This window comes from Epinephelus moara, chromosome 9 (genome assembly GCF_006386435.1).
Source record: "Epinephelus moara isolate mb chromosome 9, YSFRI_EMoa_1.0, whole genome shotgun sequence".
In the NCBI taxonomy this organism is placed as follows: domain Eukaryota; kingdom Metazoa; phylum Chordata; class Actinopteri; order Perciformes; family Serranidae; genus Epinephelus; species Epinephelus moara.
In genome coordinates, this window is record NC_065514.1 from 31,291,774 (window position 1) to 31,363,862 (window position 72,089).

Sequence of the window (72,089 nt, forward strand, 5' to 3'; positions counted from 1 at the left end):
CCGGTAGCAAGTGTTGGTCGGCTGACATCCTCGTTGCCATTCTACGGCAGCCCTCGGACAGTGATTACCCCCACCCCCCCGCTGCCGCTGGCACAGCTACTGGGCACCCAGCCTCTCCGACCGGGAGGAGTGGAGTAAGATCCTCTCCTCCGCTCCCGTTTGTCTGATGAACGCCTCTCCTCTGTCAATACACTCTGCCAGCAGTTTAATAATATTGATGCCAGTTGTAACATTTGAATGTTTTAGTAGTAAGCCATGTTCTAAGCAGGATAATGTATAATGAGCCGATGACAGTTGAAAAATGACTCCGCTGCGCGTCGGGGTTCCATTCCCCTGTCAGGAGTTATTTTTCAACAGTCACCGGCTCACTATACATAATCCCTTACGTGTCTACTGTGTTTGTACTGATACTGTACATATTGGTATAATTTACTGTGACTTGTTTGTACTGGTACAGTGCATTCTGCTATAATTATTTGCATTACTATTTGTTTTTTTTCTTCAGTTAAATCTGATAATTGTTGCTCGGTCTTTTTACTCATTTATTTAGTATAGTGTCCACACACCTTCACATTCTACATATACATAGAGGTATACTGGGGGCTTTACAGCCTACATTTTATTGATTATCTCTGATCCCCACAGTCAATTTGGTCTTTGCGATAGTGCGAGCAACACTGCTGACGCTAGGTGGTGCCAAGCTAAAAAACAAACAACAAATCCTATCTGTTGCCTCTTTAAATTAGAGAGAACATAACCCAAAAACTTCAGAAATCATAAATCCAACAAGACCCATGAAACATCTATGAACGATTCAAATATGTGTGTAACAGCTGACCTTTACCCTCTACAGAGATAAAAACTGCACTATGTAAGTCTGACGTAAATATCTACAAATAAAGTCTAACTGTCTGTGCAGACTGTGGATCAAAATGACTGTAACCCCACATGGAGTCAAAGCTGCAGCATGTTCTAGTGAAACCAAACAATACATTCATTACTGTGGCTGTTTAGTCTGAGCGACGCTGTTGGCATCAGTGCTTAATGCCTGACTTAAAGAGAGCAATCCAAAAGTGGTGAGGTGTTCAGGCTTTTTGAATATGCTGCTGTCACTCTCAGTGTCTGGCCTATGTATACTGTTTTTGTAGTGGTAGAAGACTGTCTGCTAGGTAACATATACAACACACCCCTACAAATCACGCCCACCACTAGGGTTGGGTCAGTATGAGAAAAAAAAACGGTCCGGTTTTTGTGAAAAAAACACATCAAATCGGTAATACCGGATTGTCGCCACTTGGGGGCGCAATTGACTGATTTAAAATAAAAAAACGACCATAGGACAACAGAGTAACAGTAACACATTGTTTCTTTTATTCCTTACAAATAAATTTGCAGGTTTAGCTTACTCAATCAGTGCAAACAAGGGTTGCCTCCTTGGTCTGGCTCAAAGCCAAAGTGTTGCCATATTGGCGCATTCTTTGATTTCTTCGAGACTAAATTGTCCGCCATTATCGTCTCCCCATCACTGTTAAACAAGCTCCAGGCTACAGTAGAGGCCTCGGCGCATGCGCACTCGCACCCCCTAGCTCAGTCCCCGCCCCACCCCCACCCCCCTCTCTCCTGCTCACTGTGCGCTTGGCGAAGAGGTGCTCACAGACTCGGGCATACTATAAGCGGAGGAATGTCCGCAGTCATTCGGGCTTCCATAGTCAAGCGCACTTCCGCGTTGTAGTTTCCTGTTAAAATGTCCGTGAAAAATCCCCGCGATGTAAAAAATACATGCCGAGCAGTCTTTTGTGTGACACTAGTGCGCGGAGTGGAGTCCGCGCGGTCGTAAAATCTGAGCTTTGTGCGCACAGGGCTTGCGGATGTCCGCTTTTAGTCCAGGCGCACCTCCGCGGAGTCCGCTCCGTGTATGTTCCGCCAAAGTATGTTTGTAAAATGACGTATGCAGTCCGGTCAGTCTCAAAAAAAAAAAAAACCCTGGTCCAAGATGGAATACCGAACTGAATTGGTATTACCGAGAACCGACCCAACCCTACCCACCACTAGTACAAGACAAACCCAGCTGGCACTGGATGTCAAAATGACATCAGAAAGATGTTGAACACTTACATCAGACAGATGTTAAATTTTGGTTGGAGTGAAAATTGGGTTGACGACATTTTAAATGTCAAACGATGTTAGAATTTCACACTGTGTGGACTTTAACATTAATGATGTTTAGCAGACACTGGGTTTTGTTCTTCATATCTTACCACTAAATGTTGGTATTCTACATGAAGACGATGTTGGCATGAAAATATCAACGTCATCTGTCGTCAGTACTTTAGATCAAATGATGCTGGTGTTAGACATTGTCCAGACATTGAATTTTGGTCCGTAAATGTCACCACCTAAATTCAACCAAATATAATTATCAAAGACATTGATGGCCAGCTGGGAACCCGTCATTGCGATTGTTATCGGAACCCTGCACTGTAGTGAATAAATATAAGGCCAAACATAGCAATAATCCACTTTATAAACCATGGTACATGAGGATGACATTCACAAGATGTAACCCTTACCATTACCCTGAACCTAATCTCAAACACCTCTCTTTTAAATTGATACTTCATAGCTAGCTAATCGTTAGCTTGGAAATTTCATCGGGTATTCCACTTCCTGGCCTAGGGGCAAAAGGGGGTTGATGTGGACTGATGTGTAGGTATGGTCGGTGGTCACAGCTATACCTACTAGAGTAAACATGATGTAAACCACCAGTTCCCAACCTGAGGGTCCCGACCCCCACTAGGGGTTCCACAGGCCTTCTTCATTAGGCCCGTTTCCACCGCAGGAACTAAGGGGTAATTTTACGGGGCCGGGGCCGTTGGTGCGTGTCTCCACCGCAGGAACCACCCCCTAAGGACAGAGTTCCGGAACTTTTACAGGGGCTAAACAAGTCCCTGCCTCGGGGTAGGTACTCAGAACAGCCCCGAAAGACTCCTGGCTGGGGCTTGGGGTTTACTTGGTGCTGATTGGATATACTCAAGGAGGGATGTGACGTGAACAGAAAGCTACAAAATAGCCGGCATTTTTAAAACTCAGCAGACGAGGGTTAGCTCGTTCATATAGCTTCCGCCGCCATGTAAAAAAAACTCACTAAATGGCCCGTGAAAAAAATATTCTTTCCAGCGGATATCTTAGTTACAACATGATTGAGCTAGCAAAGCAGTTTTGTGTTGCTATGTGTGGTATTTATTCAGTTATGGGAAATCACGATGTCTGGAAAGCATCAGTAGTGGCTGCAGCTGACAGGGACAGCTCACAACAGCATCTGTTAAAAGCCTCCCGTTGTCGGATACGACATGAAACTACTCCAGTTAGCTCAATCATGTTGTAACTAAGACATCCGCTGGAAAAAATGTTTTTTTCACGGGCCATTTACTGAGTTATTACAGACACCGCTATCGGCTAACAGCTAACAACGTCCCTACGTCGCCCCGGTCAAAATGGTCGCGCAACGATTACGTCACATCCAGAGCCCGTAACTTTACAGGAACCTTCCTCGTACTCCGCTCTCTCAGTGGAGACACGGCGGTTGAGAGAGCCGAGCAAGAGGACGTTCCTGTAGTAGTTCCTGCCCCCCAAATAGTACCGGGAACTTCTTCAGTGGAAACGGGCCTATTTTAAGAGGTGTAAGGCCCCAATTACACAGCAGTTAAACCAACCACAGAGCTACAAGCAATAGAGCAATGGCCAAGTGTATGGGAGAAGACAACACTGAATTTGTCAAAAAAGCAGCCTATTAACAATGATTGTTGAAAATTTAAAAAAAAATACATAATACACACAGGAAATTGTATGAAAAAGTGTCAAAAATATCAGGCTCATCTCTGAAGCAATAGTCACAGGAAATAATCTTCTAAAATGCATCCAAATGGCTCATTTTACACAAACTTCCTGCAGTTTCCGCGTTCAATATTTGAGTTAATTGTACAGTTTGTTACTGCTATGCATTGAATATAATGTGAAATATCCATAAAATATGTCACTTAGTCAGGGGCTGTTGAGTTTACAATCCTGGACTTGGAAAAAAAAAAAAAAATCGGCTTTGCAAATGTTTTATAAGAAATGGAATGCATTCAACACTGGAGCTAAAGGATACAGCATGTTTTGGTGATAATTGCTGAATGTTAACGTAACTTGTCTGTTTACAAGAAAACTCCACAAGGCACTTTAATCTTGATTTACTTTTAGTTTAAGAACGCTTTCACATGATGTCTTTTAACACGTCACTATCTTTAAATAAATCATCTTTAGGTCTCCATCAGGTCCAAACATTTTGTGTGTATTCCTGGAGGACATGCAGTACTGTTTCACCTGTCAGAGGAAAGCAGAAGGGCAGGTGGAATTTTTCGGTCAGAAGTTCATTAATTTTCCATCTGCTTTCCTGTCAGCAGTCACCCCCTGAGAAGCACACAAGGACAACTTATATCACAGGTTCTCATGACTACTGAAGAGAAATTTCCACTCTGTGTTCTTGTTAGTAGTCCTAGCTCCACAGGTGCCAGAACCCCATCTTCTCTACCACGTCTATCCATCTGCAGGTGTCAACTAAACTGTAAGATTCAGCCAAATACATGTATGGACCAGGTGCTCCAAAAAGTAGAGTTAGTATATGTGATGTATGTACAATGAGCTTTGCAGTTATCTGAAAAATTTCACACAAGAACTGAGTGAGCCAGACAACAGTCAATCTCCCCCAACAGAGCAGACAACACTGGAACATGGAGATTCATTCAGCAGCAGAGGAGCTGAAACAGAGAGACATGTGCAGGACTGTGTCATTTATTCCACTCAGCAGTAGTCCATATTTGAGTGTTGGAAAGAGGATGCAAATGTTTATCCCATTCCTGCGGCACTGTGAAAGGATAAACATCTACAGATCAGCACAACAAGTGCTTCAAATTGAACAACACTTTGCTTGCTTGTCCATGTCCTCCAGAAAGACACACATCAGCATTTTCTCTTAAATCACTGTTTCTAATACTTTTCTGATGGGACATCTCTATGGTTATGGCAAAAAACAACAACAACAGGATAACACAACAGCATTCCATATCCAATATTCAAAAAGACCATAAAGTTGACACCTCTTTGACATAGTCGAATGAATATTCCAAGCAGAATTATCCTTTTTAAAAATACAGTCACAATAACCTAGAGCACAGAGTGACACCTTTACAATGCCTGTGCTGTCCAACCAACAGATCACATCTCAAAAATATTAATAAATGAATACATTTTTGAAAAATTATTAAAATACTTTAAAGGAAAAGCAGTGATTCTTCACTGAGAGACTGCTACCATGAAATATTTTGAAAAATGATTTAAATTATATTAAAATAGTTGCCAATTATTTTTGTGTGAGCATAATTGTTTCAGTTGCGCCTAATTTTTTTAACAAGACATATTTCCTAAGCTCTTCATATGTATTGAGTGCAAAATTTGTGAAGAAGCTGTCAGATAATTGTAGTAAAGTAAAAAGTACAATATTTCCTTCTGAGATGTACTGATGTAAAAGAGAAGACTAGGGTAAAGTACAAGTACCTCAGATTCATACTTAAGTCCGTAACCTGAGTAAATGAAACTTTACTTAACCACCCTCACAAAACCAACTAAACAGCCCTAAAAAACACTAACAACGGGCCTTATTCACAAACAGTCGGTTTGCCCAAATTTGTTCTTCAACCTTCATTCATTATCACAGACAACATTTCACATTTACATTCAAACCTGTGGGCAATTTAAATTCACCAGTTAACCTAACCTATATGTCTTTGAACTGTGGGAGGAAGTCAGAGAACCTGGAAAAAAAAAAAAAAAAAAAAACACGTTTCTGAGAGAACATGCAAACTCCACACTGAAGGGCCCCAGGTGGCCAGTAGGTTCGAACCCTCTTGCTTTGAAGCGACAGTGATAACCACTGCACCACTTTGCAGCTACAAACCTTTATACAAATTTCTTCATACTATGTGAACAAATTTAGGACTGCCTCAGAACATGTGTATGCACAAATGATGAAGGCCAGGCTTTCTTAGAAAATGAAAACATTCACCTTTTACCCATTAAAAAGGGGCTATAATAAACATTAGTAATACTAATGCATACTAATTCACTAGTGCATTGGCCAAACGTTAAAAAGTATTGGGCTGACCCCTTATCATCCTCATCAGTTATTGTCATTATTAAAATATTTGACTACAAACCTGAGAGTCCCATTCCCAGCTGACAGTATGAGTGTCCATTTTGAAATGTAACAGTTTTGGTTTCTTTGTTTTTACTGACTTGGCTCACAATGACCAGCTACTACCACACATTTCTAGCACCATGAAATCGAACATGTAGCTTATAGCCTATGCTGATTTGCAGCCTGCCAAGACATCCACTAATATGTGCGTAGAAACAATTCCACCACCTCTCTCTCCGTGATACAGTTCTGGGTGTACATATTTCATACAGGGCAGTAGTCACCATATTGAGGGGACACGTCCCCCCCAATGTTCAGATATGCCCAAAATGCCCCCCCCCCCCAATATATAACTGAAACTGAAAAACAACAAAATTTGTTTTTTTCATTGCTATTCTACGATAAGCAACCACATACCACCATCCGGAATAATATAATCATCATAATTATAATTAAACATAACAAATCCCCATTATTATTACTATCGGTTCAAGTATTGCAGTTCTGCGTGTCGAAGTGGAGTTGCCGTAGCAGAATGCCAAGGCTGTTGCCATGGTTGCCATCAACGTTGTCGCCAGACTGCTGTATGGGTAACATTCCAGGCAGACAATGTAAATTTGTCTCTCTATTCATTACTGAATAAAAGTGGAAAACGAGAATGTAATATGAGCGTTACGTAGGCTATATTGTAACTGTTTATTGTGATTTTGTAAAGTGTTATGAAATTTTGATGTCGTGAATGGTTATTGTTTTGCAATATTGCACCGAATGTAACCACGTTATAATAGCTAGCTGGCTAGCTTGATGACTAGCTAGCTAACAACAAGCCTCAGTGTCTCTCATAACGTTAGCACTGCAATGTGTAATTTCACAGTGAAGTCGTCATGAGCTAGAGGAAAGGTGGCAGAGACATTCGGCTTTTTTTTGGCTAGTCTCAGAAAAGAAGCAAAGTAAGTTAAGAGCAGTAAGAAAATGAGTAGCGTTACCCTATCAGTCGGATTACAGAAGTAACATTTGTTATACGGTACGGTAGCTTTAGTACAAAAAACGAGTCAGTGTTTCTTAATATAAGAATAATTGTCATTCAGATCAGAAATGGCTTGTAGGCTATCTGAGCAAGAGACACCACTTGTTATCTGATAATATTTCTTCCATGTTCACGGTGTTAGACATTCAACAAAAAAAGAAACATATATGTATTAGTGAATTTGTAACGTTACATATTTTACTTTAGAATTTCAATGGCAGGAAGTAAGGGTGTGTGTGTTTGGGGGGGTGGGGGGCGTGCAGATCCCCCCCCCCCCCCCCCCCCCAATGTTGACTACATGGCTACAGCATTGATTTCATATAAAGACAAGACAGATGCGGTAGTGGCAGTATGCTGATTGATGACTAACTAGTTCACAGTAAAAACAAAATTGGCGTGCGCACGTCATGATTCTGACGGTCATTTTGGGTGCACACTTATTGTGTGCACTGAGTAAGAACAATTTCTACAAACATATCAGTGTATGAGGCCCAAAATCCTGAAAAAATACTTAGCTTGGTGAAGTAAATCATTGGTTTCCATCTCAGCGAATAGTCCTCGAGTCAAGCCTAGCCTTCAACAATGGGTGCAGGAAAAGTCAGGTGTTTGCCGCTGCAGCTAAGCTAACGTTAGCCTAACTATGCTAACAGCCGACCAGCTGAGTCACGAACACGGTTATTTCCTCTTCCCGGCTGTCCTTCAAGGATGTTGAACTGCTGGCAGGTATTTGGGCTGTCTTATTTAAGATAGCGGCAGTTACACGCTCCTCAGGTGAGTGTGACGTCCAAGATAGGTAAGGGACCACGCCCCTAAGAAGGGTGTGTACGATTTATGTGTCTGGTGTGTGTGGAGGAGTCATGTGAGTGAGTGAAGCGCCGCACTGAGTTGACTAAACATCAGCTAGTAAGAAGCCTAACACCATTACCACTGCATTTGCTAAGATATTCACTGTATGATGATAATGATAATAATAAGAAGAAGGAGAAGAAGAAGAATAGTTATTATTATGATTATTATTATTATCATAGACTCTTCTATTTTGTTTTAGATTTCCAGTGAGGGAGAAAGTTCTCTGATATTTTTTACTGAAGTTGAAGACAATTCTTCATCAAAGTCCCCCCTTAGTAAAGGTATATACAGTATGTATCATCAGAAAAGATGTAAGATGAGGTTTCTAAAGTAAATGTGCATGTTATGCAGAAAATTGTCCCCTGTGATATGTTATGTTATGGAATTATTAATTATTTTGCATTGCTATCAATATGTGCAGTACATGCAGTGGACCAGGTGATTATTGTATTCACATAAGGGACTGTTCTTTATCAGATGAGGGGGGGCTGGGCTTCCCTGAAGCTATAAATATTTTTCCTTGAGCTTCCCTGGGTGACTAGCAGAAAATGCATGACCCTCCCTCCACCATAAATTAGTTGTTAGATTTTTCAGGCTTAGTCTTTGATGTTTGAAAGTTAAAAGTTGAAGACAAAATCCTTAAGCTGAAAAAAAGCCCTGGTTTTCACTCTTGTCATGCAGGCTACATCCATGTGCTATACATACGCCTGCATTTAAACATAGTGGTAAGCAGGTTGGGCAGCATGTTACTGTAGTAGCAGGTCAACGTAGAGCTGATTTTAGCTATATTGTGTTCCCTTGGTCAGTTTAATGTAACAATCTGTTGCTTTTTTATAAGATTATCATATGTTTTAATGTCTGAATTGACAGACCAACTAGTAATAAATGAGGAGCTTTAGGCTGCACAGGGTTGCACAAAAGAGAGATTTGTCTTTGCTTTTTTCCATTTTCAGAAGAAAGGGTTCATGAGAAAAAAATATTCTGAATCACTGTCCCCATCTCCTCACCCGACCACATCCTGTGAAGGTAACCACTGTTTGGGCAGCTCACTTCCTCAACACTCCTCTGCACTGTTTGTGACTCACCAAGATTCAAATCCGGTAAAATGGAACAGAACTGTTCTCTTTACCCCAAAAAGGTTCTGTTCATGTATTGTACAGCACATCCTGGATGCAGCATTTAAGAAGTGGAAAAAAACAAATTAATCTTTATTTTTAAATGAGCATCCGCACAACACTCGGCAGAGTACAATGCACAGCGTTGTTTTGAGGGTCACTGTGTTCTTTCTATGAAGATGTCACAGCAGTTCACTTCTAGTAATTGAAGGTCTTTATTTTAATTGTCTAAAAATGCAGATTACTCTAAATTACACTGCCCGTAAATGTATAATGATCCCTGTCTTCTTGGTTTTTATTTTTAGTGTATCCATTCATTAGGACAGGCTATTCATTAAGGGGATCCATAGCGCCCTCTAGTGAGCAGTAGTAGGAAGTAATACATTCATTCAACTGTACTTTAGGCTAGATGTTTGTTCTTTACTCAGGTTTATTCAGAGGTCAAATAATCCAATATTTCACAAAACAGCAAAGATTAGGGGAATAAATGAATACACATTTGCTCAGCAGAACTTTTGTCCCTTATTTCCTACCAATATTAATCATCCCAGATATATTTTGTGACCCTCAGGAGGGGCCTGACCCCTAGGTTGGGAACCACTAACTACTTAACTGTATATAAAGTAGTTAAACTAACCCCACTGCAAGCAGCTACAATAGTAAAATGGTGCTTAAACATTGATGAATCAGTATTAATTCATTCCCCAACTCAAACCCCAGGGTGGGGGAGCCCTTCTGTGCAGACTTTGCATGTTCTCCTCATGTCAGCGTGGGTTTTCTCCAGGTGCTTGGGCTTCCTCCCACAGTCCAAAGACATGCAGGTTTTGGTGACTCTAAATTGTCCGTAGGTGTGAATGTGAGTGTGAATGGTTGTCTGTCTCTATGTGTCAGCCCTGTGATAGTCTGGCGACCTGTCCAGGGTGTACCCCGCTTCTTATCCAGTGTAGGCTGTGATAGGCTCCAGCCCCCTCGCAACACCTAACAGAATAAGAAGCGGTTGAACTTCTGTTTTTTAACGTACTGGTACTTTTACATAAGTAAAGGATCTGAGTACTTAAAGCTTTCAGTTCAAATAGAAGTTTAAAATACTCAACAAGCTGAAACCTGCAAACTTTATTACATACTGCATGTCTTTTTTTTTAGCATAATACATCAATATCATCAACATCAGAATATATATATGGCTCTGATTTAAAGGTACATAAATCACTCGATGAAATACCCTGTTTGGACAAACAACCGATACAAAGTGCACAAATTAAGTTGGTTCAAGTCAACTGCATCACATTTACAGAGCTGCTGTTTTGTTTATAGAAAAAAATATAGTACTAATAAAGCTTACATTCAAAAAACCTTGGGAGGGTTTGTATTCATGGGACAGTACCAATTATCTTATCTGGTGCCTAAAAGAAATAGTGACCCATGCATCATATTAAAATGGCACACTCACACGCACACAAATTTCAAACTGAAATATAAACATATTTGGCACCATATTTTAGCATAGAACATAAAGTATAACTTGCAAATACGACATTGTTAGTATACAGAGGTAATATTTTGATTTTGGCACGTTACAAGAACACTTAAAAAGTTCATGTAATCCTACTTATTACACGCTCAGTCTTTTTAAAGTTAAGAATAGAAACCCACTTACAGCATGAACTCCTCAACATTAAAATGGTCGTTCTAAAACCTCACTTAGACAGTTAGCTTCATGAATAGCTCCTGACTACCTAGATCCCCATGTTAGTGATATCAAGTATGCTTAATGACAAGGATAAGCGCTGTTTTGTTTTCTCTCAAAAAGTTAAAAAATTGGTTGCAGTTCTCCAGCGCCACAATGAGTGATGTAAACAAATAAGTCGAGTATGACCTCTGTAAACCCTTAAAGCCGAGGTGTCATCAAAATCTAACAGACATAATCATATATTGCACTCTGGAAGGAATTCTAAGTCCTTACTGCACAAAGGGGGGTCGTCCTGGCCTGTTCAAACCATCTTGACAAACAAAAAGCTGGTATATAGATATAGAATTAATAAGGTATTCAGTAATACTATGTTTATTATAACATCTTGTGTATATTAACATTGATATATAGATTATTTCAACATTATGATATGAAAGATACATATTTATAAATTGCTATGAATATAGGCAGTCGCCTCTGTTGAACAGAAGCAGGCGCCAGATATAACATAATAACTATTCTATGATTATTTTCATCCAAACAAATACAAATAAACGCTTTCACACTGTGGCTCACAGAGTAAACCGATGTGAAACTCCATAGTGAATAATGAATTGAAGCCTCCCATGCACAGAGAGGTTTCAATACAGGTCGAGACTGGTTTTCAAACAGGCCAGCGTGTAACCTTAAAAACCTCAGCATGCATGCTAAGTAAGTAGAACAGCAATCTCTGGTGGACACATAGAAAAATTACATGTTTGAAAAGATAAGTGGATTGTTGTGGTGCCTTATTGGACATCAGTGAGAGCACATTTAAAACACTTAAAGAGTAATCTGGGCTGCACTGAACATCAATCTGCAATAAGTAATGTCAATAATGGCCCGCTACAACAAAGTATTACAATCTCTTGTTTTCGTATTTCAGCCTCTCAGCCTCCACACACATTTACCTCATGTATATTTGCACCAACATATATATTAGATTCACATCAGTATTCTATCTTAAGAGCAGCAGAAACACATATGCACTGGTATACTTGTATGGACAGAAAACAAGGAACGAACAATTCCTTCATTTCGTGGAATCTGTGTTAACCTCAATCTGTGGTGGGGGCACAGTACTATGTGTTGAGATGTGAGCTAGTGAGCATACCCTGGGGGGGAAACTCCAGCTATGTTATGTTTGTTTCGAGCTTTATGCCTCAGGCTTGACTGGCAAGCTGCCCTGACTCCTTGGTAACTCCACTGTATCTTCCACAGATGTACCAAACCACCGATCAGAACCACCGAACCCCTAATAGGAACAAATACGCAACACTAACTTTACATGTAAAATAGCCTGGTTCCAAAGACATGCAGGCAATGTCCACCATCACGGATGGCTAATTCACTAACAACAACAAACGAGGAACCTTTCGTAAAGCTCAGTCAAAATCAGGAGCCATTTCGTAATTAAAAACGCCAGCGGCATGCACTTTGCGCCAAAAAAAAAAGGCAAAAAAATGCCTGTAATCTTATTCATAACATAACTCCACGTTTGTCTATGCAAATTCACTCGACACTGGAATTGAGAAGCTCACAATATCCACAATCTGCAAGAAAAAGCAAAAACTGCATCAAGCCATGCTCTAACTCTATTATAAGTCATCAGAATGATCACATGAACTATCTGTAATCTACAACCCTGTTCTAACAATCTGCATGTTCTGTAACATCCCATCAAACGTAGGAGATTTTAAAAAAAAAAAAAAAAAAAGTAAAAAAAAATGCTATTCACTCTTTTTCACTCCATCATAACTGTTCACTTTGACATCTCTGCTTCTACTCAACACTGCACTGACCGCGCTGCACTGGTGCTCGCTTCTCCTTTGACTGAACTTAATGTGCACAACTGAAGTGACATTTCATCCACTATGGGAGCGGTGTTGTGACATCAAAAGAAAAACAAAAAGGTTTTGCACCTGAAATGTACAGCAATGACGGTGGTTCCTCATACAGACCACCACGATATGACAATGCCAGTGCCGCCCCGACGGAGCAAACTGTAGCCACATGCAGCATACAGTTGCAAGCATGTTTGTCTCCCTAAAGCTGCAGGGGACAGTAAGATGCCTGAACAGAGCCCTAAAGGGACCATGATTGAGCCAAAATGAAGCCTTAAATGGTCAAAGGCTGGTTTGCCAAACTATACCACCTCTGTGGAGTCCGTCTAGAGGCCAGTGAGGTCCACTATTGCCTTGATGAAGATGGTGTCGTCACGGATGTACGAGTTCTTGGCATCAAGCTTGGATAGCGGGCAGAAGAGCGGACACCCGCTGGCGATATTCATCTCACTCACAGGTCGCTGGAAGGAAGAGGAAGTGACATCGGGTCTAAAGGCGTCAATGATGTGCTCCCTGTTGCTCTGGTCCAGCAGCATCAGAGTCACCTGGAACAGATGAATTTATGAGTGATGTTTACATGTTTCATGCATTTGTATGGAAGTCCTGAGAGGCAATCCATTTTGTAAGTCTGATCTATTTTTTCTCTCCCGTGTGACTATGACTTAAGAAAAGGTGAAAAAATGGTTTTGCCAAGACCATCTTTCTTTTTTTTTTTTTTTTTTTTAAACTGTGAAACAGGTGGGAAAAAGTTTTGCCAGAATCTTTTCTTCATTTGTAAAAACTAGTGAAAAACAAAGTTTTTGCAGGTGAATATTTTATTTTTTATTTTATTTTTTTCAGGATCATTTTTCAGTGTTTGTTGTTGTAATACTCATTTCAGCCACAAGAGGCTGAAGTGCACCATTACCCCATATTCTAAATACCACTAAAAGCATCAATGTTTTCTTGTTTTAATTTCTCCATGCACTATTAACATAAGGTACACATAATGTTTACAACCAAGTTATGTGACATAACTGTCATGTCTTTCTTCGGGACAGAAATGTATTTTAATCTGTGCTCATCTGCTGTTATGAAGGGGCTCCAATATAACTAAATAAGTATTTAAAAATTAAAAAGTATGCATACTTTTGCCCATTGTTCTTAATTGTCATTTTCAGGCATTGTTACACTAAAAGTTCTTTGTTGTCATGTGCTAAACCGTTACAGAGAGGTAATCGCTGGCAATGAAAGTCTTAGATCTCAGGATCCCTCCAACAATGCTCATTAAATATATATAAAGAGAAAATAGAGCAAGTAAAAATTGAGAATCTAGATGTTAAATAGCGCAGCAGTTAAAATTCAAGTTAAACTATAGAGATAAAATGTAACCTATATAAAATAATATATATATTTGTCGTAATTGCAAAATAAATAAACTGTAATGTAAACAATGTAGTAAATGCATATGTGCAATGACAACTAATAAATATCTATATACAAGTTGTAAACAGGTTGCATAACAATAAGCAAAAGTATATAAAGGTGAAGGGATGGTTACTTTTGTGGTGGTCTTTTGTTTGTCTTTGTTTTGTTGTTTGTCTCTATTGTATCGATGCTTAAAAGCCTAAACAGGGACAAGGTCTAAAAATTTGCTAAAGCTATAAGTCCTGTATACATTGCATTAGTTTCATGTTATTTAAATGTGATAACATCTATATACATTGTCCCTATTGAATGAATGAATGAATAAAAATGACCTACAGTTTCTGACATGATGAATCACTTAATTAAATCTAAAACTGGACTGTTTTGACATGTTGCACATATATTCTTCAAAACAATTAAGTAAACACTAAAATCACACATAAGATCTTAATGAAGGAATTATTCAAGTTGAAAATCTTCACTGATGTACACTGTATAATTTGTTGAGAACAAAATGACGAAACAACAGTTAGTGGAAACCAAAATCATCAACCCACTGAGGGCTGGATTCAAAATCGCACTGAAAAACAAAGTAAGAAATTGAAATCAGAGTCTGATCCAAATTGGTTGAATTTTATCTCAGCAAATAACTAACAGCATAATGTGACTCAGTATTGTGTACGGCCCCCGCATGCCTGTATGCACCCCTGACAACATCTGTGCATGCTCCTGATGAGTTGGCGGATGGTTTTCAGGGGGATCTTCTCCCAGACCTGGATCAGGGCATCAGTGAGCTCCTGGACAGTCTGTGGCGGTACTTGGCAGCATCAGATACAGCGATACATCACATCCCATAGATGCTCAATTAGATTTAGGTCAGGGGAATGAGAGGGCCAGTCAATGGCATCAATGCCTTCGTCATCCAGGAACTTCCTACACACTCAGGCCACATGAAGCCAGGCACTGTCCTGCACCTGGAGGAACCCAGGGCCCACTGCACCAGTGTAAGGTCTGACTATCGCTCTGTGGATTTCATCCCAGTGCCTAACAGCAGTCATGGTAACAATGGCTATGACATACTGGCAGCATAACATTCACCACAGCATCTCCAGACTCTTTCACACCTGTCACGTGCTCAGTATGAATCTGCTTTCACATGTGAAGAAAACGGGGCGCCAATGGCGGACCTGCCAGTTCTGGTGTTCTCTGGCGAATGCCAATCGAGCTGAACAGTGCAGGGCTGTGAGCACAGGTCCCACTAGAAGATGTCAGGCCCTCATACCACCCTCATGGAGTCTGTTTCTGACAGTTTGGTCAGAAACATGCACACCAGTTGCCTGCTGGAAGTCATTTTGTAGACACTCTGGCAGTGTTCCTCCTGTTCCTCCTCACACAAAGGAGCAGATACAGGTCCTGCTGCTGGGTTGATGCCCCTCTACGGCCCTGTCCAGCTCTTTAACAGCAGTCTCCTTGTGTCTCCTGTATGTTCTTGAGACTGTGCTGGGAGAGACAGCAAACCTTCTTATGACCGCGTGTACGGATGTGCCATCCTGTGAGAGCTGGACTACCTGTGCAACCTGACTCAGCTGCAGGTAACACTTCACGCTACCAAGGCCAGGGGCTGCTGACAGGTAGAGAACAAAGGGTGAACATACACATTATCGAGTACTTCATCTTGTGATTCCTGGCCCTGCACAGCACAGCTTCCCTCTGCTGGAACCTGGAGAAACACACCAGGTATGTACAGGGGGATTTTCTTTGTCCGTACTTGAAGGTAGGGCTCGGGTGGGCTCTCTCCAGTTCAGGTGGTGTAGGAAAGACATCATCACCTGCATCAACACCTCCTTCATGAACTTAAAAGGGTCCTTACTGTATTCACTGCCTTCAGGAATGTTCAGTTTATGGAGATTGGTTCTCTGCAATTGATTTTCGAGGTCATCAAGCCGGTTCACAAATGTGTCCTCTCCCTACATGTCACAACCGGTAGCCCCTCTACACATTGTTTGGATTAATATATATGAATGTAATAAAAAAATAAAAAAGGAAAACCACAATTTGACTGTTTGGCAAAATAACTAAATAACCTCCTCTCTCTGTAGGTGTTTTACCTTCTGGTTGAAAGGCCATTTGAGCAGAGCGTCATTCAGTCCCCTCATCACCACAAAAAACAAGGACAAGTGGCTGCCACGCCCCGTCCCATCTCCATTCAGATAGATCCGCAGACACATCTTGTAGCCGTACTTACTGGTATAAAAGGCTGAAAAGAAGAAATGGGAATTTAGTTGTAGTCATCTGCAGATAATGAGGCTTCTGTCTAATTGGGTTACCTTGGTTTCTAGTAACCAGGACCAGAGCCACAACCCCAGACCTCTTATCTGTAGTAAAGGACAATGTTACCTGGTGAAAACATGGCAGGGGCTCGACCTGCGATGGCGTCCTGTCTCTTTTTGGCGAAATCAGAGATCCTCCAGACAAAAACACCATCAAAGGTTGTGGCAGACATTTCCCTTAGCCGGCCTTCCATCTCAGCAACTGTTAGGTCCTTCAGCCCCACTGTTCTCTCCAGCTGTCGCACCTAGAAAAAAAACACACACACTGTGCCTTAACAGGGTCACAAATACTTCTTTAAATCCAGTCAATATTTGCCACAAAACTGAGAAAGTTTAAAGGCTTTTAGCAGTCATCACATGCATGTCATATACTGTTATTTCCATAACAAGTTGGGCTACTCAGGAAGGTCAGCACTGCATGTGTATTGTACTATACATGTTGTAGAACAGTTTTATGCATGGGCGAGATTATGAGACAATGGGTCCCTGGGCACAGATATGCAAAAGGCCCCACCACCTCTCCTACAGTACACAGCAGCAGGACACACAGACTTCGTGGTGGTTTTGTATCTCTTTGTAGTCGTTACACATCTTTGTGTGGTTTTGTATCTCTGGTCATTTTGTGTTTCCTTGTGGTTGTTTTGTGTCTTTTTGACATAACTTGGTGTCTTTTATACATAGTTGTTTTGTGTCTCTTTGTAATCATTCTGTATCTCCTTTTGGTTGCTTTGTCTCTCTTTGTATTCATTTTATGTTTCTGTGGTTGCTTTGCTCGTTTTTGTAGATATCTTTGCAGTTCCTTTGCATCTAGTGGTGGTCTTTCTGTGTCTCTTTGTGTTCAAGGTGGAAATATCAGGCCATTACGCCTCCTCGCCGTCCTATATACTGTATAAGGTACGATTGCGAAACCAGGGGGACAGAGTTGTCTTGCCTCTGAGCCAGGAACAGGAGTGGTTACAGTACCGAAATGATTTTTGCATAAATGGGACAGCCAGCAGGACAGGTTCATGGGCAGATGATGTGTTATGTGTGCAATCCACCATGGGAGATTTAAATAGTAGCTGTTTGCAGTTAGCAGCTACCACAAAGAAGAAGAACAGCCAACAAAGTATGCAAAATGGGAAAACAATGAGGTTTGGGGGCTCCTTAACCTCCAAGCAGAGGACGACATCAGCCGCCATATAACAGGGACATTAAATGATTGTTATTGCCATATTATGCCATTGTTATTATTTAAAAATAACTAGGGATGTCCCGATCCGATATTCGGATTGGTATCGGCCACCGATATTAGCAAAAAACGTGCATCGGCATCAGATCGGACTGCATGGAAAAATGCAGATCCAGAACTCCGATCCAGGTTTTCCGCCCAGCCCAGCGCTCCACGATTCAAGCAGTCCATTCCAGTGATCCGCTCCAGCACTTACTATCAATCCACCAGGCCAGCATGCAGACACACAGGAAACAGCAGCACCAGGCAGGCACTGACACTACAAAAATAACTGAAAAGGAAAGGCTGCATTGTTTGTTAAATGTCAACAATGTCTTGTGGCGTTAATCTATTTTTTATTTATTAGGGGGCCAAAGCACACGTGTGTGGAGTCTTGCTGCTATTTTATTTTCAATGTTAGACATTTTAAAGATTTCTTGTGTTGATTTATTTTCTATTTATTAAGGGGCCAAAGCAGCCAAAGCAAACCAGCTATATTTTTTATTTAATGTTAATGTTCAAGTTTAAAGTTTGTTTATTTAACCCTGTTAACAATAAACAGGTCAGTTTGGTGGATCATTCTAACTAACCTGATTAAGTTGTTCTTGTTAGAGTAATATCGCTTGATCAAACCTTTTCTAACATGACTGACAACAAAATAAGTGAATATGTATAATATTGGTATCGGTATCGGCCAAAACTCAAGGCTGTAATATCGATATCGGATCGGAAGTGAAAAAGCTGGATCGGGACATCCCTAGAAATAACTATTGCTTTAACTACTAGAAATAATTATTGCTGCTGTTGTGTTACATGTCACGCCTGTCACACCTCTTTTGAGTCTGCGATGCAGTGATGCAGTCTAGAATTACACATGGGAGCAGCATGATGCTGCGGTCGATTGGTTTTGTGTAAAAATGCAAAGGAGACATAAAAAACGGACTTTGTAGCCGCTCTGCAGCACAATCTCTGTGTAAAAAGGGCTACTGAGTCTCCTCCTGGTCGGTACGTGTTCATTTGACTGACATTTTTCATGGGCCTGTGCCCAGTAGGTCAATTCAGTAATCCATCCATGGTTAAATGGGAAAGACACATATGGCAGTTTAAATGTTTTTGTCTGTATGTCCACAGGTTTTCAGTGCAGGAGAAATATCTGTATATCAATGGAAAGAGGAGAGTTTTAGATTTCCAGGAATATTAGAAGCATTTTGCTGAGCCAGATCTAAACTACAGTATAATAATGTCAAATCATCTAACATACTAATAGTGCAACACACAAAGAAAAAAATTAAAGTATGCCGAATTAATAATTAGCAGTTTCTGTTTGCAGTGTGCTTACTGATGTACAGACAACTATCACTGGATTAAATTGTGACGCCTCTCAGGTTCTGGAGTTATAAGGAGTGTTTTTTAAATGACTATAAGCAGATATATGGACATTTATTCACAATGCACATCAGAGATAATTATTTCTTCTGGAGGTGTAAGTCGCACTGAATCTAAAAATATGTGCATCATGTCTGTGTGTCCAGACTTGACTTAGTCAGATTCAGAGTTCAGAGAGATTCAGAGTCTGATTTTTGACACACAAACAACTAGGCACAGTTTCAGTCCTACCTTGTTACTCAGAGCCTCGATCTTGTCCTGGTCCAGTTTGTGCTGACGGTTGCTGGCCTCCATGGTGGTGGCAAACCTCTCCACCTCTCTGTTCAGGACACACACCACATTTTCAAACGTGCCCGATTTGACTTCGAGCTCCGTACACCTGCGACCCAGCTCCACCACCTTGGTCTTCTCGCTGTGGAGCTGGAGCTCCAGCGCAGCGCCCACCGAGCTGGGCAGAGGAGTGAAGGAGGTAGACACAGACAGGGTGGGAGCCAGAGTGGGAGGTGGAGGAAGAGGAGCTGAAGCGGGTGGACCAGGGGGACCGGAGCTGGAGGATGAGGAGGAGGCAGCGGCGGCGGCAGCTCCCTGCACGGGAGGCCCAGAGGAGGTGGTGCTAAGCTGGGAGACTCTGGCCTCGAGCTCCCTGAGGGACTGTTGGAGTTCCAACAGTTTGTGTCCGGCTACTTCCAGTCCCTGGGGCTGCAGGCCCTCCATGCTCACTTTCATGCCCATAATGTAATGCAGCAGCAGATTGAGGTGCTCGTAGGCATAGGCGCGCTCGTGGTCATGAATCTTTTCCTTTTCCACCTACAAAAAGGGAGCAACACGAGGAAAATGAAATAAAAACAATAAAGACATGCAGTCTGATCAGCTGTATAAGGGACTGTATGTAAATTATTTGGGTAAGAAGGGGGAAAAATCTTATATTTTATTTTATTAAAATAACAAGACTTTCCCACGCATTATTAATAGTTTCTGTGGACCCTACTCTGGACCTAAAAAAAAAAGTAATACATGTCTCAAAATGATATGTTTTGGGAAAATGGCAGATCAGCTAACGCCTGATATGTCTGAGATCAGACCTCTGGCTGTCAGAAAGTTATATGACAAATATATATGACAAATCAATTATATGAAGCCTGCATTGCATGGGTGAGTGAGTTAGAGACATTTGTTTCTGACCGCTTCCAAAGCGCTCAGCATTTAAATATTGAAATGAGAGCCATCTTTGTATTTGATCTTTGAAAATGTTTCTGACAATAAATCTCAGAATGGATGAATTAATCTGGGTTGAGAAAAAAGTGGGAAAAAAAAAACCTCTCCTACTCTGCCAAACAAAATCAAACAACTTCAGACAACCTCCTCTTCCCTCCTTGATAATTGTCATACAGTCCCTAATCTGAATGTGTGTGAATATAAAATAGGTAATATCAAGAAGACAATCAGGCTACTTACAGACATATCACATCCCACAACATGAAATCGACAAGGTGTTCTGAATTTGCTGCAGAACTTGATATGATCCACATACTGAAAAGTAAATAAATAAATAAAAAATGTTATTAGCAAACTTAGCCAAGGAGCTACTAGCTATAGTTTGTGCCCCTCGTACTGTATTATCATTTGGGCCCAAGCACCAACTGATGTGTGAGGACCCTACTGTAATGCAAGGAATTATTATAGATATTTTAAGGGTGCTACTGTATGCTTGGGTGTGACAAAATGGCTCAACAGCACCAACTATATAATTTAAATGAAGTAGCCCTTGCAGCATGTTTCACCCAGATGTATGATTTTGGTAGGTAGATTTAACATCCCAAGACCTGAAGGAAAAACTTTTGGAGCCATACCCCAAACCCAACAGCAAGTGAGACATTTTTTGTTTAATGTGCCATTTTAGTGTATTTTTGGCCATTTCCAGATGCTGTACTTTGATGAACTCCCCTGGAGAATTAATCAGATCAACTTCAAATTTTGTCAATACAACCTGAAGACCTTAAGAATGAAAAGTTGTCAGAATTTTGAACATTTTAAAAGTTTTTATAGAACGATGGTGGCCATTTTGCGCATTTTGCCACAAACAGGAAGCTGTTGTAACTTAAGTGTACTTTGTCCAGTCTGTCCCAAGTTTCAGATGCTGGATAACAGTCCTTGCCTGAAGACATCTACTTGCCAATATTGAGTCAAGGTAACTGTGCCACCTACTAGTAACAGGAAGTAGGGAATGTGTGGCAAACATAATTCAACTTCCACAAATTTTACGTTGTGTGGCCCACACTTGACATACAGCAACATAATGTATTGTTAGCGTGGGTTCTCTGGCGTCACACAGCAGACCCAGGAAGTGGTACAAAATATGCAATACAACATTTCCCGCACCGCTCACTCCATGCAGGAAATAATGTCTAACTTGTGTGCATAGTTTTCAAAAGTCACAGAAATGCACGGTCGCACTGACTAGCATCACACCAGTGATGCCAACATGTGGGAAGATGTGAGGGCCTGTTCATCACTGCTTTAAGCTTGAATTACATTTGAGTTCACAGAGCTGAGTGTTAGTTGTTCTGAAAAATAAACACATTGTGATCTTTGAACAACCCAGAAGGTTAATAGTGTACCAAAGTTTAGAGGTTATTTACAGAACTCTAAAAAACACTTTTAACCATCTGGATGAGAAGATTCATTTAAAATGATTTCTGAGGCTGTTTTCCTAATACTGTACAAACAAAGATGGTAGCCCCAAATTAAGTTATATCAAGGTTACTTTCTGTTATTTTATATATCTGCATAGGAAGGACACCTGTCATTTCTGGCAACCTGGAATAGAAGGAGAATCTCATCCTGGGAAACAGGTTAAAATCTTTTGTTACTTTCTATCTTGAGGTAATATTTTTGCATCCAGGTGGTTAAGAAAGTCTTTCTTTCTGGAGGATATGTTTTTTAGGCAAAACAAATCAGATCTGTGACTTGAAGGTAATCATTATACACAAGAGGCACAAACTGGAGATAGGAAGCTACACTGGACTGTGACCTTTTGTTTCTGCAACAAAATGTTTCTATCTTCTCTGCATGATGTTTCAGGGTGTCTACACATATAAACAAGTTAAATTTAAGACTTTTTAAGACCAACTTGCGATGGAAATACACACCAAAATATACTCTTTCCAATTGAACACACAAATGTCAGTTAAAAATGAACTGTAGGGTAAATGACCCAGATGATACTCTCCAGTGGTGGAATGTAACTCATTTACTCAAATATTTTACTTATGTACAATTTTGAGGTACTGAAGTATTTTCATTTATGCTACTTTATACTTCCACTCCTCTGCATTTCAGAGGCCAGTATTGTACTTTTTACTTCACAACATTCTTTTAAACCTTTAGTTACTCTGCAGATTCAGATTATCAATACAATGTATAAATTAACTAATAAATTATGACATAATATTATAGATTAAACTACCTAGCAGTATAAAAAGTAATTAAAACAAGCTCCACCTTTACAAGCTGCTACATTAAAGTGATGAACACATTAATGCATCAACATGTATAATCTAATAATATGACATACTTTATTCTGAAATGGGCCATTCAACCATGACAAATATAAGATATTAATAAAAAACAAAAATAAAGAAAAAATATAATTGCAACACCTTTGTTTTTGCTCCCATTTCCCCCAGGTTTAACGACTTTTTCTATTTGCATAAAGACTTATTTCTCTCAAATTTTGGTTGCAAATTCATTAAAATTCATGTTAGTGAGGATTTCTCCTTTTCCAAGATAATCCATACACCTGACAGGTGTAGCATATCAAGATGCTGACTAAACAGCATCATTACTACACAGGGCTCGTCACAGTATCTCTGTGCATTCAAACTGCCATCAATAAAATGTTCCTATGTTCGTTGTCCATAGCTTATGCCAGCCCATACCATAACCCCACTGCCACCATGGGGCACTCTGTTCACAATGTTGGCATTAGCAAACCGCTCATCCAAAAGGTGCCATACACACCGTCTGTCATCTGCTCGGTACAGTGTAAAGCAGGTTCATCTGTGAAGAGGACCCTTCTCCAAAGTGCCAGACACCATTGAAGGTGAACAGTTACCCACTCAAGTCCGTAACAACGACAAACTGCTGTCAGGTCAAGGCCCTGGTGAGGATGACGAGGTGGTTTCTGATTGTTTGCGCAGAAATTCTTGGGTTGTGTGAAGCACTTGTTGCATCAGTTAAAGTGGCTGGTCTCAGACAATCTTGCAGGTGAACACGCTGGATGTGAAGGTCCTTAGCTGGTGTGGTTACACGTGGTCTGCAGTTGTGTGGCCATTTGGATGTACTTCAAAATTCACGAAGACAACACTGGAGACAGCTTATGGTAGCGAGATGAACATGCTGTTAACAGGCAACAGCTCTGTTAGAATTTCCTGCAGTCGGCATGCCAATGGCACGCTCCCTCAAACTTTTTGACATCTATGGGACTGTGTTGTGTGATCCAACTGCACATTTAAGAGTAGCCTTTCATTGTGATCATCCCAGGGCACACCTCTGAAGTAATGATGCATCTTGAGAGGCAGCATCATCAGTTTGTCAGGTAGATGGATAACTTGGAAAAGGAGAGGTGCTCTCTTACACAGATTTCAACAAATTTCTAGATCTTTAAGTTAAACTTGTGGAAACGGGTACTTTTACATTTGGTACGTTAAGTAAGTTTTTAAGCTGATACTTTTGTACTTTTACTTAAAATTTTGAATGCAGTACTTTTACTTGTGACACAGTATTCTTACATTGTAGTATTGCTACTTTTGCTTAAGTTACAGATCTAAGTTCTTCTTCCACTACTGATACTCTCCGTGCTTAATGCTCTGCATGTGCAATTCCCCCACTCTGATCCCCTTTGTTCAAGTTTTAAACACCTTCGGCATACAGCACAGTTTGTTTCATAAGCATTTTCATGTAACAGCCTTAACCATCACGAGTAATCATTATTCTCAAGACATTTACTGTTAAACTTGCATTTCACATTTCTATAAAGTAACAAGCAGGCTGGCTAGCAAGGCCGTAGCTTAATGAAGCAGACTCTTTGCATGATCTAAATGTGTAAGGGGTGAAAATATGGGTGTTACATGTTTGCAGGAGTTATGTCAAAGTCTTTTCACCCACCAAATATTGTTTTCCTACTGTTAAAATGTGTTGCGCCCCCCTCTATGGTTACCAGAAATTGTTGCAGTGACATAACTAAAAAACATTTAAGACCATCCAATCTTAATGTAAGACCACATTATACTTTTTAGGCATGTTATAAGTAAATGTGTAGTTAAGACTCTAAGGGCCTGGGGCCATCCTGTGTTTACAGATTCACCTTTTCTCTGGGTATTTTCTTCTTGGCACAGCCTTCACAGATCATCGGGTACTTGGGACAGATCTCATCATGAGCCTGAAAAATAGAAAATGACCATTTTTGTTTTAAAGACACACAACGAGCTGCTGTGGTGTGCTGCACCAGCTCAGACCAGCCAAGCATCTGTAGCTACAGTCAGTCTAAATAAATCATTTCTAACCTTGATGTTTTTGAAGTGAAATGGCTCCTTGCAGTACTTGCAGTTGAGCGTTCTCTCCGGGCACTCTCGCTCATTATGGCGCTCCTGTTCATTGAAGCGAATTCGTTCTTTACAGGAGGGGCAGGGGATGATCATGAACTCACACTTCCCCTCGTGGTTCAACTGTGAAAAAACAGTAGAGCTCTAAGTTGCTGTGGTGGTTGTTACAGTGCACCAACCTCTGTGGTGCCTTCACTGTTTGCCAAGGAGGTTTCCACATACAAGGAATTAGCCTTGGGGTTGTGGTGCATAAAAATAAACATAATGGGAGAAAATAAAAATAAAAGCAAGTACTGCTAAAGTTATGAAACATAAATACAGAAGAGAAAAAAAATACAATAAAAACCTGTTTAAATAATTCAAAATATGTACAATGTAGCTATTTCTAAAATGAAAGAGCTGTACATTTTTAGAGGTAGTAGTTTTATGCAGGAATAAAAAATGACCTACCTATAAAAGAAAAATGGAAAGCAAAAATACAAAAACAAGTAGTCAAAGTAGGTCAAAGGTCAGCTCACCTCGTATTCTTTAATGCTGCCTTTCCAAGTGCAATTTTCATTAATACAAACAGCTGAAAGGCTTTCAACTTCCCTTCGAACTGCGTTGTCAGGAAAAGCCTGAGAAAACAAGAGAAAAATATGAAGATTTGCTGTCACACTACAAAAGTTTCTCCACCTGTCCCGCTCCATTTTATACATTATTTATGTTCGGTAAAAGCTGTATATATGTCACACTTCCTTCAGCGCCACAAACTGCAAGTTTACATGTGTTTTTTTTATGTAGGAGTGCATTGAGAAGAGCGAAATAACACTTGTCCTCCATGACTGCTCACAAATAAAGCATGAGGCAACTTTTTTTCCTACTTCTGGTCTGAACAAGCCCTGAAAGCTACAAAAGTATGGCTGCGGGTCAGTGAGCCATAAATGTCAGTTTGGAGCAGGACGGGCAAGTTCATTCTCATCCATTATTAAAAGCAATAAGAGACATTTCATGTCTTGTTTGCGCTGTTCATTGCTGTATGCAGAAATACGCATTCTTTCCACAGCATTTCTGTGTCTGTAACACTGTGTTCAGACATCAAAATGAAACTGAGACAGATCAAGTCTTCATTTCAACAGCTGTTATTGAAGGTTAATGTGCATAGTGCTAAGTATATATATTGTAAATACTGTAAATATAACATGTTTAAATGTTACATTTGTTGTAATTATTGGATTTCAATGATTTTGTCTGGTATTATCTTTCATGTTTTGGATTTGATTTGACTTTTTTTATTCCCTGTTTTACTGTAAGCACTCTGTAACTTTGTCTTTGGACAGTGCTATATAGAAAGAAAAGCTATTGTGATTATTTATATGCATATTCTAAGTAGAGATATTATAAAGAGCATTTCTCACTATTTTTTATAGACAAAGGATTAATCAGTTAATCGAGAAAATAAGCCCTTAACCTGAGTCATTTGATCAAAATACTACAGGAGCTGCCATGACACAAACTATGTGCCTAAATTATATTAAGTAATTCACTTATATTCAACAAAAATTCCAATTCAAGAAAACTTTTTTTTTTTTGCTGGATACAATTATCTTGATACTCACACATCCTTGTTTCAAAATCGATGTAGGATCCTCAAAAATATCCTCTTTGATGCAGGCGCTGCATTTCTGGGGTCCATTACTGCAATAAAACAACATTATCCTTTGATATACTGCAAATCCAACACATGAAAACATCAGACACACAGTGGTGGAAAGTACATTCACTCAAGTATTGTACTTAAGTACTATTTTGGGGTACTTGTACTTGAGTAATTGCATTTTTTGTTACTTTCTACTTTTTTTTAGAGTTAAATATTGCACTTTATTTTACTCCACTGCATTTACTGTAAAACTTTAGTTAAAAGCCTAGACCCAATTAAACGCCCAGTTACTTTCACTAGCCTGGTGTATCTGCACATTTTGACAAATAAAGGCCTGTCTCAATTACACGCCTGGTCTGGTTGCCAAGCAGTTAATTTTTATAGAAATTCTTTGGATGTATAAAACAGGTTGTTGGCTACCCACTTGCGCTAAGGTTAGATAGCTGTTTAGATCACACATACAAATATAAATGTTTAAACAGTATGGAGATGCTACACATTGTTAGCTCAGTTAGATTCTCCACCATCCAATCGTTACTGGCATGGCATGATAAAAAAAGGTGACTCCCTTCCTCTGAAGCTGTCATAAGGTCAGAATATGTGTCCATTCCTCGATTACCTGGAAAGTTACTCATGTTCCTTTAATGAGGGTCACGATCATAAAAATCAAAAGTGTTTTCATTAAAATTAATTCAAGTTGTGAAATTTGTTTTAACAGGACAAAGTGGTGTTGGGTAGGTATGACAGGTGCCGTAAATCTTGAGTGCTGCAAAAAGAGTGTCATAACACTCTCTGATGCACTGTCTGTCGGAGCTAGATTAAAGGAATGATTTGTAATTGATATGTTATTCGAAGCCTTATTCTTATACAAGTAAAATTCAGACTGGTTTAAATAAATAATTTGATTGTCTTTCCCATCTTTGTTGAGCAACAGTTCTGCATAAAAGGAATTAAATTTAATACAAGCCTATTGATATGACTGTGATTTAAGCAAATAATAGCCCAGGCTATTAATTGAAGTTTTACAATAATTGTTAGTTTTTGAGTTACACTTCAGATTCAAATTCAAAATTTTACAAAATTTCACAAAATTACAAAAAATATAATTATATAACTATAATAAATAAAATAATTCAAAGTTATTCTAACAATTCAAATAAAAAAAAGTCTAACACTTAAAATCAAATAATATATACCTTATTATTCTAGTATATTTTCATGCTAATAATTCTGTACTTTTACTTGAGAAACATTTTGAGTGCAGGACTTTTACTTGTAACAGAGTATGTCTACACTGTGGTACTGTTACTTTTCATGTTACTTAAATAAAAGTACAAAGGTATCATCAGGACAATGTACTTTAAGGGTCAAAAGTAAAAATACTACAAGGACAGAAATGGCCCCTGTGAGTGTATTCCTAATGATATACTATACTATACTTTGATTATTATGACTCATGCATATAATATATACTTTATTATTCTGATATGGGTCTTTTTGCATAACAAGTTCTTTTACGTCTTGTATCTTTTGATGCTAATACTTTTGTACTTTTACTTAAGTAAGATTTTGAGTGCCAGAGTTTTATTTATGACAGAGTATGCCAACACTGTGGTGCTGCTACTTTTCACATGGTAAAAGATCCAGATACTTCCTCCACCACTGCCACAAAAGTAAAAGTACAAAAGTATTGTTTGGAAAATGTACTTAAAGGGCCAAAAGTAAAACTCTATGCAGAAAAATGGACCCTGTGAGTGTATACCTAGTGATATACTATATATAGTATTGAATTATATTATGACTTAGGCATACAACATTTACTTTATTATTCTGAAATGGGTCATTTGACATAATGAGTTATTTTACTTCTGGTACTTTCAGTGTATTTTGATGCTAATATTTCTATACTATAAGGTACATTTGTTAATGACTTTTACTCACAGCATTATGGTATTGCTACTTTTACTTCCACCACTGCAGATACCCCCAACACACACATGGTACACACTCTCAGTGATGCAGTCCCTTACCTCACAGTCCTGTTGAAGCAGTAGGAACAGAAGCGATGTCCACACTGGGCTTGAAACGGTCGTCTGAGTATGTTGTGGCAGCAGTTGCACAGGTGTTTGTCCTCCAGCTTGTTGCCCAGGATCTTCTTGGGGAAGCCGGGTTTATTGCTCTCCATGGACGAGGGAGGGGACGGCTCCTGTGTGGCCATGGTGTCTGTTCACACGTCACACCTGGGAGGGGGGTGAAGAAGAAGAAGAAGAAGAAGATGAAGAAGACATAAAGAAGACTTCATTTTGATGCAACAGTTACAGAGAAGAGCGGTGGTGAATATTTCCTGGCCTTTAAACACACTGTCAGCCTTTGAGACATGAGTGTAACATGAGTGTGAGATCCTCTCCTCCAGTAATGGTTGCTCATCACAGGCCAGCTGAGAGGCCCACACCCTTTGTTTACATTTCGAGTCTGCATCCGTGGCTCCTTCTTGTGGTTGACTTGGCACAAACTGATGATGCTGCCTTTCTTTCTACTCTAACAATACACGCTCTGCTCAGCCTACCCAGTAACGATGCTGACAAATCGCACATCCATTGTCTCTCCTCTGCTTCCTTTTCCCTTCCTTGTCGCTGTTGCTAAGCTATCAGCATCCTTTTAGTCAGAAGTGGTACCCAGCACAGCACGCCGCCACGCCCCTTTGATATCTCAAGCTTGCAGCCTGAAAGAGACCGTTTAGCAACTGGAAAAGAGCTTTTGAGCAAATGCTGCTGGAATCACTAGAGTTTGCACTTACCAGCGTTTTTTTCACTCTAAACTGTCATCGCGTGCAGAGGCTGTGGAATCACCTTTCCTGGTCGCAGGTAGTCGCTCGCGCAGTGTGCCGATATTACATGTGGTTTTACAGCCGACTGGAGGTGTTTTTTTTAACGTTAGCCACATAATATAGATGTGGTCCCCCAAAAGCGATGGCTGTTATTGTCCAATATCGCCATTGCACTTTCAGACTGGGTGTTACGTCATGCAGTGGGCTGAACGCGGGTTGATAGGCAGACGAGATGTTGAGGCGTGCGTGTCATTGGTTCAGAACTCACGAGTGGGCGGGTTCGCTTTGTTGTGAAATAAACATCCAGATAACAGATTTTTAGAAATGCATTTCGCAAGCATTTGTCTGTAATGTTCCTGCTTTTTGTGCCTTTATTTTTATGTGTATTTCTCAGCTTTTGTTTAGATCTTTTTGTATGAAATGTGTGTCTGATTGTGTCTGATTGTGTGCCCCCCCCCCCCACACACACACACACATATACATATATATATATATATATATATATATATATTTATTTATTTATAGGTCTGTAGTATATCAGAATACAGGGGCCATTTCTTTGAATGGATGAATCTTTTATTGTCATTACACAAAATGTACAATGAAAATTCCTTGGTATAAGAACAATTAGAAATGCACGCACACACACACACACACACACACACACACACACACACACACACACACACAAAAAGTTAAGAGCAGCAGCAATGAAAAAAACAAACTGAGCACTTTTACTTTTGATACCTTAAAGGGATAGTTTGTTTTTTTTAAGTGGGGTTGTATGAGGTACTTATCCTTAGTGCATTACACACAGTAGATGTCAGTCAGCATGCCCCCAGTTTGGAGAAGCAGGCTGGAGTCTGACATCCACTCACCAGCCACTTTATTAGGTACACCTTGCTAGTGCCGGGTTGGACCCCTTTTGCCTGCATTAATTCTTGGTGTGAAAACTGCATAACAAACTATGTGTTTACTGTTACTGTTATTACCTGCATCTCTCTCTCTGTCTCTCTCTCTGTCTCTCTCTCTCTCTCTCTCTCTCTCTCTCTCTCTNNGATTTGTGATATTGGGCTTTATAAATAAAATTGATTGATTGATTGATTGTTGCTTTTTCCCCCAGATTTTTTAGTGCACAACACATGTTCACATTCAGCCACACAAATAAAAAAAAAAGACCAGAAAGAATAAACCAGCAGCTGAAAGAAATAAAAATGAGTCACAGTAGAGTGGGTGTGAAGAGGAAAGAGGAGCAGATAGAGACTGAACCACAGAACATGTTTATGTTTAGAGGCTGAAGAAGAGCAATGCTGGAGTACATTTATGTCTTTGAGGTATTTGAACCTTACTTGAGTACTTCCATTTTATGCAACTTTATACTTCTAATCCACTACAATTCAGAACAAACTGTTGTACTTTTTAGCCCACTACATTTACAGTATTAAACAATTACAGTTAATACTTTGCAAATAAAATGTTGTGCACACCCACCAGTGACGGAGGAAGTCTTCAGATTCTTTAGTAAATAAACACTGCAGTGGTGCAAAGTAACTACATTTATTCAAGTACTGTACTGAGAACAATTTTGAGCTATTTTTACTTGAGTGTTCCCATTTAATATTAATCTCTATTTCTACTTCATTGCAGAGGCAAATATTGTACTTCCTACTTCACTATATGTATTTTACAGCTTTATCTGATAGTCCCTTAACAAATTAAGATTTGACATACAAAACATCTGCAGAACTTTTAATGCAATGCATTGTAAGACATTAAACTACCCAAAAGCACAGACTTTTAGTCAGATGCAAATTGGGAGCAAGTTAATGCTGGGAATCATGTAATGTCACCTGTATTGATTAGAATAATCAGGGCAAGTTATCCCCCCTTTGAAAGTAAAACCAACAGAAGGGAGATGTCAGTAAAGTGCAGTTTGTACACGTCCACACCTGAGAAGTCCACTAAAGAAACTCAAAGGTCAAGTGTGTTGGATTTAGGGGCATCTTTTGACAGAAATTGAAGATAATATTCATAACTATGTTGTTGTTTTTTAAAATCAGCTTAAAGTAAGAATCGTGTTTTCTATTATACAGAGCGGGTCCTCTCCCTCAGAGTCTGCCATGTTTTTCCTACAGCAGACCAAAAAGGACAAATCAAACACTTAGTCTAGATCGGGCCAGTCACATTTTCATTTTATTGTGCCAACTGCTGTAGTTGTCCTACAAGCTAGGCACTCCGGAAAAGGTTCAGTTTTGTAACCTCAACACTTCATGCCACTGAATCCTATACACTGGACCTTTTGGTCTAAAATCACCTGTGTGGGTTGACTCTAAAATATTACATACAAAATGTATGATGACTTTATAAAATATGATGCATTTTTATTGATTAAAACATTAACACCAGATTAACACCAGTAACAAATCAATGATATGTAACACTAAAAGGGCTCACACTCCATAATGAGTACTTTTATTTTTGATACTTTCAGTACATTTCTGTGATACTATGTCCTTGTGTTGTCCAGACTTTTGCGTGTAATTGCGTATTTCTACACTGTAGTATTTCTACTTTTATTCAGGTAAACTGACATTTTTTTCCACACTGCCTGCTGGCACCTTTCTTATCATGTTAGCTGTGATCAGGTTACGTCAAAGCTTTCTGTGAATCATTTGCATTCATTTGTTTATGCTCTGCCGGTGTGTCACCTGACCGTGTGGCGACAAACTCACTGCTCACAAAAAATACAAATTCACTTCAATAGAAACCATATGAGAGACATTTATTTCAGGACTGCGATTCACACAACAGGTAAAGGCACAGACTGTGATCCGAATGTAAAAAACCCCCCACCACAGCTTAAAACATGAGCTCATTCTTTTCTGTTGCTCCTGAAATGATTAACAGCTCTTTAAATACACAAAAATCAAAGTTTCTGTAGAAATGTTCAGGACATGATTTATAAATTATGACCAGCTGAGAGGCTCTTCAATGAGCTGGAGTGGGCCAAATTTACAACATAAATACTAATTAAACTTTTCAATTTTCACTTAGCAAACCTCCCCTCACATAACCCTGACCGCCCCATTTCTATTTTCCAATACCACACACTGCAAGAGGCTGCCTTTTAATATATGTCATTAGCAGATATTGTACACACATCCCTATCTGAATGATGTATCTACATAACATAAATAAAATTCATCTAAAATTTAATTTTAACAAAAAACATAAAAACAGCACACGTTGACCTTTTAAAGAAATGTTTTGAAAACATTGAAATATGACCTTTGGACCTTTAAAGAAAATTCCACTATTGTGATATGCAAAATAAAAGCTCTCAGATAAATACTGCACTGCATATATGCTGAAACTTCACTAACACTAACACACTGCTTCAGTTTAACCTCCAGCACAACATTTAGTTTAGAAAGAGTGAGAAAATAGTCCTGAGTGGAAAGAGGAAAGAAGCTATTATTGCACAATTTAAAGTTCAGACAGTTTTAAGAAAGCTTTCTATGTGAGCCCTCCAACAAAACTATTACCACATCTGATCACTGCTGATAAAAAACAACATTTCTAATAAGAAAAGTAAAGCTTCTGTCTGTCTTCTTTTAAGTCTCTTCAAGTAGCTTCCGGAGGCTTCTTTGGATCTAGGATTTAAAAGATGAAGGTCATTAGAAAACATTCAAATTACCGCCTCGTGGCTGTATGCCTCCACGCACCAGTGAAGTTTCTCTTACAGTTTACATCCATGTCTGTGAAAACATGGATGCTTCAAACACATCTTCCCCCGACAGTAAAGGCGATCTATACAATCAGCACAGTTTCAAGGTGTACACACAAGATTGGTGTCACTAGTTCGGTATCTGACCAAATATCTCCCTGTCTGTGCCTGAGATATGACACTGAATAACTGCCAGGAAAGAGTTTTTGCAGAACATTATGAGTAGTGTGTCCTCCGACGCATCAGTAGTGAATTTAGTATGTCCTTTCAGATTTTAATGCATCAGGGACGCAAGACGCATACCTAGCAACATCATTGGGTCTGTATGCGACATTCAGAGCATTAATATAGCAGCAAACCAGTATTTGCTATATAAAGACATACAGCAGTAATGGAGTCCTGAGCAGAGAATGTAGTCACACTGCCTCTGTGTGCGTGGTATCCAAGCTTGTCTGCGGTCTGTTGTGGTAAACCGATCTGGCCGTGTGTGCACGTGAGTGCATGTGTGTACCCCACTGGCTAGCTCATTGCCACCGCTCTCCACTGTGACTGTGCTCATACAGCGTTACCACTGTTATCAGAATAGCATTGTTGGGGAAACGGAGCACCTACCTTTGCCCCCCCCCCCCGGTTGACACCATTAACTCTGTCAGCACTGTTGCTATGTTTAGCTCTGTTTATGGAGTTAGCACCATTCATTGCTAGCTGCTGGCTCAGTCACCTCCATGCTGAGAACCACGTGCAGGCAACTCATACACTCTGAATTTCACATAGAGCCCCTTTAAATTACTATTAACTATAAAGTACTGCAGATAATTCCATTGACTTCTTCAAAGGAAGGTTTGAAATTTTGGGAAAAATATATATATATATCTACAGGTACAGCCAGCAGCTGGTTAGCTTAGCTTAGCATAAAGACTGGAAACAGGTGGAAACAGCTAGCCTGGATCTGTCTGATGCTGCCTTTCAGAAGCTATGGTTTGTGACAAAAAATTTAAAAAAAATCCTCAACTGATAAATACTGAAAAATTCAAAATCATTCTACATGTGGTGGAGATCAGTTTTTTATTTTTACCACTAACAACAGTCAACAGATGGGTCAACAGGTTCGGCAGACTCTTTTCACTGAACACATGACTCAGCAAAACCTGCAGTCTGAAAGGAAACAACTATACTGATAACCAATCAGATCTGTAGTTCAAGCACTAATGGAGGTCTCAGATGATGCACCCTGACACACAGCAGCCTCAGCACTACGAAGACAAAACATCATAGTCTTAGAGTCAGCATACTGATAACATGGATCAATTCCTCCTCCCTCCACTCTACCCTGCCTCACCCCTTTTGGGATTTACTGATAACATGGAAGCACTGGCATTAAATTTGTTTGCCTCGACCCACAACTACGCACATTCTACAACAACGACCTTCCTGATAATGAAAAAGACAAGAACCAAGAGCAGCTCTCTTCTGTCCAGGCTGATGACACTGACAAGGCCAACAAGGTCACCAAAAGTTGGCGTCTTCAGTTTATAGTGACTGGATGTATTTAAACAAAAATAAAGATTACAGTGTGTAAGATTTAAGGGGATTTACTGGCATCTAGTGGTGAGAATTGCAGATTGTAACCACCTGAAACTTCTTTGTTCATCAGGTTTTTAAACGGGAGGCAAATTATTCGCAATTACTCTTCCTTTTCAAAACAAACAAACAAACCCAGTGATTTAAACCGGTAAAATCACTAAATAAAGCAGTTTCATGTTACAAATTAGTGTTTCTCAGATGCTGCTAAGGCTCATTTATATTGCCTTTACGTATGGAAATAGATTTGCCCATTTTAAACATCATAAATGTCCACGTACTTCCATGCGTCCTTTATGATAGCATAGATACAGCCAATAGATCGCACTAGAGGATGGAGTCCAAAGTTTCTGACAACAACAAACGAGACAAGGACAGAAAATTCTTTTCACTATATTTCAGATTCGTTCAGTTCCGTCATTATTGAAATTTCCTAATCTTCTCCTACAGTTGTATCTCGCTTGAACTACGCGACACTGCCTCCATGATCTCCAGTGGTATTGCTCCATTTCGTCAGTATTTGTAAGCTTTCAGAAAACGTGAACAAATATGGACAAAATGAACGCAAAGTGTGAACAGAAAGTTCCATAACTTAAAGGGATATTGTGTAGTGTTTTCAGTTGTTTATTGGCAAAAATCGATGTCTGCATTCATAAATATGTCATCATTGGTGTATTATTACATCCACCAATAATCTGACTTATTCTCGTAAAAGAAGAATTTTGGATTTGTTTGTACATTGTACATGTAAGTCATTTGGGGGGTTCCATAACTTTTCGCCATCTTGAGAAGACATCCGCCAGCTTCGCTACTACCCCAGCACCACTGCAGCATAACAAAGTAATGTGTGTACAGCCTTATAGACTGAGCTGAGTAGTGATGCGTGGGTCGACCTGTGACCCGCGGGACCCGCAAATGGTCCTGCGGGTCGGGCAGCAGTGATCGTCTGTTAAATCGGTCTGTAAATGATATTTTGACATTATTATTATAATCTATTACTGTCATGGCATCCAAAGGTATGGATGCATTGAGCAGGTGACAGTCCGCGGTCGTTTTCAAAACACACTTGTGTCACGCACTCCAAAAGAAACTTGTTGAAACTTTAAACAATAATTTATTGTACAAAACGGGGGAAACAAAAGTTGACAAAAACGGTTCCATAATTCATATTAAATTCAAAAGATAACGAAAAAACAGCTACAAGTTAGAGGGAATAGTGATAAAGTGGTAAAACTTGGCATTGATCCACAGCCTCAGACGGATGCACTCAAGCGTGCCGTGCGCACAAGCTCCGTTGGTAGGCTATACTATATTTTCACATTTTTAACAATGCAATTTAAAAGTTTAGATTTTTATTGATAACCTACGTTTACCAACAACAAAAAGACTACATTTAGCACCAAAAAAAAAGTAAAAAAAAAAAAGTAATTAAAAAAACGAATATCAAATACCAAATTTTCATAACGAATACCTACCCATAGAAACGAATATTCGAATATCCGAATATTTGGGTACAGCCCTAGAATACTCCATGAAGTATCGGATGACATGGTTTCATCAATGTTATCATAGCTTTTTGTTACACAGCAGTTACCATTGTTGCAATATGCGTTTGAAAGTGAGGCGCTAGAGTGCGTTTATGAATGCAATATACGATTTCAACGTTAGATGGGAGAAATTCCTACACACTGTGGCTTTAAGATCCAGACATTCTGGAGGTTTTTAGCAGGAGCTGAATCATCCACAGAGGCCTCTTCCTCTCCAAAACAAACAGACCTGGTCATTTAAACCGGTAAAAACAAAACAACAAAAAGCCCTATCTAGAGCCAATCTTTGGTTTGTCTAATCTATGTCTGTAGAAACATGATGGTAAAACATGGTAATGTCTATAAACGAGGACCTGCTCTCTATGTCGATATAAACAGCTAAGGTGACAAAAACACAACAATTCTTATTTTCAGGTAATTATACATTAAAGAAAACAAACTTAGTATATTATATTCCAGGCAGGCTAGCTGTTTCCCCCTATTTCCAGTCTTTATGCTAAGCTAAGCTAACTGTCGCCTGGCTCTAGCCTTGTCCTACAGAGTGTTACAGACTTTCCAGTGTAACTCGCAGCAAGAATGCAAATAAATGTGAACTATTATTTTACTGAGACAAAAAATACATTACCAATCATTTTGGTTAATAGCTGCACTTCAGTAAGAAATCTTACCCTTCTTATCTTAACATCATGAAATGTTTATGAGTATGTAAACCAATTCATTACGATACATGATGTAATTATACTACTGAATATAATAAGAGATATTTCAGTCACCACATTTGCTGTGCAGGTACATGCAACTGGACAAACCTTTTCCAGCTTAAACAAGTTGGTTGAAAGTTCTCCATAAATCTCAGCATTCACTTCTTCCTGGGGCCTGTGGCTCACTGCGTTTCTGCAACAACATTTGCACTAAAATCACAAACCAAATGAAGAGTGATGCTGCATTACAAAAAAAAAAAAGAAAAGAAAACCGTAAGAGTGCATTTGTTCATTGTTTGGTACACCTCAATTATGTGACTCTGGCTCTTACTCATTACGAATGTGTTCCCCCATGGACACCAAGGAGTTCAAACGATGCTCAAGAGCCACAATCTTGAAAGCCATGTAACAGGAGGACAAGACAAGAATACTAACTCTGTGAAGAGACACGCACACATATCAAACACTCAAACAGAGGACAGCTGCTAACACGCCCAAATAATGGAAATTAATCCAACAACTGTCTGGTCTGAGTCTCATATTACACATAATGAAAGGTTACTCACAAAAACAAATAGATGAGGAGGATGGCTTGCAACGACATGGGCTGCGAGGGTTTGTCTTTGAGCTTTGTAGACCCTACAAGGAATAGCAGAAAGAGGAATGTTGATGGCAACAAATAAATGAGCTGCAAACTTTTAAGGAATATTTTGACATTTTAAGAAATATGTCTTTTTGTTTTGTTTTCATGTGTTACGTGAGAAGATCAATACCACTCTCATGTCTGCAATGTCAATATGAAGCAGGTTAGCTCAGCTTCGCATAAAGACTGGAAACGGGGGGAAACAGCTAGCCTGCCTCAGTCCAAAGAGAATAAAATCCCAGTCCAGTCACCATAAGAACATATTGGTATTGTACGTACCTCCAGAACCATGAATACCTTATATTTACACATTTCATACGTATCATATCACTGTTTCTAAAGCGATGTAGTACATGAGCTGACTAAGTCATCAGGAGGTGGAGGGGATGCTAGACGTTGTGACACCCAGGTGAGATGATTGCCAAGCTGCAGCCCACTGTTTGACACCAACAACCAACAAAAACAGTTGTGATTTAGAGAGTCATTGCTGTGTTTCCAGCATCTCTTTTGGGCTTCAAATATGGGTGTTTTGCAGCAACCCCTAGCAGCTTTTCCAGCAGATAGTGCCATGGAAAGCAGTTGTTCTTTAATAAGACATCGTGTCATGGGGTATTTTAAGCCAAAACATGATCTTTTTTGCCTGCCAAGTTGCAGACCACTGGTTGTTTTGTAACGACCCTTCACTGTTTTTCAAGCCAAAACCTTTTCCTAAGGATAACCAAGGAGTTCCTGTGCCTAAACCTAAGCATGTTTACCACAGTGTTTTTTCTGTTGTTTGGGTAGCAAAATCCAACTGACAGCACCTTTAATGCTCACCAATTAATATATTGTTTGTTTAATTTGTACAAAAATTGAAGTGTAAAAACAACAACTTGGAGTCTCTGCTTTTGTTTTATATTTTGTTTTTTGCGCAAATTAAGCCTTAAATGCATGGGTTTAAAATCCAAACACTTCTACATCCCTCCTGGTACTTATTATTTATTCTTTTACAGTTCATGCTCTCATGTATGCATAAAAAAAAAACTGTAGCATAAAAACTGGAAACTGGAGGGAAAGCGAGCTGTCCAAAGGTAACAAAATCCACCTACTAGCAATTTTAAAACTCACTAATTAACACATTCTCTCTTGTGTGTTTAAGTGTAAAAAGAACACATTGTGGTTTACCAAGGGGGTTTAATAGGCTACATTTGGAAGGATTCAGGCTAGCTGTTTCCCTCTGTTTCTAGTGTTTATGCTAAGCTAAGCTAACCACTTGATGGTGGTTCATTTTTATTCTGCAGACATGAGAGTGGTATCAATCTTCTCATCTAACACTCTGCGAGGCAGCAATAGCATTTGCCAAGAGGTTGACCTTTTTTTCCACTGACTCCAAATTCCTTCTGGGAAATACTGAAATCCAAAACTACAGAAGCATTAACAAAGCTTCTTTGAATTCAGAAATATCCAGTTTTAAACTACCGTTCTTCAGGGCAGCTCCGTGTTTTTGGCTTGGACTCTGGAGGTGAATGTCTGCGTGGACTGAAACCTCTCCACTCTTCACTGCACTTAGAAATGTGTCAGGGAGGCTGGTGAAGTCTGCAAACAAACAGGAAAGAACTCGTGACTCCGGCTGCCCATGAGTAAATATTATAAACAGACGGATCAACAAGTGCTCTATGTTCGCGTGCGAGTTAAAACAAAGCTGATCATCAACAATAAGCTGAAGATGCCATTTATCATTCAATAACATCATCACTGTTTTCATGCCAACTGTCTTCATGATAACAGAAAACAAAGCCTCAATGGTTCAAATTTCACTCGGCTTCACTCCAGCTATTTGCTAACCAAAGACTGTCTGAGCTACAGTGACACCTGACACCCTAAACACATTTGGAGAGATAAAAACACTACAAAAGTGTCTACAGTAGATTAGTAAGTGTAAAGAAGCTTTGTAATGACTAAGTATACATGAGAGGGATAAAAATGGAGCACACACCATTTATTTTGTCATAATCTGGAGTTTGAGAGCCGGAGCTGCTGCTCTCCATCATCTCCTGTCGTCTTTGCTGCACAACCCCGTCCAGGTCGGAGAAGTCTGCAGAAAAGTCCTGCAGTGCACATACAGGAAAATATACAATGGACACCACATGCAGAGAGGGTATTGTATAGCATGAGAATGAGGCAATTCTGTAGATCCTTCATCACAATGGAAAATATAAAACAATAAATACACCCTGTACGAACACATCCCATAAAACTGGACAAACAGACTGACTGACCAGAGGAAGTGAGGATGGGCATTTCACTCTGAAGCTGGTTTCACAGGAAGAAATAACAGGGCTGTTACAAGTCTTATCCACCTGGAATCACAGAGTACACACATTAGTTTGTATAAGAACATATTTGTATTTTTTAAAGCAGTATTATTCATTGTTTTGTTTTTTTCATTTTGTTTTTTTGGCCACCTCGTAACAAGCTTTTAACACACAAGTTAGCAATGTTAGCACCTTGGTGAATGTAAGTCTATTATTCACCCGCTTTTAGCTTTGTTTTTGGTCTCAACCACCTCCAGAGGGAAATATTAGTCTCTTTAACTGCTGAATGTTCCACTATGTTCACCAGCTATTAGCTAACATTAGCATTTGGTGCTGATCAGGTAGCAAACAGCAGATTTTTTCTAGAGTTTATTTCTTTTTCAGGGGGATCATGTGCCTTTGCATAAAGCCAGGCTACCTGTTTCCCCTTGTTTCCAGTCTTGATGCTAAGCTAAGCTGATTGGCTGCTGGCAGTAGCTTCATAGTTAGCGTACAAACATGAGAGTGGTAACATTCTTTTCATCTAATGCAGGAAAACGGATAAGTGTGTCTCCCTAAATGTCAAAATACTTCTTTATTGTTAAAGTATTATTGATTCTATTTGTGTTTAGACTTTAAAATGTTATAAAATAGTGCAAAATAGCCCATCACAATTTCCTAGAGCCCATGATGTCTTCAAAGTGCATTTTTGTCCACAATACAGAGATATGGCATATACTGTGATGTAAAACAGAGAACTTTGGAATGCTGGAACCACCAAAATTTTAATATTTGTGCTTCAAGGGGCTCCGTGTGAAATTCACACGAGTTGTCTGCACATGGCTCTCAACATGGAGGTGGCTGAGCACTGTCATGTAACATCATGTAAACAAACAACTGAACATATCAGCTGTGAGCTCCAGATCATAGGCTAAAGATGTAACCTCTGAAAAGACAGGTGAGTGCTTGCTGTATTTCTGTTGTTTAGTTTTTTAAAAGAGAAAACACACATTTCATATTGTGATATTTACTGTAAATGATATACAATATAGCCAGCAGCAAGTAGGTTGTTCTAATGGTCATTACCAGAAACTTTCTGCTGCAGGTTTCAGATCATTGATTAGCGCACACGCATATGTATATATATATATATGTATATATATATATATATATATATATATATACATATATATATATATATATATATATATATGTGTGTGTATATGAATATATGGATTGGGCAGGGTGGGTTTTTAAACACCCTGACCCGTGCGTGAATATCAACCAGGGGGGAACTGTGGGTGCTAAGCTTCAGCAACAACGCCATTCCAGTTTTAGCTGTAACCGCCATATAAGCACAGTGCAAAGCAGCAGTAATGGACTACCCAGTGTGCTACACACATGCCCTAACATACACAGGAAATTTACCACAAGAAACCACAGAGAAGCTCAGATAACAACACACACACTATATGTTTAGATTGCAAATAGTGGTTTACTGCCACATATCTGAATGTCACATACAGAACCTTTAAATGATCAATCAACTACCAAAATAGTTAACGATGAACTTTCTGTTAATTGACTAATCATCTATCTTATTTTCACACTATAATGAAAATGTTTCAGAAAACTTTAAATAGATGAATTCAATAAGAACAAATAAATGCTCAACAGAAGATGTTATTTACCTCCAGATGACCACAGATGGTCTTCAGAAGTTTGTAGGTGGTGTTTCGAGAGAGGAAGGACACAAACACATGCTGGAAAACATTGTTTTATTTTAGAATCACTTTTATGTTTATGTCAAAAGGGTTAAAAAATGGATGGTGTCAACAATCTTCTTACCTGGTCACAAGTAGTTTCAATCACGAGGGCGTTTGGCACTAATAATGCAGTTTTAGTTTTTTTGATAAATGTCACAGACAACACTGGGATTGAAATCTGGAGAAGACACCACTGCGTTAGGACACAGAATTCAGTCTTAAAACATGAACTTTATCACAGTTACAGTATCATACTGTACCTTTGTGTCTCTGCCAAAAACTTTGGAGTGGAAACAGATCCAGTGATCAGAGACGAACATTTTGCCCTGATATAAAATGTCTTTCTGCAGGGCACAAGTGTAACCTGTTGGGCACAAACAGACAAAATACTTGGTAAAACGTATTTGCTTCTTTATGTGAGAAGAAAATTTGAAACTTACTTTGTCTGAGTGACTCATCTTTGCTGACCTCCTTGAATAACTTGTGATACTGAGCGTTTGTCTTTGATAACTGAAAAGAAACAGAGTAAGACAGTTTGATAAGAAACTGCAAAAACATGTAAAAGGTTAAGACTTTGGTGATTAGATTAGAAGTGTCCATACTTGACTGGGCTGGGATTTCTTCCTTTCAAACTTTGTTTCACAGTCACTTGGACTCAGCATTGGAGAAAGCTGCTCCACAGGTTTCAATCTGACAAATGAAAAGGTCAATGTTTATGTTTATGTTTAAGTAGCAAGGTAACACCTGAAGAGGAGGACAGGTGAGACGAATGAGCTCTTGTTGGACAGTTACAGCGTTGTAACTCGTGACACAAACGTGATTTGTGTTCTTGTGCTCACAGAAATGGAGTGTTGTGCAAAAGTAAATGTCCTTCATTTTGCTTTGCATGGTGTCAGCTGTGGTTACATAAGGACTGCTTACACAGCAACAGAGACAATCTGTAAACAGCACTTTGGTCATGCAGGTATACACTTGTTAGGTAGAACTGCAAACTTCAGTGAAATGAATCCAGGTTGAGCTACCTTATGATTTCATTCTCAAGAAAATATATTCTTATATAATTTTGTAATTTCCTCATAGTGTTGCTAAATTCATTTAAGCTTTTAAAATACAACAGAAGTTGAAAATGTATTAATGCTTTTGCCATAAAGGATACATTTTCATGTGAGAAGTGACACAGTTGATACCAATACAAAGATTTAGTTTCAGTAAGATTCAAGGAATCTATGTTAATTTCAGCTGTTTTAGCATGTTAGTTAGAATTCAATATTTTTAGAAGAACATCAGTGGGCAGATTATGAGACAATGGGTCCCCGGGCACAGAAATGCAGAAGGCCCAACCACCTCTCCTACATAGGAGAAAGACACACAGACTTTACAGTTGTTTGGCCTCTTATTGTTGTGGTTTTGTGATTTTATGTGGTTGTTTTGCACCTCTTCGTTGTCATTTTGCATGTCTTTATGGTAATTTTGCATCTTTTTGTATTCATTTTGTGTCTCTTTGAAGCCATCTTGTGTTATACAGTGGTCATTTTATATCTCTGTATTCATTTTGCATCTCTCTGTATTCATTTTAAGTCTCTTTGTGGTCATTTTGTGTCTCTTTGCAGTCATTTTGCATTCCTTTTTTGGTGGAAATTTTGTCTTCTTCATGCATGTGCTTATATTATTTCATTCTTACTATGTGTTTGTAAGTGTGTGACCTTTGCATTCCCCTTTTGTAAACTTCCGTCGTTACTTGACATCCATTCACTATAATCTCGCCTTCAAAGACAGCCCATTGACTGTCTAACAGATACAGCCGATTACCTAACATGTAACATTACCTAACTATTGCCATCTAACAGATATATAATCAAGAAAACATAATTAAATCAGGAAAGCCCAAGAAAGCTACAATTGATTTGTCATCATCTTGTCGTCTGAGTGTAGGTATAAAGATGCCCTGTATTCACTGTTCTGGGCACAAACTCTGAGCTCTGAGCCTGAGGTTGCGCCTTTTCTATAGAGAATAGATTCTCATGCATGAAGCTATTCAGTCTTGTTTGCTGACTCCCAAGCAGATCGGGTAAAAATTGCCACAACACTTTGTAGTTATTTCATGCCTCTTTGTAGTCATTTTGCATCTATTTGTATTCATTTTGTGTCTCTTTGTTGTTGTTTTGCCTCTTTTTGTAATTGTCCTGAGTGTCTCTTTGCAGCAGCATTGCGTCTCTCTGGGCATGTGCCCAGCAGACCCATTCAGTAATCTACCCATGGGTATATCCAATGATTATTTTCATTATTAAATCATTTTAAAAGTCTATACTCACAAATATGCAATTCTACCAGTAATTGCTTTTCTTAATGTAAATCTAATGTCTAACTTGTGTGTATTTGTCCATGCAACTATACATGTTTATTCTTGTTCAAATGATCTTAATGAGATTACTTATTTAAAGGATTAAATAAATATAAAATAAAAATCTGCGAATAATTTTCTCAGTTAACTGTTAGAAAACAGTGGAAAACACCCAAAGTGACATCTTCAAATGTCTTGTTTTGTCCAACAAATATTCCAAAAATCAAAAATATTTTCTACAAAGGACATAAAGCAGAGAAAATATGTGAAAGCAGCACTGAAGAAGCTTGAACAGAACTTTTTTGTTTGTTTGTTTTGATTGTAAAAAAACGTAAACAACGATTAATCAACTGATCCTTTTAGCTGCAGTGGTTGTATTATGTTTATGAGCAGCCACTCAGAGGGCAACACATAACCTTCTTCACCTCATGCCAGTTGGTTTCCTTTTGCTCTCTGAGGGGTCTGTCTCTGAATCCAAACACGATAGAGGGTCTGCAGGTGAGCCTCCGCGCCCCCTCTGTCTCCTCTCACCTCCATGCTCCGCTTCAGACCTGAACACATCACACAGACACTATTGTTTATGTCTGTACATCTATCACCGGCACAAACGTGTCTTAACGCATTAAGTATGCAGGATACATGCAAGTTATGTATGAAATAACCACAGCAGACCATCAGCTATCCTTCATTATTAGAATGCATATGAAAAGTTATTTCTTGTTGATGCAAAGTAAACCTTTCTGCTGCCACGTATGCGCCCATTAAAAATGAGCACGGCCCTTTAATTTAAAAAAGCAGGATGTGAATGCAAATAACCAGAATGCATTAGGCCTGGGAAGCAACCCGGGCCCTTTCTCTCCATCTTATCCACACTTACGTCAACCGATTCCCTCGGGAGTCCTTGTTGAAAAGTTGCTCCGGTGTGGATAACGGAGTCAGAGGTCTGTCCGCCTGCTCGGTCATCAGTACCATAGTTTTTTTATATTTCACATTTTACGCGTCCCCCTCCATCGGCTTCGACTGTTCGCCTGCATATAACACAGAGGCTTTAACAGGAAGCCTTGGCACGGAAAGTTTGGGAAGCTCGGCTTCGGTGGACCGAGAACTCTGGCAGAGGAGGAGCCGGGAAAGGGGAGGGAGCAGCAGGGAACAATATCAGGAACCAGAGGGGACAAGCCGACTCCTGCTGGGGCTGTCTGAGTCGTGTAATAAAGCTTACAGAAACACATTATTCCCCTATAATAAAATCAGGAAATACCACTTTCCACAAGGTTGTACTTTGCGTAAAACCTCTGCGTAAGTCCCACAAGCTTTGAGTTAGTGATTAATAACACTCTTATTATTGTTAGTCAACTTCCTGCAAGTGTTAAACTGCTTTGCAAACTTCAGACGCTGGTGTTATAAAGGAGTGTATCTGAGAGAGACTTCCAGCAGGGGGCAGCAGAAACCAGGTGATGTCATGTCTGTATTTATCAAGTGTCACGTGAACCCTCTTACAGGGGGGGAGGGAGTAGTCAGATCTCTCAGTAGAACACTACATATCTCACATAAAGTACAGAAGTTTTAACAGGAAACACAGTGGTGGACAGTTAAGAAGTATATTTATTAAAGTACCGCTGTTAGCTACTTGTACTTTACTTGAGTATTCCCATTGTTTTGCTACTTTACACACACTTGCCTTCTGAACTGCCTTAATTCTTTGTGGTGTAGATTCGACAAGGTGCTGGAAACATTCCTCAGAGATTTTGATCCATATTGACATGATAGCATCACACAGTTGCTGCAGATTTGTCGGCTGCACATCCATGATGTGAATCTCGTGTTCCACCACATCCCAAAGGTGCTCTATTGGACTGAGATCTGGTGACTGTGGAGGCCATTGGAGTACAGTGAACTTATTGTCATGTTAAAGAAACCAGTTTGAGATGATTTGAGCTTTGTGACATGGTGCGTTATCCTGCTGGAAGTAGCCATCAGAAGATGGGTACACTGTGGTCATAAAGGGATGGACACGGTCAGCAACAATACTCAGGTAGGCTGTGGCGTTTTAAACCATGCTGAGGTGGTACTAAGGGGCCCAAAGTGTGCCAAGAAAATATCCCCCACACCATTACACCACTACCACCACCACCAGCAGCCTAAATCATACAAGGCAGGATGGATCCATGCTTTCGTGTTGTTTACACCAAATTGTGACCCGGCCATCTGAATGTTGCAGCAGGAATCAAGACTCATCAGACCAGGCAACATTTTTCCAATCTTCTAATGTCCAGTGGTGAGCCCATGTGAATCGTAGCCTCGGTTTCCTGTTGTTAGCTGACAGGAGTGGCAGCCGGTGTGGTCCTCTGCTGCTGTAGCCCATCTGCTTCAAGGTTCGATGTGTTGTTCATTCAGAGATGGTCTTTCTATCATCTTGAACCAGTCTGGCCATTCTCCTCTGACCCCTGACATCAACAAGGCATTTTCACCCAGAGAACTGCTGCTCCCTGGATATTTTCTGTTTTTCAGAACATCCTCTGTAAACCCTAGAGATGGTTGTGTGTGAAAATCCCAGTAGATCAGCAGTTTCTGAAACACTCAGACCAGCCCGTCTGGCACCAACAACCATGCCACGTTGAAAGTCACTTAAATCACCATTCTTCCTCATCCTAATACTCAGTTTGAACTTCAACAGGTCATCCTGACCGTGTCTACATGCCTAAATGTATCGAGTTGCTACCACGTGATTGGCTGATTAGCTATTTGTGTTAATGAGCAGTTGAAAAGGGGGCACGGTCGTGCAGTGGTTAGCATTGTCGCCTCACAGCGAGAGGGTTCCTGGTTTGAACTCCAGGGTGAGGGAGCTGTGTCAGTGCGGGTTATCTCCAGGTACTCCGGCTTCCTCCCACAATCCAATGACATGCAGGTTAATTGGTAATTCTAAATAGCCCATAGGTGTCAATGTGAGCGTGAATGGTTGTCTGTCTCTATGTGTCAGCCCTGCGATAGTCTGGCGACCTGTCCAGGGTGTACCCTGCCTCTTGGCCAGTATCAGCTGGGATAGGCTCCAGCCCCCCGTGACCACCAACAGGATAAGCAGTTACAGAAAATGAATGAATGAATGAGTAGCTGAACAGGTGTAGGCCTACCTAACAAAGTGGCAGGTGAGTGTACTTCTACTGCACTGCATTTCAGAGGGAAATATTATAGGCTATGTTCTGCTGCAGTACATTCTTTTAAAGCATTAAGTTACTTTGCAGATTCAGATAAATAATACAACATCTAATCAACAAATACATAATGACATACAGTATTAACACAACACTTTGTTGATTCTCTGAGGGAAATTCACATATATATTTTATATGATATACTGTATATACTTTATATACTTTGTCATTTATCATATGGTTTAGCAACATCACAGCACAGGATCATAAACACCTCATGAGGATAGTGAAAGTAGCTTCAAAATTCATAGGATCACCACCTCAGATACAGGACATTAACACCACCTGCTGCAGGAAGAACGCACTTTGTATTTTAAAGGACACTTGTCATCCTGTTTACAGCCCTTTCTCTTATCTTTCCTCAGGGTTAGGGGTTAGTCTGCATTAGAGCTCGGACCTCCCGCCACAGAGATATTTTTTTACCTCCAGGCAGTCAGACTACTGAACAGTAGCACCTAAGGTCTGTGGATGCTGTGGATTATTTATGTCTATTATATGCTGCTATTATCTTAATTATATGTTGCTATTGTTTTATTCTCAGGGTATGTATTTTTATTTGTTGGATTATTTATAGGTTTTAAGGGCTGACAGAGAGCCATGGCATAAAGTATTTCATTACATTGAATGTACATTCTACTTTTTTAATGCATATAACAATAAACTTGAATTTGAACTTGAACCTCCTCCCATGCACTTTCAGGTGTGCAGAGATTTATCTATGTTTTACTCAAGTAAAAGCTCTGAGTAATTCTTCCACCACTGTACTTGAGTACAGTCTTTGCATCTTTCTGCTTTTCATATTATTGCTTGTGATCTCTGACACAAAAGCAGTGTGACTGGGGCCCGTCAGGAAAGTCATCTGCATGGAAGAAGTATTTATTTCTTACACTATTTCTTTATTACACATATTGTGTTTTGTATGCTATGTACAGCACATGTTGAGCATGGAGCTAGATGACTTTTACAGCCAAAGGAAGGCAAGTTTAAATAAATATTGAATTCATGTTATATATCTAAAACACGTGCATCTATAATGTTAGATTGAGGTGAGATACATACACCCTGAACAATTAGAAAAATTATTCATGAGTTATGTGCCTGAACTTTGCAGTTTATTTGTAAATGTCATGAAACATTTATAATAGTATGATAGTATTTTTAATAGTAGATGTCTGTATTTCCCTATATTGCCCTGCAGGAGACGCTGTTGCAGCATTTAATGAACACATCAGCACAGGGAGGAAAAGACTTGTCAGAGTTCATTAAGTATCCAGGACACAATGGCACAGCCGGCAATGCCAGCTAGCAGCTAGTTAGCCTGCCATTAATCATGGCTGACAAGGAACAAGGGGTTAAAGGTTGGAGAGCTGCCAGAGACTCTGTTATAAACTGCCTGCGTATTCACAGCAACGGAGTCAGAGGGTTTGTTTACTGGTTCACACCAACAAAGAAATGAAGTGGAAGAAGTACTCAGCCCTGAAAATACCAACACCACTCTGTAAAAATACTCTGTAACAAGTAAAAGTCAAGTTGTCATTCAAGATTGCACACAAGCGAGTTATATTACATCATATTATTGTGTCTGTTATTAATGATATTTTAAGAAATACAAAACACTTAAATGTTACAGCTATAGAGGCTATCTGTAAAACAGTATCATATTTTATAGACTAATCAAATGTTTAGTTTGTAAAATCTTAATCTGTGAAGCAACCCCAGCTGTTATATAAATGTAGTGGTGTTAACAAAGTACAGTATTTAATTATTAAATGTAGGGGAGTAGAAGTATAAAGTAGCATAAAATTGAAATACTCAAGTAAAGTAAAAGTACCTCAAAATTGTACAGTACTTGAGTAAATGCACAGTAACTCTCCACCATCGCCAAATTAAATGTGATCAGGGTTCATGTAAGTTGCATTAAAAAAACACATCCTCATAACTACTGTATTTACCAAGTATAATTACAGTTACATCGTCATTACGAATACTGTTCTAATAAATGAATGTCCAGCAAAAGCATAAAGTGGAATAAATGTGAAATACTGGTGCCCTGCCTCCAGTCTTTATGCTAAGCTAAGCTAACTGTCTCCATGCTTCATAATTCGATTTAAGAGGTATCATTCTCTACAAGACAGCAAATATTTCTAGAACTATTCTTTTAAATCCTGGTACAGAAAAGGGCTGATTATTAGATTATACGTTAACAATGTGACACTTTTCTGCTGCCGTTGCTTTCTGAGAAACATCTTCTTAAGTCGGAAGCCCTTTTCAGATATTCCAGCACAGAGAGACGGAGAACAAGGCAGGCATAGAGAAAGGAGGTTGCTGCTGTGTGGAGAGAGGGAGAGTGCAAAAATGGTACTCGTGACGGGGGAAGATTGAAGTCCTGTTAAGTGCTCTGCTTGAAAGCATGTCTGGCCTCATTAGCTGTCAGTTGTAACAATACTGAACTGGCAGTGAAGACAGGTTGGAGTCTCGTGGTCATAAATCACTCCTCGACAGCTGCCTGACAAGCTGGGAACCAGTACACAGGCACGGGCACCCTCTCAGCTTTGTCAAGACACTGCACAGGCACACTGTAATCTAAGAAATCATCGCCCTGAAATTACATAGAGCCAGGAAAAAGTGGTGTTTTGTAAGAGGGAAATTGCTTTCATTTCACATGTACGTGCACTTGTATGTAGCCCCGCCATGGCTGTGTCCATTAGCTAAATGAGCAGTGGCTGCAGTGACTTCTGTAGGGAGGGAGGAGGAGAAGGGGGGGTAAAGAGCAGGGCCTGCAGGTCATTAATCATGGCCCCTGACATGCAGAGCAGGAGGCCAAGGCTCCCCTATGCATACAGCTGCTGGGCCACACTCAATGCACAGTGCCGATGTGTTGACCCTCGTACACCCCCTCCACTCTCAGTGCCTGTGGCTCTCATCTGTCCAACTCCCTCACTGTTTGTGTCAGTCATTTGTGCTGTCAGACACCACCTCCTCCTTCTGACCAACCGCAACACTCCTCATGCAGGTTTTTACTTTTAGTTTGAGCCAGTGAGTACAACGAGTCTGATATTTATAGCATTTCTTTTAGCCTCAGTATAAAATAAAGGTATTATTTTTGTCCAGATAATACCTCAACAACTGTTGGATGGATGGCCATGAAATTTGGTAAAGACATTCATGTACCACAGAAGATTCATTTTCATGACATTGGGATTCTCTGACTTTTCATCTAGCACCTCATGAATCCAGTGAATAGCTCAACATCCACTGAATGGATTGGAACAAAATTGAGAGTAAACATGTCCCTCTCTGCATGAAATGCAGTAACGAAGGTGATCTTTAATGTCTCATCTAGCGCCATTATTAGGTCAGCATTTTAACTTGTCCAGTATTTTGGTTTATGACCAAATACCATAGACTAAATAATAGACAAAGCAGCCGTGACATCACCCATTTGATTTCTGGACTACTGTTTTAAAGCCTTGAGTTTGGCTTTTTGGCTGTCACCATCTTGGATTTTTGGAGCCAGAAGGGACCATATTTGGACAAGAGGATGAAGCTAACTCTAATGCTAGCTGCTAGCTTAGTTAGAAGGGTGTATTTGCAGCTATGGTTAACTGTGATATTGCTAATGCTAATTTTTGCTAGTGAAAAAACAGGCTTAAAACTATCCCAGCAGACACATCAATGTAATGTCAGAACGATGTTGGACTCTTACGTCGGACAGATGTTGAATTTTGGTTGGAAGGAAAATTGGGTTTACAATATGTTACCTTAGAATTTCACGTTGTTGTGGACGTCGGGTTTTGTTCTCCATAACTCACAACTAAATGTTATTCTACATCAAGATGACGTAGGCGTGAGATGTGTTAAAGATGCAAAATTTTGGTTACTTAACAACACAACATAAAACCAACAAAATATCAGCGTCATCTGTCATCAGTATTCTATCTTAAATGACATTGAATTTTTGTCACCTAGCATCACAAAAAAAATTCAACCAAACATCAGTGTGTAATGATAATGTTGGCCAGCTGGGATTAAACAAAATGTACAGATGGTGAACATGGTAAATATTATACCTGGTAATATTCAGCATGTTAGCGTTGTCATTGTTAGCATTTAGCTCCAAGCAGCCTCACAGAGCCGCTAACATGGCTGCAGACTTCTAGTCTTGTTAAAAAGTGAAACATAAGCCTGTATCTCCACCCTAAACTTTCCATATAGTCTCTTTAGTCATGACTCATTTATACAGCCAATATTTATTATTTCTTTCTTTAAAATTATTCCCTTCATTTGTTTCTGTGGTTTTCCCTCCACAACCCATATTTATACAAGAATTAACTCATTATTCATGCTGTTTTCTTTCAGATAATATTAGTAACACACCCCAGAGAGGTTCAGCACAACCAGTATAGAAACCAGGGGCCAAATGTCCCGCTCAAAGGCGACTTGTTAAGGGAGGAGGCGGAGGATATTTATTCACTATTCCCACCCACGTTCTCTCAGTTCATCCTTCACAGAACAACTCTTAATCTCTTGGTTGCCACAGCTCTTTTTATTTAGCGCTCTAAATTAAACCCAGAGTGTAGAGGACATATTTGCTGTAATATATGGAAAGTCTCTGGGTATTGTTCTTGGAGGTGAAGGCTGGGTCTGCCCGCTTGGTCTGAGTGAGTCCTGGGTGCAGCTTGACAGCTCCAGTGATTAATGATGACAGACTGTGGAGCTGCTCCTTCATCACATGACAAGCCTTTAACCTCTTCATCAGCCTAAACCAGTGCAAAAAAGACAATTCCAAAAGAAAAGATGGATGAATCTCAGAGATAATGAAATTGTTTTGTGCATTAAAATCATTTAGTCACAAATTATGAACATCTGCCTCGATACTTTCTCTGGATTGTCTGCGAGTCACAGATAGCAGACTTCTGCTTTCCCAGAAATAAACTCCTCTGCTTTCGTTTTGTCTTCTCTCCAACTTTATCACTTCATCCATCATCCTGCTATGAGAGGGCTTGTTCTAGTGGTCCAAAAATAAAGAGGACACAGATGTCAGCCAATGCTATACTGATGTTTCTAAAAACCACTGTAAACCCATCACTTACATCCACCCACAGGACTGAATGGGGAGAAAATGTTGAAAATACACTTTTCTTGCTTACAGAAAAACACTTTCAAACTGAGCTGCACATAATATGTTGATCCACTACAACAACACTCATGTTAAATTACCCACATATAATAAAGTAGTTCATTTCCGAAAAGGGCACTACTACAGTAAAATCTATCAACCCTCTTTTTCCCAGTGGTGGAAAGTAGCTAAATACATTACTCAAGTACTGTGCAATTTTAAAGTATTTGTAATTTGTTTTATGCTACTTTCTAAACTTCTACTCAACTACATTTATCAGGGAAATGCTGTACTCCACTACATTTAATTGACAGCTGTGGTTATTTTGCAGGTTCAGATTAGTAATAAAAAACATTAGAATAATTAACAATTAATCATGATGTATTATTATAGATTAGACAACCCTGGAGTATAAATTAGCCCCATGTGATGTGTATGCATTGCTATTTTTAATCCAATGATATAACCTATCATTTTTACTTTTAATTTTGTTACTTTTAAGTTTATTTTAATGCTAACACTTTTGTTTTTTTTATGCTGTGACATTGCTACTTTTACTTAAAGTAAAGTTCTGAATATTCTTTTAGATATTTTTTTTTGGCAGTTTTGCCTTTAATTGATAGGAAAGTTAAGTGTGAAAGGGGGCGAGAGAGGGGGAATGACATGCAGCAAAGGACCACAGGCTGGAGTCGAACCTGGGCCACTGCGGCAACAGCCTTGTACATGGGGCGCCTGCTCTATCCACTAAGCCACCGACGCCCCAAGTTCTGAATATTTCTTCCACCACTGTCTTATTGTACCTTTTATACAAACAGTGGTGGAAAGTAACTAAGTACATTAACTCAAACACTGTGCTTAAGTATATTTATGAGGTATCTGTGGTTTACATGATTATTTCCAAGTTTTGCTATCCTATACTTCTTCTCCACTACATTTATTTAAATGCGTCAATAAATATTATGCAATTATATAGAGGTGGGACCAAACCACTGTTTGGCAAATCACAAGTCTCTACAAGTCCCAATTCAAGTCCTAAGTCACGCTCTAAACTGAAATTTTTTAGCCCTAAACAAGTCAAAATGCTTCTCCCTGTGTCAATGTGGGTTTTCTCCAGGTACTCCAGCTTCCTCCCACAGTCCAAAGACATGCAGGTTAATTGGTGACTGTAAATTGTCCGTAGGTGTGAATGTGAGTGCGAATGGTTGTCTGTCTCGACATGTCAGCCCTGCGGTAGTCTGGCGACCTGTCCAGGGTGTACCCTGCCTCTCGCCCAGTGTCAGCTGGGATAGGCTCCAGCCCCCCCCCCCCGCGACCCTCAAGAGGATATGCGGTTAGAAAATGGATGGATGGAAGTCAAAATGCACTCTTCACCAATAATGCCAACTCTGCCAACAGATTGCTTTTAAAAAACAGCATTTATTTGTTTAAACAAGTTATTAAAAGATTAATTAGCTGTTAAGCTATCTTTAGCTAAGCATAAGCATGCTAACTTTGTTAATATTAGCCTCGGCTTACTGTTTGTTGTGTAACTTCAAAAGAGTTGGAAGTTGTTGTGTCTCCATCTGTAATTTTTAACCGGCACGTTTCAATTCATTGTTTGTTGACCAACCACTTAGTGTTTCTATGCAAACAAAATTATCTTTGGTATAATTTTTTTTTTCAACTAGTGCTCAGTAATGTAAATTTAGTCCTTTATGGTTCTCTCCTCTAACTTGACTGGATACTGTTGGATTGGTTCAAACAAAATGGATCTGGGGTATTAAGTGTCAAGTTGCTGGGAAGGAACAGTTAATGTTAGTTGACTCAGGAAATGAAGGGAAGTGAATTGATCAGTGGCACACAGTTTTTAATATGTGGGTTTTGGGGGAAGGCAAAAAAAAAATTCTTGAGTCAAAAGCTTCAAGCCCAAGTGAAGTCACGAGTCATTGGTGTTAGAGTCCAAGGCAAGTAGCAAGTCTCCCTTGATTTTGTCAAGTCGAGTCTAAAGTCATCAAATTTGTGACACAAGTCTGATTCGAGTCCACGCCTCTGCATTTATACTATATATATTATTGTGAATCGGTGCATTTAGCATAATGAGTGCTTTATGTATGCTTTGATTCTAATACTTTTACTAACAGCGTATTTCTACACAGCTGTATTGCTACATTTACTTAAGTAAAAGGTCTGAGTACTTCCTCCACCACCTCTCTTTCCTCATGTCTGTAAAAAAAAAAAAAAAAAATGTCGACAGAGAGAGTTTAGTGGTGTACAAGAGGGCAAACGCAATTATGGTTTCTTTGCTAATGTGCATGGCCCCAGCTGGTTTTGATCTGGCTGTGCTCTGAAGGGCTCCTAGCTCAGTTGTCAGCTCTCATGCATCACAGACCTGGTGCTTAACGGAAAAACGTGCTTTGGCAGCGACCAGCGGAGGCCTGGAGGCCAGCGGGTGCTGCTGGGTTAGCCACATGTAGAGGGGAGGGGGGGTGACACCATCCTCTGCCTTCCGCATCTGGATCCTCACGGTCACATTCCCTCATTCCTTTTGGTTTTTCACCCTCTTCATGAATGTAATTGGCCAGCGTGACCCTGAGCAGACGCCACGCCACAGACTTGGGAGGTCAGGAGAAAAAAGGACTCCAAAATACACATACACATGGACAGCAGCAGACAGAAAGTATGAACCAGAATGAGAAGAGATGCCTGCATGGAAATAAGCAGACATGATTACTCAAATACAGTCATTAAGGAGGAAATGTTGTTTTTCAGGCTGTCAGGATGATTAATGAGGGACAGAAAATCCACTCAAATGCTGTTGTTTAGTCTAACCAGCAGACCTGATCTCTGCCACTAACGTAGAACAGACAGGATGTGTGTGTGTGTGTGTGTGTGTGTGTGTGTAATCAGTAAAAAATGTTGAAAGCTTAAAAAGAAGGAAAAAGCAAAAAGCTGGAGTAGAAGTAAGTTGCTATAAAGCAGTAGTGCAGAAAGTGTTTGTGACACCAAACTCAGCCTAAATTGCACCAGTAACTGTGCGTCATTCTTGTTATAATAATAATAATAATAATGATAATAATAATGATAATGGTATTTGACACAAGTGACTGTGCACTAAACCCACTTAGACTGTCCAACAGACCAGATCAACATCATGTCATCACCAAGGCTGCGCCCACTTTTGGGGGAAAGAATCATGCTGTCACATACAGAGAGACACAGAAATATGCTGAAAAGCTGATGTGTTTTTGGTTGTGAAACAAATAAAAAGAAAATCCAGAGTGAATATTCACTGTCAATGTGGTAAATGGCTTAAAGATGGTGAGAGGTGAGAGTTAGTACTGACAGACAGCTAGCTGGAGTGGGAGGTTGCTGTGTTACAGTCATATAGTACAGGGAATGTGGATTCATTTTTGGAAGATAGTGTACGTGGCATGGATGTATTATTAGACCTCGATATTGGACACCAAGATGACACCTATTTAGTCCAATGAGGTTTGGTCAATTAAAAGGTTTCTAGCTTCCTGGTTTAATTCTGAGGCAGGGGAAGGCAACCTGCGGCTCTGGAGCCAAGTGTGCCTCTTTAGACCCTCTATAGCAGCTCCCTGTGGCTTTGACAAAAAATTTTTTTTTTAAATGAATAATGTTACTGTTGTAGGCCTAAAGAAATTCTTACATTCTCTAACTGTAAAAACGTGAAACCTCTGTACCAAATAAAATAATGTTTTAACATTTCAGCAACAAAAAAAGTGCATCTACTGCCTGGCACCTTTTTCTTGAAATTTTGCTGAACCTCGATAGCAGTGCCTAGTGTTGGAATAAAATAGAGAATTTAGTAGTGTGTGGACAGATTTCTTTGCTTTCACTACCAGCTCTGGAAAATTAAAGTACTAAATAATTATAAATAGTGTCCCTGGAGTATCAACCTTGTGGTCAAACATGAATGAATGCTTATTTTGACTATTAGTATGTTGGAGTGGGGGGAAAAATTGATACAGCAATATTTTTGTGTGGTCATATCTTATCGTCACACAGTGCCAAGTATTGTTTTTTTTAATTATATAAACTATTAATATTACAAATGCAAATTAAACTGTAAAATAATTCATTGCTTTTTCAGTCCACTGAAAAATACATTTTGCTGCTGCTGCAAAAAATGACTGAGGTGATGATCAGACTGAAAACTTTATCTTATTAAATAAAACAGATGTTGACAAGAGTTTCATTTGGGGACATAATTTAATGTTGAAAAATAGTAATAAATCACAATATATTTTATCGCAATACTCAGCATATTCCAACATATTTAAAATCGCAATAATATTGTTTTGTGACTTAAATATCGTGATAATATCGTATCGTGGATCGTCTTGTGATTCCCACCCATACTAGTACAGGCTAATTAAGACTTAATAGGCTGTTGTACCTTCATTAAAAGCCTCAAATATGTTTTGTGGCTCCACACAGATTTTTCTTTTCAATTATTTGGTTGCCGACCCCTGTTCAAGGGTATGTGGCTCACTCAATATGCACAGAAGTGTTTCTCACGCTGGCACCGTCTCACAAGTTCCTGCTCATCTCATGGACTTCACATTGTGATGATGTCACAAATTCTTAAATTAGTTTTCTCTGCTTGACGAAAGTTTTACAAATATAAAACTTCCAAAAATCAAAAATTCATAACAGAAAGAGTCACAATTGACCTTGTTTACAGTTTGAGGTGTCCTTTCAACAGTTTTACAGATGTCTTCTTAATAATGGTGGTCTATGAGAAAATGCTTTTTGGTAGCCTGAGTGTCAGACTGAAGCTCCCAGAACCTTCAGTCTGACATGGCTTCCATTGAAGGCGATTTACAAGGGGGAGGGAATTTGATTTTTCCCTAACCAATCAGTAGAGATCAACAACTCACCCAGAATCTGACGTCATTAGTATCCATGCCTCGGGGGTGCCGAAAACAAGCGAGCATTGCCCGTTTAAAATGTCTCCGTCGTCGTGCACGCCCAGCTGCATCGCCGTTAAATCCAGTTTAGCATCTTCCTTAATTTGGTCCTCCATTAACGCGAGTAGTGGCGAAATACCTCGATAGCATCGTTAATGTAGTCTGTAGGATCTGTAGCGGTCGCCATTGTTGCTATCCTCACCAGTTACCCACCCGCGTACAGCTTGACATCAGCGTGGCGCTGATTGGCAAATCGCTAGACCCGCCCCCACCCCCGGCATTCATTGGTCTGTCCATCGTTTGGACGAGATAAATCGCAAATTCATTGCAGTATGCCAGACCAGAGATGCAAGCCTACTCAGTTGAGTGGGCGGGGTCTATGGTCTGGAACCAGGCTAGCTTTTTGGGCCACAGGGGATTTTTTTCACTGCAGTACCACAAGTGGCCACTGGGGAAAATTGAAAGGGAGGCAGAGTGGCTGTCCTGGGTGACTTGTGAGCCAACACATGAGCCAATGCAGAACTGGCAAATGCCATTTTTAAAAACCCATTAGCTGTGTAAACAGCAAACAACACAAAACACAAACAACTTGTAACGGGGGAAAAAAATGGAAGAAAACACAGACAAATGGACCAAGCATATATGCAACAAGACGCAATTTTGACCCATCAAAGTGAATCTTCAATACCCGGCTTACATCACACAGCTTCCCAGTGGGCAGCTCCTCTCAGAAAGTCCCCAGAATTGTTTGGTCCAAAAATGCCTATTATTTCAATGTTATTAAGAATGTTCAGGTGGTAAACCTCTCACTATTATCAGTGTAAACTACACGTGCTTTGCTTGACAGGCGTATCAACAGTGACTAATAAGGTCATATTAATTTACACGCCCAATTTAGGTTAATAATGAAAACTGTTTCCTGTAATTTTAATTTGTCAGTTTCCAGTGAAAAGCAATCAAAAACATCTTTTTCTGGTTTCCTTCACGTGCACCAGATTAATTCAAAAACACATTTTACTGCTGCAATAGATCTACAGTGAAAGTGTCAACACATTCTAAAGAAAATTGGCCGTCTTTGTGAGTCTTCCAGCTCGCACTGAGCCAGCAAGTCCTCAGAAACTCCAGATGTTAACAAAAATCATGCTGTAAGGCTGATAAGGAATCAGCTTTCAACAGATGTCTTGTGCCTCAGGACTCAGTGATTTAGTAGCTGTGAATGATGAAACAGTGTTTCAGCGTCTCACAGCCTGACTGGCTTTTATCATTATGCAAGCAGCTGCGAGTCTAAATGACGTCATGTCAGCGGATGGGAATGAGAATGAGATGGTACATTGGTTCTTGGATTTTTTGTCTTTGGATATTTGATGTGTTTGGATGTGTTTGCTAAAGCCTGACACTGGAATGTGGAAATGAAGCGAAAAGAAGTTGGGCTGCAGCTAATTATTATTTTGAGGTTGAAAGTTCGTTCCCGACCTTTGAAATAACCCTAACTCAAGGACAACTTATGAAGTTTTTCTTGACCATGACAGTTGAAAGCTCTGGGAAAAAGTTAGGTTTATTTGGTAAAACTCTTTATTATATATTAATATACCCATTTTTTTTAAAAAAAATTTAATTTTAGGGGTTCCCAAATGATTAGCCACTGCTGATCGTTATCGGCTGCTATTCAGTAAAAATATTCGTTCTGGGGATCAGAACATGTCTGTTGTTTCTCCAACAGACTTTGACACCACGACCACTGTCAGCATACCAATAGCCAGTGCATTGAGAGAGACTGCTACTAGCTAACTTGCACACCCATGGATGTACCCCATGTCCTCCCCGACATTACAAAGCCCTAAGGCCCAAACACACCAAACCAACTTCAGAGAACTAGCAACAATGAAAGCTAACTGTTGCGTCGCCTCACACCACCTGTGTCTCGGCCAAAAAGTGAACATAAACACACTGTGAAGACTACGGTGGACAGCCAACCAGCATGTACATTTTGCGCCTGCCTGAGAGGAAGTATCTCTCCACACCAGCAGATGGCGGTAGTCTCAGGTGCAGTTTGCGCTAGCTGAATCTGAGTTGCCACAGCCACTGAGGGCCTTTGTGGAATACGACAGCTACAGAAGCTTGGAAAATAGCCATATGGGTTGCTAAAAGAGAATTTTACTGATTTTCAACCAGCTCTGTGTCACTGCAGTGTATACAATGTGTGCAGATAAATAGTGTTTGGCATCAGGTGCTGGCAGCACGGGGGAAGCCTGCTAAGCTTGCCATTGCACAGCAGCTCATCGCAGAACACACTTTGCCGCTGCTTGGTGTGTTTTTGGCATTATTGCCACGGTTGGGAGTTAGTTGAAAGCCCAGTGCATCTCATACAGACACAGTAGTGTGCCTTGTGCATCTGTAAGAGAAGCTGAGAGCCACTGACCAGGCTGTTGTATTTAACGCCCAGGGCATAGGAATGAGTTTGTATATCAGTTGTATTTCTAGACCTACTGTGGGCTACTTTTGCATTGCTCTTTGGGCGTTCATTGTACGGCTCTATTGATTGACGCTATGAAGTAAAAGCATGCTGACAGAGTAAGAAATCAACAGGACTGAATTTTTGTGGTTCTTTACTAATTCATACTGTATAGTCTAACAGCATAGCGATGGTTATGCTGCCACCTGATGGAGATCCCAGTACACTACAAAGCAGTCAAACTGACTTAATACTGCCATACCAGTTGCTCAAAGTTATAGCCTAAAACAAAACTTATAGTCATAATACGCAGTATTGGCCGTGTATCAGCCGCTATGACCCATACATAATCAACAATCTATTTGATGACTACAACTCAAGTCGAGTTATTACAATTCATCTTCTGAAAAAAATAATTGTCCTTAGCTCATTTCAAACCCGAACAAATTCATCGTTTTTGAGACATTTCGCTCTGAACCAACCTCATGGTGGCGCTAGAGGAAAAGTCAGTGGAATCACCAAAGCCTGAGGGCTTCATCACTTATGAACCATAACAAAAATTTTATGGGAATCAATTCAGTAGTCATCAAGTCGAAACTGACATTTACTTTACTAGAGCCATGCAACTAGCGAGCGTAAAAATCGCCCCACCCTCCCCACAATACCTCAAAACAATACTGAGTTTGTAAAATCTGATGCACCATCATTAACTTAAAGTACAAAAATAATTTGAAATCATGATTTGGATCACATGGTTTTGTATCCTGATAATTACGTTGGCAAAACACCAGTGACCCATTGTATGAATGAAAGCCATCTTTTAAATTGAAGTATTAGATTCTTTTCATACAATAAGTTTCATAAGGAAAGAATTAAGTGAAACAATAAATCTTGATTGATGATTAATTGTTAATAGATGTTCTTGCCCACAAAAGAAAAAAAAAACACACATTATACCTCTCTCCCTTCAGCGAAGATAAAATGGAAAACATGACCATTCCTTTTCCATTCCCTTTTATTTACCTTTCAGATTTAGCCAAAAGGCTTGTCTTCATTGACATTACCTGGGTTGATGTTAAATAGTAACAGAAACAAACAAGACAGACCATAAAAGCAGATGATGTTTCCTCTTGATCAAACTCAGATGACAAACAGGTTTTGTTGGTCACCAATAGGTGGCATCCCAATCCAACACTATACTTCCCACTTCACCTTTGGTACAGCAAATGCATATTTGAGAAGCAATCTGAAATTGAGCAAATGTTTAAACCATCTCTCCCATAAAGTATCTTTTAAGATCAACCCCAAAACTGGCATTGCCTTGTCTTACATTGTCGTATCAGCAGCCAACTCATTTCTTAGACTTAATAAACTTAAGTGTTTCTGTTTCTGGGCCATATCTGGCAATGTGAAACCTCCACAGTGGGCCTACAGGAGGATCTCATGCCCTCCTGCCGAACTCAGACGCCCCACAACAGCATCCCAGACCACTGAAACAGGAGCGCTTTCTCTTGTTACAACGGGAACCGGCTGTTTTGACCCCTGTGGGTCCCTTGTCAGAGTCATGAGTGACCAACGTGGGTCATCTATACTTCGCCATGGGTGTCACAGTGTCATGTTGCTAGGAAATGGCATATTACCGCTGCCAATCATGTGGTAACTTGAGCGATCGTCATGGACTTTATCTTGGCTCTGATGCTTATCAGGATCCTACGGTATGTATATGTTACATCCCGTAAGGTCATATGTCACCTTTTTTGTTAAACACACCGTTGCACTAAATCCACAAGCATTAAATAAGGATGCTGTTGCTTTAAGATGACACTGCATTTACTGCAGGACAGAGGAATGTGAGCTGTGTTCCTGTGGTCTGCTTATAAGCTGCACTGTCGACACGGAAGTAAAGCACACCTAACGTAATCAATCATGTGATTCTGTCACAGTAAAAATAACCACTGATACAAATCCACTCAAAGCTAGACTGACATGTATACTGACAAAAGTGTACATCTTGCTTTCACTACTTCACCTCTTTTCCCTCATTGGTCAGAGGTTTTCTAGACCAGAAGTAGTTTGTGCGATGGAAATCTAAAATGTTAACTGTTTTTCAGTGTCCACAGAGTTGGAGGAGATGAAACATTATTTAAATATGTGAATAAGCCTCTCCTGGAAGGCGTCCATAGTGTTGCACTAGTTTGTCCACATGCAAAGTGATAGAAATAGTTGTGTCAAGAATGAAAATTAAAGATGAGAAAAGTGGTGGAATGTAACTAAGTACATTCACTCAAGTACTGTACTTAAGTACAAATTTGAGGTCACCTTATACGTCTACTCCACTACATCTCAGAGGCAAACATTGCACTTTTACTCCACTGCATTTGTCTGACTGCTGTAGTTATTTCTCAGATTTCAGTATTTCATTCCCATCCTGTCCAATGAAAACCATGTATTTTCAAATTTGGTAATTCTGATTTTGAATGTTTGTGATGACTGAAGGATGACATATCTTTATGTTTTGAGAAAATTCACCTCCTTCTTGAGCTAAATACACTCTTAAAAAACCCTCTTGGATCAGCTGCAAAAAGTATCGTCACAAAGCTGAAAACAGGGCTGTTTCTCTGACACCATGAAAAGTTGACTTTTCAGACATATGTGATTCCCACAGGCCAGCCATGCTACAAAAATACGATAGAATATGTGTTTTGCTGTAGATTAAACTACCCAACAGTATATAAAGGAGTTAAAATGAGCACAACCTTAAACATCTACAGCAGGGAAATGTGACATACACATTAATGCAGCTGTAACATTAATCCAGAATCTTCTTATAGAATAGGAAAACACTGATGAGGAACATTTTACTACACCGTCAATACTTTTACCTTTCATACTTAGTAGATTTTGCTAATTATACTTACATACTTTTACTTAAAGGTCCCATATTATGCTCATATTCAGGTTCATACTTGTATTCTTGGTTTTAACAGAACATGTTTAGATGCTTCAATATTCAAAAAACACTTTCTTTTAATAATACTGTCTGTCTGAATATACTTGTAATCACCCTCTGTCTGAAACGCTCCATTTTTCGATCTTTATAGAGGGTTTCACTGGAATTACATTAATAGGTAACAGCTTGGGTCCACGTTTGCTTCCTGTCAGCTGATGTCATTCACATACTGCAAAACATTCCAAGAAATACAAAAGGACCCATTTAAAAAGCTCATGTTTCAAATGGTCTACATGGTATAGTTGTGACATCACAAATTCACACAAATCCTGACGGCTCCTTCGAAGGCAAAGTTTCTGATTATGAACTGTGTGCATTTTCTCTGTGGATTGAGCGTTTTTACACTTTCACAGTATTTATATATCACCTATACCTGCTGTGTTTTCAAAAAGACATGGAAATCTGACTTTTCACATGGTACCTTTAAGTAAGGTTTCGAATGCAAGACTTTGCATTTTAACAGTGGTGTATTAGTACTTTAACTTAAGTAACGGATCTGAATACTTTTTCCACCACTGCTAAAGAGAGAAGCTCTGTCAACAGGCAGAACTGATTGAGAAAATATTTGAGATATATTTATTGTTAGTACCATTTTTTGTTGTAAATCAAGAAATATCACCTTTAAGTTCCTCCGACTGAGTTTTGTGTGGGAGTTATTTCCAACAGGGCACCACCACGTCCTCTCTACACTGGTTTCGATGAGAAAAGGTCAAATTAAAGTGAAGACGTGCAACCGACAATAGAGATAATCATCAAAATCTGATTGTAAACTCATACGCTGTTTAAAACCTCACGTCTTGTGAGGAGAGATTCCTTCCTGATGTAAAACTGATCATATCAGACAATAGTACCATAGAAATGAAGACAACAGGATATACATCTTCAGTGTGATTTATTTAACAAAATATGACCTCCCCTTTAACTGGATTACCACCACACGGTGTTCCAATTTTACATAAAAAATATCACATCTCATTTTTTTAATTTGCTGTGAAAAAAAAATCAGGAAGCTGAGGAGTTCAGAGAGAGAGAGAGAGAGAGAGAGAGAGAGAGAGAGAGAGAGAGAGAGAGAGAGAGAGAGATGTGATTTTAACATTCATTCTCAAAGAAGTTTTAAGACATATCTGTCATCTGGGCTCCCAACACGTCTGCTCCAAGGATTGTAAAATGAGAATAGATTTATATGGTAAACATGAAAGCCAGATTCCCGGTAAAAAATAAATACAACTTCTCAGTAGGAATAAACAAAACATAAGGAACCAAAACAAACCATCACGAACCATGGGGCTGAATAAACAGTTAGAAGTGTATGCTGTGTCGAGCTTACATGCATCTCTTGCACGGAGAAAGCGACTGTGGCCAGACTTGCATCAGCCCATGGCTGCAGCTTATTGCCATCCCTGCCACACTACATTTTTCTGCACTAAATCATCATCATTTGCAGCGAGAACCCTGAACATCCAAGAGCCATTACACAGCGTCCAACTATCAATTTGCTGAGCCCACGGGGCGGCAAAAGTCACCCAAGGGCAGTCATTTCTGTTGCAAAAGTATCCGAGCAATGTGCAGACATGCAAGAGCCACATGTGTCCTCTGATGTTCAGGAGTGGGGCCTGACTGGAAACACCGAATCTCATATTTAATGTATAAAGAAAGTGTGAAGATGCACTCAAGTCAAAATCCAGGACTTGCACTCCCACATCCACTTGAATCCAGTCTTAAGTCAGAGGAAGCAGCAACTTGCCACAATTAAGTGAAGCTTAAAGTAATAGTCTGGCATTTTGGAAATATGCTTATTGGTGTTTTGGCTGCAAAGTCAACGAGGAGAATAAAACCACCCTTGTATGTTATTTGTTAAATATAAAGCTACAAGCAGGTTAGCTTAGCTTAGTACAAAGACTTGAAACAGCAGAAAACAGCTAGCCAGGCTCTGACCAGCAGCACCTCTGAAGCTCGCTAATTAACCCTATATCTATATTTATTTAATGCTTCAAAAACTGAAGTGTAAAATCATAATATCCCCATTTTACGAGGGGTTATGTGTTGGACTATTTCTTAACAAAAAGATCAAAAGTTGATTCATAAGCTTTAGAGGAGCCAGCAGGTGGATTTTGTTACCTTTGTAAAGAGCCTGTTTCCCTCTGTTTTCAGTGTTTGTGCTAAGCTAAGCTAACCAGACAAAAAATATGAGTGTGGTGTCAGTCTTCTCATCTAACTCTCCGCCAGAGAAATTAATAAGCATATTTCAAAAAATGTTGAACTATTCCTTTAATCATGTAAGTGGAGGGTGTATCACTGGAAGCCCAGAGCAGAAGCAGAGCCAAGTCTTTGACTGTAGAGAGCGTAATGAGGATAGTAGGGGCCTGTGGTGGGCAGAGAGTGCAGGGAGATGGAGGAGGGTCCAGGGGGCAGATGGACCTTACTGTAGGGGTGATAGCGAGCTAAACCCAGGCTGGGGGGCGCCCTGAGGGAGAGGGAGCTGGGCATGGAGCCTGGGCTGCTCTGGTGTGGGAGGTGAAGGTGGCAGGACGCAGGTCCAGAGGAGGAAACAGAGAGAAGCTTACTGTCCATCCCCACAGGCAGGGCGGTGTGCGTACGGAGGTGAGCCAGGAGCTCTTCGGACGTGGCGAAACGTTTGTCGCACGGCCCCCCGGCTGAGACCCAGTTACAGGCGTGAGGCAGGGGGTCGTTGGGGAGCATGAAGCCGTACGTGTAGAGGGGGTGTGAGAGGGAAGAGGACACGCTGGATGACATAGAGCTTTGGTGGAGGGAGTGGAGCGGGTGGGAGGGGTACACCAATGGGAAGTTTGATTTGAGGGTGGAGGTAGGGTCATGGATGCAGGAGTTGCAGTTGCTTCCACCGAGATGGGATACACCTGGGTAGCTTAGACAGTAGGGGTCCCTGCATAAACTCTGCATGAAGGAAGGAGGGGAGGCACCAGTGAGGGGGCTGGAGCTCGGGTGCTTTCCTGGAACTCCCATGCCTCCCATGCCGAGGCTCGATTTTGTCGGGTCCAGCCCGGGTACAAACTGGGACGGGTAGCCTGCATAAGCCCCCACTACAGATCCGTGGTAGCCCATATTAGAGGACGGAAGGGGGAAGAGTGGTTGGCTTGTCTTATATGGGGAAATGGGTGTAATGCGTCCAGGGCCAAGGTTCGGCTGGGCAGACTCTGCTTTACCTCCCTCGTGGTTGGAACCACCATCAGAGCTGCCGTTACTGCAGTTCGTACTGGCTCGAACGTGGCTGGAGTTTGCATCATGTGGACTGTCCGAGTTGGCCTTGTGTACATCGATGTCTTTTTTGGGATTATTGCTGCTCGTGCTGGTGGGACTTCCCTGCTCATGTGCAGTTTCTCCACTAGGAGTCTGGGAGTGTGACGTTGTCTGTCCACCAGGAGACTGGCTCTGTTTGTGAGGCTGCTGAGTGTGTCCTGGTGGGGTGCCACTGCTGGCTCTGGAGCTGGGCGAAGCAGCATGGGGCGGATAGGACTGCTGGCTGTTGGTTGAGCTTCCATTAGCGTGAACATTATTGCTGGGTACCCTGAACCCGACTTTATCACTGCTGCTGCCGTTGGAGCTGCTGCTGGTAACTCCGTCTCTGCGACAGTCTGCGCTGCCTTTGTTGTAGGGCTTGAAGCTGCACTTGTCCTCCAGGGAGGGGCGGTGCTCCCCGAGCTTCAGGCTGGAGCTGGATGACCGACTGCTGGACTCCTTGTCCCCCTGGCTGCAGGAGGAGCCCAGCTTGGAGGAGGACGGAGGGTCTGGTTTACCGATCTGCGAGCAGGTCTGTGCCAGCAGGGCCAGTGGACTCTTCTTGGCATCCAGCTACCACAAAATACAGATTCTGATTAGCTTTGCGTCTTTTTTTCTCCACTGTATTTTTGCACAGACACATTTTGGCTTTAATACAAAAAATGCGAAACAATACAAACCAAATGATAGTTAGTCCTTTGTGGTTATCAATAGGCCTTTTTATTGCTGATATTTACATCATTTGTACTGATCTTGCAGCTAACAATTACTTTAATTAGTAATTAATCTGACAATTATTTTCTAAAGTAGTATTTTGTCTATAAAATGACAGAAAATAGTGAAAAATTCCCAATATGACTTCCCAGAAATCAAGGGGATGTCTTCAAATTGTTGCTTTTAGAGCTCAAACAATTAGTCCATTTACAGAAAAATGACTGACAACTATTTTAATAATCGATCAATCCTTGTAGTCATTTTTCAAACCAAAACAATCCAAAACTGACAAATATTCTCTGGTTCAGGCTTCTGAAATAAAAGGATTTGCTGCTTTTCTTTGTCATATATCATAAACATCATAAACACTCTGTATCTGAGGGCTTTTGGACTTTTGGTTGAACAAAAGAAGACATCACATTGAGCTTTGTGCCGTTGTTTAGGGTATTTTTTTTATATTTCACACCCTAATCAATTTATGGATAATGAAAACAAATGTTAGCTGCAGCCCTACTTGTTTATTTTGTTGGAAAAGAACCAGTTAATTATCATAGTGACAAAAACAGCAGCAAAATCCTCACATTAAAGCAGAGAAAACCAGTGAAACAATAAACTAATTATCAAAAAAGTTGCTTACAAATTTTCTGATGGACTATCCATTGGTCTGTTAATTAAAACATATAGCTACTTTAAGTCGCCATTACTTGAATGGGTTCATATGATCATTATGTAATCTGAAACACAATAACACGCAGAGGCAGAGAATATATTTCTCTTCTACTGAGGAATTTCAATTAGGATTTGTCTTTGTTATGCCATTGCAATACATTGTCAGCACGCTGCTGTGCAATCAGAAAACACTGCAGTGCAAACACAGTCCCTTTCTAAATGATAAATGTGTTTTTGAATGGACAATAAATACCTCAATGCTGACTGGTGCGGGCGTCAGAGGCTGTAAATACTCCGGGTGTAGCAAGTGTCCAGTGTGCGCGGTCAACATCTTGATAACTCGGATGGGAAGCCGCTTTGCCTGCCGAAGAGGGTCCAGAGGGGTCAACAAAGAGACCACAGCACCGGGACGGGACTTTGCACTTTCGCTGGTCTCACTGAGCTCGATCCGCTTACTTACTGATCCTGAAGGCAGATATTTCATTGGAGAGAGGGCGCTGCGCTTTCTGTGCGTTAGGCTACTTTTAGTCCCAAACAATGTGACGATACAGGTGATGTTTAAATGTAATCCATGCAGACACGTCCCAAAGCAAACAAACAGAAAAACAAAACACAGCTGTACGTCCTTAAATGTCCCGAAGGACGGAGAAAGCTCTCAGATCGTCTGAAGCATCTTCCGACACGGCTCCTACTCCAGTTTCAAACCAAAAAAATTAAAGTCCACTGTGTGAATTGTTGTGCGTAAAATGGACGGATTGTCCTTTCTGTAAACGTGTAAAAGACCAGAGTTTACTTTATATAGTCCAAGTGTCTGAGAGGAAACGTCCCACTGCGTGTTCTCGGTCCGGACTTCAGCAGCTCACTGATCACAACAGGCAGGACTTCAAAGTGTCCGCTGGGTGGCCGCATCACTGATGAGGTGGGCGGGGAGGGACGCGCGTGAAGGCGGAGCTACGGCATCCTCCATGTGACAGACCCCTCCTCCATCCTTTGACACAGAGGTGGAGGAAGCAGCTACTCAGAGCTTTTACTTGAAGTAAAAGTAGAAATACTAGAGTATAAAAATACTCTGACTGTTACCAGTCAAAGCCATGCATTCAAACTATTCAAATATTCTTAAAGTACAAAGAGTAAAAGTACTGATTATGCAGAAAGGCCCATTTCAGATTCATATATTATTGGATGATAACTATTCATGCATTAATTGTACATCACTTTAATGTTGCAGCTGGTAAAGATGGAGCTGATTTTAATTACATATTACATTATATGCCTCTGAGTGGTGGTGGGAAAAAGTACTCAGAGTCTTTACTTAAGTGAAATATCATAGTATGAAAACTATGTAAGTAAAAGTCCTGAATTCTAAATGTTACTTAAGTCAAAGTACATCAGTATTATCAGCAAAGTGTAGCCTACTTGAGGTATTAAAAATGTAAGTCGTTTCACAGAATGTCTCACATTATGTATTATATCAATTATAGAACATTGTATCATTCTGTTTTATCACTGATAGATACATGAAAGAGCATTTTAATGTTGTAGTTTGTCAATGTAGAGCCAATTTTAGATACTTTGTATTAGGGTTGAGCAGAGTAACTGGATGAAACGACAGTGGTGTAATGTAGCAAAGCAGTAATACGTTGTTACAATACTTACTGTAAGTATTTTTGGGAGTAAATGTACTTTACTCCACTTTTACACCAGTATCTTTGTATTTCAATGTCCTAAGCATTTTAATCACTTTCTTATTCCAAAATAAAATCTGAAGTTTTGCTGAATCAGTGGTCCTAACTCCAAAGATAGATCACAAGTTAATCACATAAGGGCAAGTGCACACATGTGCTCTTAAAGTGACAGTTAAACTGGAGTTCCAGTGAAGTTCAAGCTGCAGGTCAAAACAGATGTTACACGCTTGTGATTACATTCCACTCGACAATGAGACCGACTTCATGACGGAGGCAGAAAATTGTGTCCAACAGCAGAGAGGGCAAGTAATGATTCAAGGAGATACAGATTTGTGCAATGTGTGCTCCATTTGTAAAGTGGTGTGCATGTAAAGAAGAAATAAACCTTATTATTCTCAAAATTCTGTTTGCTTGCTTTTTGTTACTACTAACACTTACTTGTACATAAAATTACTTTTGAATGTACTTTTTACGAGTGCAAGTATCATACGAGTAAAATGTGCCAATAAACATACTTGAGATTTATGGAAATTTGGATGGGTGTGTTCAGCTCTTACTCTTGTGATCAAAAATAATCTTGAGCTCAACCCTGAGACAGTTCTGTAAATAGTTTTCTTGTTAAAAAAAAAAAAAAAAAAGTACAGCAACTTCTGATCAACACCAATCCATTTCAGGGCTTAACAACTAGGTCACGCCCATTTCTGGTTTCCCCACCTGATTTCCCCAGAACAGATACTGAAACAGATCATTTAGGTGGTTGAACAGATACAGATGATGGTGTAATCACCCTACATTGCAATACCTGCACTGTCAACCACCTAAATCTATCTATCTATCTATCTATCTATCTATCTATCTATACACACACACACAGCTATAAAAGTCAAATACATGTAGTGAGTAGTAGTATAAGCAGCATTAAATGGAAATGATCAAGTACAGTATTTGAGTAAATGTGCTTAGTTACTTTCCACCACTGCTGCTGGTAAGCTTAATCTCTAACAGTATATCAATCAATTAGTTGAGTTATATTCCGTATTCAAAGTCTGAATCTGCAAAGTAGTTAAATATATATATAAAAAAAATGTAGAGTAGTAAAATGTACAATATTTAACTCCAGAATATAGTGGAGTAGAAGTATAAAATTGCATAAAAGGGAAATAGTCAAGTACAAGCACTTCAAAATTGTGCTCAAGTACAGTACCTGAGTAACTGTACGTAGTTACATGTTCTACCAATGTGTTCACTTAGCCCAATATGATAAAAAAAAAAGTGATCTGTACTCACTAATATTCTTCACGATTCATTTGTAATTAGGATTATCATGTGATACGTTATTATATTCTATTTGTGGGGCTTTTTGGTCTTTATTTACACCATAAATTTCTCATCCTACGATCAGCACGTTATGAGTCCAGGTCAAGCCAGGTCGCGCTTGCTGCCAACTGTCCTCAAAGAACACCCAAAATGATCCATTTTTTGTGTAGTGGAGTCATACTGCCTAAAATTTTGACAGCTTTGTCTGTAAACGCCAGAGTCGTACTGACAGAATGTTTTTGGTTGATCAGGAGATGTACAAACGAAAAAAGCACAAAATTGATTGGTATTTGCTTAAAATGTTGTCAACCATGACTAAGAGAAGAGATCTCATACAAGGTTTTGGTATGAAGACTAATTGTAACATCAGATGTTTGACATAGGCCCATTTAAACTCAAAGGTTAGGTCTAAATGGAAAACTAAACTTTGCTCAGAATGTCAGATGGTGTAATTTCCAGCTCATGAAGCATAGATCTAAGGCATGAGCAGGAACCTTCCCCACTGACAACTTCACAGAGAGAGGGATACTATGAGTGTACTAGGATGCGGTGCGTAAACCCCTTATTAAAACTAAAAATGCACTTTTGTGAGTGTAATGGTGCAGAGAACAAAGTCAGTGAGCAGTGGAAATAAGTCATATGGTGACATGAGTCATGCTTCACTCAGATGTCAACAAGCAGATGAGTACAGGGCAAACACCAAAGGGGGGGGTTACTAGTCCAGATGCTTGTTTTTCATAGCAAAGGGCAATTTGCCTCAAAATTTGTAGATATTCTCAGAGACATAACTAAGTCAAATGTAAACACACAGACATGATACACATATTTTTACATTCAATGTGACATACATTTTGACAGGATATCATTATCTCTGATGTCCATTGTGACTGAACATCCATTAATCCACTTCGAAACCATCGAAAAAACAGGATTACTGCCTCATGATTGTATGCCTATGTTACAGTTAACATCCATGTGTGTCCAGACTCACATGTACTGTAGCCATGACAGTAGATGATGCTTCAAAAATGGATGTTGCTGCGAAGATGCTAACTATTCTAAAGCATGGATTCTTCACACACCTTCAACCCAAGCAGCACAAAAGATCTTTACAATCAGCACAGTTTCAGGGTTGGTGTCAGCAGTATCCGACCAAATGTCTCCCGTTGTGTTCCTGTGTTATGACATTAACTAATGGCCAAAAAAATTGTTTTTGCATAACGTTATAATGCCACAGTGAATTTGATGTTTGACCTTTGGATATTAAATATATAATTTCATAATTTTATTTTATTGGAAATTTGTATGAAATTTTGTCTTAATCAGCATATGAATTCTGTTTTGTGAGGTCATAGTGACCTTGACCTTTGACCACCAAATTCTAATCAGTTCATAGTTGAGTCCAAGCTGATGTTTGTGCCAAATTTGGGAAAATTCCCTCAAGGCAATCTTAAGATGTCGGGTTCACAACAAGACAGACACAAGGTCACAGTGACCTTGACCTTTGGCCACCAAAATCTAATCAGTTTATCACTGAGTCCAAGTGGACATTTGTGCCAGATCTGGAGAAATTTAATTAAGACGTCTTGAGATATCACATTCATGTTCATGAGACAGATGAGGTCACAGTAACCTTGACCTCTGACCATCTGAATCTAATCAATGCATTCTTGTGTACAAGTAGATGTTTGTGCCAATTTTCAAGGAAATTCCCTCAAGGCCTTCTTGAGATTTCCGAGTGACATGGATGCAAGGTTACTTTGACCTTTGCCCACCAAAATCTAAACAATTCATCGTTGAGTCTACATGGAATTTCATCAAATCTGACGTTTGAAAAAATTCCCCTAAAGTCGTTCTTGAGACATCACGTTCATGAGAATGGCATGTACCTACAATGTATTGAAGGGTAGACAACACAAAAACATAATGCCTCTCGTCGGTGCCAAGGTACAAAGACGCTCCA

General features: G+C 39.8%; 3 protein-coding genes across 4 annotated transcripts; all 3 read right to left on the reverse strand.

Moving 5' to 3' along the window:
• Positions 1-9,705: 9,705 nt before the first annotated feature.
• LOC126395821 (TNF receptor-associated factor 2-like) lies at positions 9,706-29,390 on the reverse strand. Of its 2 annotated transcripts, none has more exons than XM_050053558.1 (11): positions 29,172-29,390; positions 28,405-28,614; positions 26,334-26,412; positions 25,254-25,352; positions 24,697-24,858; positions 24,498-24,572; positions 20,588-20,662; positions 19,364-19,939; positions 16,604-16,781; positions 16,315-16,463; positions 9,706-13,344 (listed from the first exon to the last, which is right to left on the reverse strand). In XM_050053558.1, exons 2-11 carry the CDS (start codon positions 28,590-28,592, stop codon positions 13,126-13,128), a joined length of 1,800 nt encoding a protein of 599 aa, XP_049909515.1. In that variant the 5' UTR covers positions 28,593-28,614; positions 29,172-29,390; the 3' UTR covers positions 9,706-13,125. The 2 variants fall into 2 exon arrangements, with proteins under 2 accessions (XP_049909515.1, XP_049909516.1); XM_050053559.1 differs by lacking the exon at positions 29,172-29,390 and adding an exon at positions 28,941-29,123.
• Positions 29,391-31,957: 2,567 nt separating this feature from the next.
• On the reverse strand, positions 31,958-44,904 carry LOC126395811 (GRAM domain-containing protein 2B-like). The gene is made up of 14 exons (XM_050053539.1): positions 44,658-44,904; positions 44,206-44,331; positions 42,042-42,129; positions 41,880-41,949; positions 41,700-41,803; positions 41,522-41,617; positions 41,365-41,436; positions 39,659-39,739; positions 39,376-39,487; positions 38,859-38,975; positions 37,324-37,396; positions 37,089-37,193; positions 36,866-36,950; positions 31,958-32,854 (listed from the first exon to the last, which is right to left on the reverse strand). The coding sequence occupies exons 1-14, from the start codon at positions 44,750-44,752 to the stop codon at positions 32,816-32,818; spliced, it is 1,263 nt and encodes a 420-aa protein (XP_049909496.1). The 5' UTR covers positions 44,753-44,904; the 3' UTR covers positions 31,958-32,815.
• Positions 44,905-63,361: 18,457 nt separating this feature from the next.
• LOC126395910 (zinc finger protein 703-like) lies at positions 63,362-67,983 on the reverse strand. Its single transcript, XM_050053693.1, has 2 exons — positions 67,378-67,983; positions 63,362-66,314 (listed from the first exon to the last, which is right to left on the reverse strand). Exons 1-2 carry the CDS (start codon positions 67,606-67,608, stop codon positions 64,779-64,781), a joined length of 1,767 nt encoding a protein of 588 aa, XP_049909650.1. The 5' UTR covers positions 67,609-67,983; the 3' UTR covers positions 63,362-64,778.
• Between the last annotated feature and the right edge of the window lie 4,106 nt (positions 67,984-72,089).

Bases quoted from the DNA above. Each gene is read 5' to 3' on its own strand.
- LOC126395910 (XM_050053693.1), bottom strand. From the start codon at position 67,608: ATGAAATATCTGCCTTCAGGATCAGTAAGTAAGCGGATCGAGCTCAGT. The intron at 66,315-67,377 runs GTATTTATTGTC...ATTTTGTGGTAG, and splicing joins CCGCACCAGTCAGCATTGAG to CTGGATGCCAAGAAGAGTCC.
- LOC126395811 (XM_050053539.1), bottom strand. From the start codon at position 44,752: ATGGTACTGATGACCGAGCAGGCGGACAGACCTCTGACTCCGTTATCC. The intron at 44,332-44,657 runs GTAAGTGTGGAT...TGATGTGTTCAG, and splicing joins TCCCGAGGGAATCGGTTGAC to GTCTGAAGCGGAGCATGGAG. The intron at 39,740-41,364 runs GTAAATAACATC...CTGTGATTCCAG, and splicing joins CCATCTGTGGTCATCTGGAG to GTGGATAAGACTTGTAACAG.
- LOC126395821 (XM_050053558.1), bottom strand. From the start codon at position 28,592: ATGGCCACACAGGAGCCGTCCCCTCCCTCGTCCATGGAGAGCAATAAA. The intron at 19,940-20,587 runs GTAAGTAGCCTG...CCCTTTTTGTAG, and splicing joins TTGTGGGATGTGATATGTCT to GTGGAAAAGGAAAAGATTCA. The intron at 13,345-16,314 runs GTAAAACACCTA...CATCTGTTCCAG, and splicing joins AATGGCCTTTCAACCAGAAG to GTGACTCTGATGCTGCTGGA.